This window comes from Nicotiana tabacum, chromosome 13 (genome assembly GCF_000715075.1).
Source record: "Nicotiana tabacum cultivar K326 chromosome 13, ASM71507v2, whole genome shotgun sequence".
Classification (NCBI taxonomy): Eukaryota; Viridiplantae; Streptophyta; class Magnoliopsida; order Solanales; family Solanaceae; genus Nicotiana; species Nicotiana tabacum.
Genome location: NC_134092.1, coordinates 18,110,888 through 18,182,976, shown reverse-complemented (window position 1 = coordinate 18,182,976; position 72,089 = coordinate 18,110,888). Strand labels below are relative to the sequence as shown.

Sequence of the window (72,089 nt, the reverse complement as noted above, 5' to 3'; positions counted from 1 at the left end):
AAAATTACAAAAATAGTAGAGATGAACTCATAACTTTAAAAATATAATGGGTTCAATGCTAAAAGTTTTAAAAGTTGAACCCATAGAGTTTAAATCCTGAATCCACTTCTGTCGTGGATTATTCTCTTTTGCTAAAGATTAGTATCAAAATGATTTTCAAAGCTAACCAAATCAATCTAATTAAGCTCAACTAGCAGACAATTAAACCTTTAGGAACAAGTTATGATGAAAAAACCTAATTAGATTTTGCACTCCTAGAAATAAGAAGAAGAACAGGTAGTAACCAAATATTGAATCCATAATAAGAGGATTACTAAGAGAACTAATCTTAAGGAAATAACAGTGTAAATTTCTCTAATCAATTTCCCAAATTTTGGGTTATATTTTTGGACAAAATTAGACTTCTAAAAGAAAATATTTTGGATAAAAAGGTAGACCATGAAACTTTATTGTTGTTAAGATTTAAGTTTTTTGGGTTAATAGTTACACGAAAGATATATCCTTGTGTAACTACTAACCTAGTAAGACAAAATGATTTGTGTGCATTCGGTGACCAAGCGAGGGGTTGCCAGAATCCACATATTTCAAATCCTGAATTTGTGTCTGACTTAAACTACTGAAAGTAATATTAGGCACGACTATAGAATCTAAATGCAGAAAACTCGGATGTCTAAGCTCAATCTTCCAAGAAAAACACATAAAAGATGATATAACATAACGAATTAAAATAGAATGATTATAATGGATGAGTGTTACAAGAGTGCTACTCAATAGACAAAGAGCCCGTTTGGATTGACTCATTTTAAGTAATTTTAAGTCAAAATTATTTTTAAGCCATTTTGTAGTGTTTGGATAAATTTTAAAAATACTTTTAAGCACTTGTTTTATGCAGTCCTAAGGAATTGGGATGGAGAACAATTCTTGAACAGAGTTGCGTGAATTAATTAAGCTAGAGAGTAGAAGAAGAATTGGAAATGATATTATTGATTGTAACGATATACAATGAATTAGAATGTCTCAAAACTAGCCAACTAACAGATACTTTTACTGATTCTCTAACTAACTCAGTTAGCCCCTCCTAACTGACTAATGACCTCCAAGTAAAAGACTATAATGCCCTTACTATACAATTTCTATGTAACAAGTTTCCCCTCTCACAAAATGTCCTTGTCCTCAAGGACGGAAGGAGGGAAATTGCACGTGCAAAGAATGAGTATCCATCCATGTGCTGTCTTCTACAGGACAGTTAAACCATTTTACCGAGACTTGAGTGACTGAATTGCCTTGCTTCGTGACCACCTTTTCTTCTAACACTACTTCAGGCTCCAGAACAATATGACCATGAGAGGAAAGGGAGACATGTAGGTCTGGGACAGCAACAACAGTGCCCGCATGTTTCTTCAGCTGTGATACATGTAAAGCGTGATGAATTTTAGCTTGAGAGGGGAAGATCCAACTGGTAAGTAACTGTTCCTATTTTCTTCAAAATTTTGAATGGGCCAAAATACTTGGGGTTAAGTTTATGGTAAGAGTGTCCCTTTAAAGAGATCTTCCTGTAAGGCTTGAGCTTTACAAAAACCAATTCACCAACATTAAAGCTTCTGGGAGTTTGTTTCTTATCTGCATGTGCCTTCATTCTACATTGAGCCAGGTGTTGATGTTTTAACAGTCGCACAATAGCCTCTCTAGCTTGCAAACCCCTGTCCACCTGATCCACCATTGAACTGTGAGCTACATAAGGAAGGTGAGTTGGTGGAGTCTGGCCATACAACACTTCATAAAGGGGTCATTTTGATGGCAGTGTGGTAGTTTGTGTCATGTCACAATTCCGCGAGAGGTAGCCAGCATGCCCATTCTTTAGGTCTATCATTGCACATGCACCTTAGGTAGCCATCCAAACATTTATTCACAATCCGTTTGTCCATCCGACTGAGGATGATAAGCAGTAGAGTGATGCAATTGAACTCCTTGAACTTCAAATAGTGCTTGCCAAAACTTACTCAGAAAAATGGTATCTCTATCACTTACTACTGTTTGAGATAATCCATGAAGTTTATACGCATTGTCCAAGAATACTTGAGCAACCATGAATGCAGTGTATGGGTGTGTCAACCCAATGAAGTGAGCATATTTGCTCAATCAATCCACCACCACCAATATAACACTCTTGTTATGAGACTTGGGCAGCCCTTCAATGAAGTCTAAGCTAATATCCTGCCGCACTTTTTCAGGAATGGGGAGGGGTTGTAGAAGCCCAGGGTAGCTGACATTCTCTCCTTTACATTTTTGACAGACTTAACAATTTCTAATATAGTTGTATACATCTAGAAGATTATGCAAGCACGACGCTGGGGAGAGGCAGTAAGAGTTCCCGGGCATAATATTATTGATAAATAAGTGTGAATGGACACTTAATATATCAGGAGTCAGTGTGAGAGGTAAGTTAAGCCAAATGACATACCCTGAGAGAGATTATGTGGAATATAGATATGAGAATAGACTAAGGAGTAGTTATTAGTTGATTCAGGAAGAGCCTAGTTATGGCTAGACAAGAGGATACAGACAAATCAGTAGATTGTGCAAGATAAACATAGTGAACCCTAACATAGTGAATTCAGTCTCGCAGATATGATGTCGTAATCCTTGAGAAATATTCAGATAGGAGTTGGGGTAGTTAAATATACTGTATAAGTGTTATAGAAATAAAAGAGAGTGCTAGTGGGAAGACAGTCAAAAATTTCAGTTCAGAAGCAACCCTATGAGCACAAGGATGCGGAGTTAAGTAACTATGGATAATTATAGGCAAGCAAGAACATCAAAATTCCGTCAGGTATATGATGTAATAAGCTAGAAGTTTTACAAGAGTCAGAGGGCTCCACTAAGTACTACAACGAAATAGTAGCTGAGGAAATAAGGAAGATGGCTTCAACCTAAGCATAGTAACTTGAAGAATAAATGGTCTTGTAACAACAGTCTCACTACAATATTGTATACACTCCATAAGAAAGCGGCGCCTATCGTGGCTAATGAATTAAAAAATCAAAGGTGATATTTGAGATCATATGAGTTACAGGAAATTTCAGTATTCGTGGGCAATAAGATAAGCCAAGTATTCATGCAACAAGTGGCAGAACGACTAGGAAAAGTAATTGCTTACATTTAAAGATAACTGAGAAGGCACGAAAGAAAATCTATAGTGCTATCAAGTTAAAGGAAGGTTGCGAGTATTATAAATAGATATGTGTAGGTCGCAAGATAAAGTATCATAGAGCGAAAAGGTTTTAGGTAGGTAGGAGTAAGGATGATAAAAGGTGAGTGAGAAGGTGACGAAAATAGGTAAGTCCTCAGGATTAAACCCATCAAAACAAGAGAGTTGATGGTTTCCGTAAGTTATAGAAAGCTCGGTACAGCCTTAATGAACTCAGAACAGTCTAAGACTAGGAGAAATTAGAAGAGATGAAATGTTTCCATGGTAGTAGAATAAGGGTGTAATGGTGATAGATAAGAGGATGGCGTTTAGGCCTTTGATTGAGTAATGATTTTAAGAAAAGGGATTTCATGAATTGCATGAGATTAGAATACCCCCATAAGATGAATCACGTTGGGATGCTATGAAATACGGTTATTGAAGTATAGTATCGTCTCTAGGTGGATCAGGCAAATCACTTCAAATGTTTTCCGATGCAACGTGAGCCCTAGTGACAATGTATTACATAAGAGGTTTCAAGTTATCAGTGGTAGATTATAGATCAACATTAAAGTGAATCAATGATGGATGGATAAAATTTATAAAGTATGAGATGAGATTAGGCCGTCATTATTAAGATGAACAGTAATAAGGAAGCATTAAAGGACATAGATTTATACATATAGGATAAGCAACGAGAGAGTAACCTGGAGTTGGGTAGCAGACCTTAGTAATAATAAACCGAAGTAAGAGTTATGGTATAGTATGACCTACCTAGTTATAATAAAGCCATAAGCATAGATAATCGAGGCTATGAAACAATATATCAATAGTCATAAGTTTGACAAAGTACCGAGCGAAGAACTTCAGTACACCTATAGACTCCCAGAGGGACAACTTGTCATAGTTCTGTATATGTTCACAAAGTGAGGCCTAGAGATTGGCTAAAAGCTGGAGGAAAAAGGAGAGAAAAGTCACATAGGTGCAATACAAGGTCAGAGTCATACAAGCTACATGATAGAAGGTAGCAACAGTTGCGAGGTTGGAAGAATTCTGATCATAAGTCGTGGTGTGAGAAAGAGTCCTAAAGGGGGGGGAATGCCCTGGCCTTTGGATTTATTCACATAATAGTTTCCTAGATATCAAGGACAATATTACAGTATTCATAAGAGCTATAGGTTATGATACTCATAAGCGCATCAGTCATAATTCGAGGACAAATGTTCCAAAGGGGGGAATGGTGTTACACCCCATATTTTCGTATGTGAGAGTACGTCGTAAATCAATTAATGTAAGCTTAGAAGTGATATCATCTTTGAAAGTACATAAGGTAAGTTAATCATGTTAACTTGGAGTTAACAAATATTTAATATCATGGATAACAAGTACCAAGGGGGTTGAAAGGCTTAGAAGCTAAACAAATTGAAGAAAATAAGTTTCGTCGAATGTCGACAAGTTGGGAATGTTATAACATGTACTTTTGGGGTAATACTAGGGTGCTTAACATGATAAGGAGGTTATGTTATGAGTTATTTTAGTTGTATGATAGTCATGTATTATATTTTGAAGTCAAGCGAGTTGTGGAACAAAGGTTGGCAAAGGTCATCACAAGTTACATTCATAAATGTGCTAAACATTAGGTCAAATATAGTTGAGCTTTTCTCCCAATACACTTGGAATTGAGGGATGGTACACCTACAAAATTAAATATCAATGAGTCTAGTTTCTAACGTATTAAACATTTTGTCGATATGACATCCGAGTAGATAGATATTCACGTTTTTGTGACACCGTGCAAGTAGTTCCCAACGGAACCCACTTAGGTGGCGGACGACCCTTGAACATTTTAAAGGGGTTAGACGGCTCAATTTTGGTCATTTTCGAATAAATGACAGTTCCAAAACTCTCTCAAAACTTCCCTAACAGTTCTACAAGGTTCCAAGTCAAATCCAAGGTGTTTTTACCTAAACCTAGCCTCAAAAGCTAGTCTAAGTGAAGAAGAGAGTCTCTATGGTGTTGTGATGTATTTAAGAGTGCTTGTAAGTTAAGGGAAGCTTTGGTTCGAGTTTTTCTGATTATTTAAGCCATTATAACACTCTATTTCTTGGGCTTAAGCGTATCTATATGTTGGTTAAGTTATTTGGATGAAAAATTACAAGATAGAACTTGAAGTTGTATAAGAAGTTGTTGTCTCTTATTGGACTATTTTGGAGTTGTGTTTATGACTTCATATGGCTAGAAATCGTGGGGAATAGCTTGGTTGTAATTTTCTTATTATTTTTATGATTTTCAATATGTTGAGTATGTTGATGATGTTGTAAATAGGAGAAGAAGCAACCACACAATACCTAGAAGTTGTCTATGTTGTTGTTATATCTTGTTGGGTTGTTTAATATTACTTTTATGATGGATATAAGGTTGGAATGTCATGTCAATATATATGTTTATATTATGGACCTGTTTATGGTGTTGTAAGTACATGGGATATGGGAAAAAGAGTTGGGGTTTGGTTCCATTCCAAGCTTGCTGCTCGTCGTGTTAAATAGTAGTTTCGTTGGTGACATTTGTGCACTTGTTGTTGTGTAGATTGATTGGTGTTGTTGGTATGTTGGGTGTGTTGTGGTACTGAATGTATATAGTTGAAGGTTGTATGTGTTCTTATTGTTTTGATGGACTTGAGGAAAGCAAGAAAAATATGGGAAATGCTGTCCGTTTTAATATAAAATAAGTTTGACATTCGTTGTACGGTAGTTGGATCATTCGTAGCTTAACGATAGTATTATTATCGTTGTTGTAGATTAATGTGAGACGAGACGAGTTCAATGTGGTCATTGGACAGTCTGTGATAAGGTATGTTAAGGATATCCCTTCTTTCCTTTTGGCATGATCCATATGATACAAACGAAATAAGCAAACGCGCAATTTTTACAAATGACTCTATTCTTAGAAGTAATAGGGGTACCTATGTTATTGATTCCCCATATGTACTACTATTATATCATCTATTCATGGGTCGTCTCAGAAAATACGTAAGTTGATAAAGTTTATTTCATGTTATTAACCGAAGGCATATTAATCTTATTACATTTCGAGAGATCTTATTCACTTACTTCCTTATGCATTGCATTCATTTATACATATATATTGACCCATGACCATATGGATTTATATACATGTATATTATATGTATATGTGGTATGGGGAAAGGTTACGACGTTATATACACACCACCACCTGATCAGTTGGTATACGTTGATGATTTCGCCCACTAAGGCCGATATGATATGATGGGATGCCCTCAGAGGCTTGAGGATGTTATGTATGCATATACCTATGCATGATATAACATTTATACGTATATAAATGACACTATAAAGGTTTCATGATTCACTGAGCTATTCAGACTTACAGGTTGAGTCCTTTACTCCATGTTTCCTTCATGTCTTTTATGTACTGTTTTTCATGCCTTACATACTCGGTAATTTACTCATACTGACGTCCCTTTTGCCTAGGGATGATGTGTTTCATGCCCACAAGTCCCGATAGACAGGTTTACGGTCCTCCTAGTAGGCTATCAGCTCAGCGGAAGGTGTTGGTGTACTACACTTGCTCCGAAATTGCCTATTTGGTCAATATACTTTAGACATGTATTGATTGGTATGGTGGGGCCATGTCCCGACCTTTATGATGTTTATGTACTCTTAGAGGCTTGTAGATAGATGTCATGTATATGGATGATTGTATGGCCTTGTCCGTCTATGTTTTGTACAAATGATCATTTCGGTCTTATATGACCGTATGTTATGTATAAGTTTGTATTACATGTTTGGTTGTCCTATGTCGAGTATTCTCTTATGTTTAATTGTTGTCTCATGATGGACTTTCCGGCTCATTTACCCATGATAATATGATAAGAATGATACGTTACGTTAGTACTCGATCCCTTCGGTTTGGGTCGTGACACTTATTAACAATAACAATATGAGAAGAGAAAGGACTTACACTTGGTTTGATAACTCTAGACTCCAGCATCTCCTTAATAATCTTTTTAATCTCATCTTTCTGACTTGCAGGGTATCTATAGGGCCTCACATTGATGGGTGAGGCCCCCCTCCTTAGCACAATTTTACGGTTATGATCTCTGTGGGGTGACAATGTACTGCGCACTTCAAAGAGTGGGGCATAAGGATGGCAAGTGGGCCGGGCCCGGTCCTAAGTGGGCCTCGCGGGCCCGGTCCTAAGTGGGCCGTCCTAAGTGGGTCGGTCCTATGCGGTCCGGTCCTAAACGGTCCCGGGCTTTGCGGGCTTATTGCTGGAACCGGCTCGGGACCGGGACCACGAACTAACGGTCTCGGGCCCAAACGGGCCTAAACGGGCCCAACAGAAACTTTCTATTTTTAATTTTTTTTATAGAAGTTAGAGGAAAAAAATAGTAATAAAGATATATAAGCTATATTCGATTTATATACTATATATACATCTTAATATATATATATATATATATATATACTATATTATATGATAAACATATCAGTTCAGAACCAGGCGCATAATTATAACCATGCGTTTTCACATTTAATGTTAATGCATCAAGTATATTAACATCAGATAAAGATAATTGCAAATTGGGTTGAGTATTAAAATATACTGGGCCATAGGCGACAGTAGATTCAATAGAACCCATCAGAGACTGTCTAAAATTCAAATTTCTGGCATCTCTGAGAGCAGCCAAAAATGTCTCTGGTAACCCTTTAAGGGTTAAAGGCTTAAAAGCAATTTGAACCATACCAATATGCAAATAATTATACTGGTATTTATAAACATCTACATCATGCTTGTTTAACAAACGAATAGTCTGTTCAGACGAATTTAAAGCTAAAGATTGCTCAGTTGTTTTAACAAGTTGTTTAGAAGAGAGTTTATCAAACCATCCATAATCATAGATTGTTCTAATAGGGACTTTAGGAATAGTCCATTTGTTTAACAAATCAAGGTTTTGAGGTATATCTACCTCTTCCAATCTAGTATTTTTCATACTAGTTTCTCCTAAATCCATATTTCAGAAACATATCTATGTCGAATATTTCATATCTATCTTATATATACCATGAAAGTACCTAGGCTCTGATACCATTTAACAGGATCAAGTGGCGGGCGGTAATCCGCCATGCCTTCTCAATTAAATTAAAACAGAAATCACCGTTTGACCGGGAACTGGACTTGTTTCACACCTCACATCTGGCTTTTATATGCCTGGAAGGTTTCCACCAGTTAAAGATTTCTATTTTAACATATTTGAGAATTCGTAATCTAGTTAATTCAGTACCCTTATATTTAAAGACTGGCGGTAATTCGCACAATCAGTAAGGATAAGAATTGAAATGTACTTGAATTTTATATATAGTTTAATGACTGTATGGAAGGTTAAAAACCTTTACTCAAGCAAGGGGTCTGTCATAATATAATACATACTTTTATTGAGCCCATGTATCTAGCAGTTCTAACCGTGAAAAAAGATGCCCTTTTAACTCCTTTATCGGGCTGAGGTTCACGGCTGGTTAGACGAAGCCACTAAGGCAAAGCCAATAAGAGCAGTGTTATATCAGACTGTACCAACCATCTTGACACCAAGTCAAAAATCTATATATAAAACTCATTTATATTTCAATAGATGACGTCGCTTTCATGGTGTATATAGGAGAGAAGTTAGATACTCAACATAGATATGAAGTCTCTTAGCCGGACATCGTCACGGCCAGAGAGGAGAGACTAGAAGAAAAATTAAACTAAGAAAGACAGAAGTGTGTACCTTGTGGCCAAGAAGCAAGGCCCTGAAGATGAAGAACTGAAAACTTTTATTTACTTGTTCTTCTATTACAATCTACAAACTTTAAACTAACTCTTTACTTATACTTAAAGAGAGAGAGAGAGAGAGAGAGAGAGTTCTAGAGAGAGGGAGTCTCAACGTCTGCCTTTTAAGAATGAATGAATGACTTCTATAAATAGAAAAAGAAAAGGAATCTATGAACAGTAAAAGTGGGTCCCCGTGGGTCCTTGTAACAGTGTTTCTACTGTTGAAACAGTGTATTTACTGGTGGTGAACAGTGTATCTACTGTTTGAGTGGGTCCGGCGGCTCCACTATGCTGTAGGTCCGGCAGCTTCACTGTTTGAGTGGGGTCCAGCTGTTTCACTGTGCTGGTTTCTTTTCCGCTTTTTTCAATTTGCGGATGAGTTCTTCTGCATCATGTAAGTCTTCTTCAGATAATATCCTTTCTGCTTCAATGGGCTGAGAATCTTCAGCAATATCATCGTTGCTTGTTTCACTTTGCATTGATGTATCTGACTTTTCATATTGATTAATGGAAGACAGTAAATTTCTTTTAACCTCTTCCAAGTAACTGTTAATCATCTCTGTTTTATCTCCTTCTTGAAAGGAGATCCTTCTGGCAATATGCCTCACTGAACTGTCATCAATTACCTCTTTCTGAGGTTTACTGGAATATTCTTGGATCTTCATCTCGATTGAATCCAAGAGCTCTTGACCATATAAGGTCTTTGTTTTGGGATCCTTCTTCATTAACTTGTCCCAAAAATTATTGTAAAAAGTCCTATATAAGCAGGGGACTTGTTCTTCAGTGAATCCGACTTCCGGATTCCATTTGTGTATCCAAGGGATAGAAAATTCCAGAAAGAAATATATTTGGTTAATTTTTTCTGGGTAGCAGATATGATCTGCGTGATATAGATCGTTAATAAAAGGAGAAATTTTTATCCATTCTTTGTATAACATGAGAAATGGATCTGGTAAAATCTTTATTGTTGGACCGTGGTATGACCACCAGTTTAGAAACCAATTAGGAACAGTTGTTGCAAATATCTTTGCACATACTTTTATAAACCAAGTATGTTTGTGTCTATCATTATTGTAATATAATACTTTATCAAAAGCTTGGATATAATCCCAATAAGTAAAATTCATTTTGTTTTTGTTAAGGCTTATCTGCCTTTCCTTCATTGTGGATATACCCCAGTCTTCAACTGATATAATCTGTTTAATTATAATTTTCGAGAAGTTATAAACGTTCTCGTCTGTGCTATACCCAGAAAAGTGCTGAAAATCTGCACTTCCAGTACTGGTTAGTATCGTTTCATAGTAGGAACGGGTTTTGTATGACTCACCCGGATAATATAACCCATTTATCAAATACCTTTGGAATATCTTCCACGGTTCTTCTTTTCTCTGAATGTCAGAGTTTTCTAAGAGAAATATCATTTCTCTTTTTGGCACTTTCTCGTATGACTTGATATCATCATTGTCATCTTTAGTAATAGAAGCAAAAGTATCACTTTTCTTAACAGAAGTATCTTTCTGTTTTTGAGCAGTCAAATATGCCTGTAAATGTGCGTATAACGGACTATCTTCTGGAATATCTTCCAGATGGACGGATGGTCCAATCGATGATTCTTCTCTGAGAGATATCCTCTCATTGACTAAACTCCTTCTTCCCATTTGTATAACTGGGGAGTTTGATGAGGATCCGTATGACGATCCCGAAGGTGATGCCCTTCCTTTGGACTGTAGGGATGATCTTCCCCAACCTCTACCTCTTCCCCTACCCCAGGGGAGTTCCATCCTGTAAATATTCACGAGATAAGAAATCTGGCAGAGAATTATCAATTCCCTTTTTATATTGTATTTCAAAATCAAAAGGGGCTAATTGAGCTTGCCATCTTGCAAATATCATTTTTGAGGCATCATGTTTAAAATCTTTATTAAACTTATATTTAACAGATTGTGCGTCAGTTTTTATTAAAAACTTTTGATTGTATAAGTCGTCCTGAAATTTTAAAACACATTTTACTATGGTTAATATTTCATGTGCCACAGTAGCGTATTTTCTTTGGGCTTCAGACCATTTACCAGAGTAAAATCTAATCCGATATTCATGTTTATCATTGGGATTTATCTATTTTAATATCCCTCCATAACCAATATTAGACGCATCAGTCTCTATAATCTTTTGCCATGTAGGATTAGCAAGGGTTAAGCAAGGTAAAGATTTAACACGTTGCTTAATATTTTTTACCAAAGTAGTGTGACTATCAATCCAAGGGTTTTTATAATTCTTTTTTAACCTATCATATAAGGGGGTTAAATCACGTGACAGATCTTTATAAAAAGGTGAAATATAATTTAAACTTCCCAAAAATCTTTGTAACTGAGTTCTATCAGTAATAACATCGAGAAATTTTGAGGCAAAATCAATCGATCGTTGAATAGGAGTAATCTTTCCCTAACAAATATAATGTCCTAGGAATCGAATGTTAGTTTGAAATAAGCTCATTTTTTGTTTTGAGATTACCAAACCATTTTGTATAACAATTCTTTTGAAAATATCTAAATGCTTAATATGCATTTTAAGTGTTTTGGAAAATACCAAAATGTCATCGATATATACAATGACGAAGTCTAGATAAGGGTTGAAAATATCATTCATAATTTTTTGGAATTCTGAAGGGGCATTTTTTAAACCAAAAGGCATAACATTCCATTCATATTGCCCAAATGGAACATTAAAAGCAGTTCTATAAGTATGCTCTTTAAATATTTGAATCTGCCAATAACCAGATTTTAAATCAAATTTTGAAAATATATTGGCGTCATATAATCTAGACAATAAATCTCTTTTATTAGGAATAGGATACCTAACCCATTTCAAATATTTATTCAAGGGCTTATAATTAATGACTAATCTAGGAACACCACGTTCCTTTTCAGCTGCGTTATTAACATAAAAAGCTGTACAAGACCAAGGAGATTTTGAGGGTTTTATCAAACCCTTTGATAGCAGACTATCAATCTCTTTTTTGCAAAATTCTACCAATTCTGCATTCATCTGACAAGGTCGAGATTTAGTAGGAATATCATCCTCAGTGAAATTATTTTCATATGGAAGAGTAACAATATGCTTTTTTCGATTCCAAAAAGCACTAGGATGCTCAGCACAAATATCAATAGCAATCTGCTCGGAAATCAATTTGATTTTTTCCTGTACTTTAGTAGAATTCAGAGTATCAAATATATTCATACTAAACATTTCTAATTGTAAAGAATCAACATGTTTTTGCTTCATATCAATTAAAGCATTAATATCTCTAGTTACTGGATCTGTAACAAAAGTATAACTTATCTCTTTATCCTTATAAGTAGCAGTAAAACCTTTCGAGTCTATGCTAGTAAAAGGATAAACGGCGTTAATAAACGGTGTTTCAAGTATAATTGGAGGGTATAACTGGTTTTTTACCAAAAAAAAAGTGAGGAATACAGACTTTATTCTGACAAATACCCATATTAGGAAGTTTATACTTTATATCTAAAGCATGTCCGGATGCAGATCTAACCATATGAGTAGTTTTTTAAAAATATTTCGTAGGTACTAAACCTTCTTGAATGCAGCTAACATCTGCTCCACTATCAATCATGGCAATGCTTGTAATTGAGAAACTATTATCAATGAGAATAGTACATTTGATGTACCATTTATGAGCAGTAATAATTTGCATCATTCCTAAAAACATATCATGTTTAGGATTAAAATTAATAGGTTTTTCTTCAATATCATTTTCAAAAACACCTTTGTTTTTATCATTAGATTTCTCAGCTGGAGAATTGATTTTCTCAATCTGAGTAATCCTATGATCACAAATCATTTGATTTTGTTTAAGAGATTTGATCTCTCGTTTTAAGTTTTCAACTTCAATTTTTAAATCATCGAAAGAAGAATCTCTTGCTGGAGTTGCATTTTTGTTTAACAAACGGTTATTAACCTCTAGTAAAGAATAAGGCGGGGAATATTCAAAATTTTTTTCAAAAAGTTTTGCAAAACCAGAACTTGAATTAGAACTTGAACTAGCAGCCAAATTAATAATTTTTTCACGAAATTTTTCATTAGTAACTTCTTTTAAAAGTTCTATTACATTATCAGAAGTAATAGTTTTCATGTTTAGGTCTTGAAACTGTGATTGTAATTTATAAAATTCATCATCACAAGTACATGTATCACCTTTACAAGTTGTACAAGTATTATCAATATTTTTATCACTATCAGATAAATCAAGCAAATCAATTTTAGCTTCGAATTCTGATTCAGAATAATAATCAGATTCCGATCCAGAAGTGTATAACAAACTATAAACCTTATCACGTAGTTCATCGTCTAGTCCTAAGGTTTTCAGCTTTTGAAGCTTACAATTTGGAGCTATATGGCCAAATTTACCACACTTATAACACTTAATGTCAGCAAGATCTCGCTTAGACCTATTTTTGGTAAATATAGTAGACTTGCGATGTGCTTTCTTAGCTTCTCGTTCTTCTTTGGATCTATATCTAGATCTCTTTTTCCTATAAGGACTGTCTTGGTTGGGGTATCTATGATACTTATGTTTCTTCTTCCTATGAGTAGAAGTCTCGGGTAAACCGAACTGGGCGCAAAAGTCCCCTAACTGGTTTCTTTCTTTAAGCTTATTCATCTTAAGCTGTCTGGACAATCTTAATTCATTGCACATGTTTAATCCTTCCTGTGTGCAAATTCCTATTAATTTACCATAGGTATAGTCTGTGTAAGGAATTTCCCCATAACTACCTCTTAAAACCTTTCTAACTCTTTCGGTAAATAACGAGGGAAGGCCATCTATGAACTTAGCTTTCCAATGTTCAAACTTATTTTCTGGTAGTTCCATCACTCTACTCATAAAGGTGTCTTTATACTACCTAAACTCACTTAAAGTCTTACATCTAAGGCTATTAAGGAGAGTACGAACAGTTTCATTTTGGTTGGTAAATCTACCATTGAAGTGTTCTAATATAGTAAGAATAAGGGTATAAACGGCATCTTCTCTATTTGCCACTAGGGCCATGCCTAAGTAATCAAGTCCTTCGTCAATGGCTTTAGCGTTAATAACCATTGCCCTTTCGTCGACAGACAAATAATTGTCCCACCAGCCACGAAGTTGGCCAGTAAAACCTGCAACAATCATTCTGCAAATATTCCTATCTGTATTTTTCACACTCTTACAGATAGTTGCATACATAAGCATTCTATGTACAAGAATAGTCAATTGCCTATCAGTCAAACCATCAAGATTCCATTCGTAGATTTCGGAACCACTGTAAGACGTATTAGTCTGATTCCAATCACGTTCCTCTATTAAAACATCTTGAGGAGTTGGATGATTGTAATAATAAGTCTGCATTCTGGGTTTATCAGCGTATCTGCTATCTGTAAACTTAATATTCTTTTTGGGGTAACTTTTGAGTTTATTAAACTCTGACAAAATATCTTTTTTATAGTCAAAAGTGGAATCTAATTTATCAGCAAAATCATTTGATAAATCAATGGGTTTGATATTCAAACCGGATAACTTTTTATCAAGAAGTTCTTCTATGTCACCAAAAGATTTAAATTTAAAATCCTGAATATCAGGGGGTCTTTGAATATGAGTAAGAACAATTTGAGGTTCTGATTTGCTTCCTGAAGAAGAGGCAATATCAGTCAAAGTCTTTTTAGTATTCATATCCTTAATCAAGACTGTTAAATCATCAAGTTTTTTATTAAGAAAACTAACGTTTTCACCCAAAACTTTAACATATAAACTCAAATAATTATTTTGAGAAATTAATTTATTAATTTCTGCGATGCTGACTGCAGCAACATCTTCATCAATAAATTTTTGAAATGCAGTAAAAGTAATACATGTATTATTAGGTAAAACAAAAGATGATTGAGGAGGGTAAATGACTTTAGTAATATTGCCACTCCCGTCTTTATAAGATCTTTCCAAAACTTTTATAAAAAGTGGTAAATATGTGGTTATAAACCAAGGAACAAAATACATAATTTGATTATGTAAAGCACAAGTTTCATAAAACTCTTGGGAAATATTATTTAAATCCTCTTTGCTATAAGTATCAAAAAACCAAGTTTTAAACTGGTTCCATTTATTAGAGAAAAATTCTTTTTGAATATAACCTCTAGCTTGTGACCCTGGACTAAAATCAATTTGGTGTGGAATCATTAAGTATCATTGGGGTCAAAATCCATCTCGGATACAGAAGGAATATCCTTATCAGAAATATTATCATTATCCTGAACAATATTTGTCTTGGGGTTAATCTTAACCCTTTCAACAGGTTTATCACCTACTTTGGTAGAAATTGTGTGTAGAGATGCAGCATGATTTCTAGCTGGTCCATAGACTGGTTCAACAGGAGAAATGTGTTGAATATCAGGCAACAGTCTACGACTAGTAAAGGAATGTCTGTTATAACTAGAACTAATAGTAGGCAACAGTCTATTATTAGAAAATGACTGTCTATTATAAGTGGAACTATTATCGTCAAACTGAATGCAAATCCTACCATCCGGATTTTGAGTAATATGAGAATACTCAGTATTACTGACAGCATCAGTTATCTGACTGGGGGATATAACCGAATCCAAAGTCCATGTGGTTGGAAAATTAATTTCTTCCCACTTAATAGGTCTCCTCGTGGTGACTTTAGACTTTGCGAAATTCGTTTCCACTAGAATAGTCTGATTAGATGTATCATTTAAAGATAAAACGTACTATACTATACTATACTATACTATACTATATATACATAGTATATAAGCCATATTCGATAGTATACATCTTAAGATATACTATATATACATGTATATCTACTATACTATACTATATATATATCTAGTATATCTAGTATACTATGTATATCTTAAGATGTATATATAGTATAGTATAGTATATATATAAGTTTATATATATATGTATATCGAATATAGCTTATATATCTTATGAGATGTATATATAGTATAGACTATAGTATAGTATAAATATAAGCTTATATATATATATATATATATATATATATATATATATATATATATATAGTATATTATATACTATACTATACTATATTATACTATATGTATAGCTTAAGATATATAAAAAGACAAAAATATTGTAAAGAGATATTCAAATCAATGCGTTATATTTTTATTATAGCATTAAAAATCATGGCAATATCTTTCTTAGTCTTCCTCCCCCCATGGAATGAGCACAACAAGGTGCTAATACCACCATTGAGAAGAAAAAGAAACTAATCAAGATGTGCCAAAATACAAGTTACATATTAATTTACATGGTATCTCTTATAAATTTCATAAATCCTTCAAGATCCATAGGAATTTTCGTTGGTGGTGGCGGAAATGAAGCTTGGTCATCACCGCTTCCAGGCGAAGCATCATCCTCTGCAAGTTCAGCTAGCATTTCTTCGTAAGCTTCGTCTACCTCTGGTTGTGATTCAGCAAGTCCAAAATTTCTTCTTTTCGAACGGATCCAATCTCTGAAAAGTACTGATTTTTCCAAGCTCTCCCTCATAGACGCTCTATAATCACCGAGTTGAAGTCTTGCTTGACTGAAAGTGCTCTCTGATGCCACTGTTGAAGCTTGAATAGTTAAAATATCTCGGGCCATCCTTGAAAGAATCGGAAAATATTTTTCTTTGTCCTTCCACCATTCCAAAATATTAAAGGAGCCGTCGGGATTCACTTCCTCAATTTCCTGTGACAAATAAACTTCAAGCTCATTTAGTTGTGAAAAATCACTAGTACTAGAACCTTGAGAACCCCTGAACCCTGCCCAAGCACTAAGTGCTCTTACTCCCGCAGTTCTTTTAGATGATTGAGAACTAGAAGAAGAAGGAGTTGGAACATTTGGTCTAGCATGATCTAATGCAACTTGATAAGCATTATAAATAGTTTGAACATTTATTTTAATTGAGGCTATTGCGTTCGGAAGTTTAGACAACTCCTCATCTTCAAGTGCTAAACCATTATAAACAGTTTCAAACCAAAATTGAGGACCTCCTAATTTCATAGTAGGATTTAACAATGCAGCAATACCATAAATAGGGGGAATAGGGAAAAAATATTTTTTAAATTTTTTTCTCATGGAATCAATAGCAAGTTGATAAATTTCCCCACCCTCTGAAAAATGATCAAACAAATTTGCAAGTTCTGCAATATAAACTAAACAGTTAGAAATAGTAGGATAATATTGCCCAGAAAATTCATTTGTAGCAATATAGAATTTTTCTAAAAAATCTACAAGTATTTTAACATTAGCCCAATCCGCATTTGTAAGGTGCTCATCATCATCACTTACATGAGCATTAAACGTTGAGTTTATGGGGTTTCTATATTCATATGCAACAACCAAACTTTCATACATGTAATTCCATCTAGTTGGACAAGGCTTAGGAACCTTTCTTTCTCTTAGGCCAAATTCATCGCATCTTTTAAAATATTCTCTAAGTCTACTTCTACGGTTTGAATAAAAAAGCCAATTAAGAGCCATTTTAACCTTTTCAATTTCAACATTTAAAATTCGCATACCATCACCCACAATTAAATGGTAAATATGACAAATATATCTAACATGAAAAATGTTACTAAATACAGGACTTAGTATAGTGGTAAGCAAGGCTACAACATTTGTGTTACTAGTAGCATTATCCATTGAAACTGACATTATTTTATCACTAATGCAAAAATATCTACAAATATCCGCAATCGTGCTAGAAATAAACTGCCATGTGTGACGTGAATTAATTATTCTATAAGCAATAATGCGCTTTTGCATTATCCAATGCTCATCAATCCAATGACTGGTAACAGTAAGGTAATCACAGTCATTACCACTTCTACCAATATCAGTTGTAATAGCAAGACGATAATTTATATGAGTAAATAAATATCGCAAATATTGTTCATATTCATGTTTATATTTATAAATATCACTCTTTACGGTTGTACGAGGAAAACCTTTATAAGTAGGATTATAAATTTTTCTAATATAATGCACAAAGTGGGGGTTAGAAGAAAAACTATAGGGTAAGCACATAACAGTGACCATTTTTGCCAATTCTTCCCGATCTTTTTTTTATCATAATATAAAATACCACCGGTAATAGTGTTAATTCCCGGTTGAAATTGATTTGACCCGGTACTAAGGTCAGCCTGACTAGGTGCACTTGTCCCCTCAGCCAAAGCTTTCATACGAAAATATCTAGCTTTATCTTGAGGGTGTAGCAATATGTGTCTAGTCAAACTTTCCGTCCCCCCCGACTTCCAACATATTGAAAAACTAACTATTTGCCACAAGTTTTACACTTAGCCCTATTTTTTCTCTTAGTTGAGTAAAAAATTGCCAAACAAGAGATGTTTCTGCCCGTTTAGAAGGTTGTCTAGAAAAAAATAGGGGCACTAATAGGAGGGTCAGACGGGAGATCATCTAGATTATTATTAGTTGGGTTAACTTCAGGAGCTGGACTAGTGGGTGTATCATCATCCGGTTGCGTTTCATCAAAATCTATTTCTTCATCATCATTTTCATCAATAGTTGGATTACCATAAAGAGTATTCATATATTCATGGTTTAATTGTTCACCGGGTGCAATATTATGGCAAAATTGACTCTCGGTAAATTGTAATAAACTATTATCGCTATCAAGAATAGGAGGTGTAGGACGGGTAACATGTTTGGGTCGGGGAGCCAGGGGAAGTGGATGAGGAACATATTGGCCACTAGATTCACCACTCTTCGATTTTTCCTTATTTTTACTAAATATATTTTTTAAGGAATAAGCCATCTTAATTAATCAAGCAAATTAAATAAAACAAACAAAATTATAATATTAAAACTTAAGAGTTGGAACGAGTTTACCGAATTGGCGAACAACTTGTTGGAAATTGATTATCGTTGAAGACTTCAATTCACCAACTTCACAATTGTTTCACAAATTGTAACAATAAAGTAAGCAATAGTAGCAATTATAGAAGTAAATTAGAGAGAGATTGTGATAGATTGATGATTTTATAAGAAAAAAATAAAATAATGATGGGGTATTTATAGTTGAAAATAGGGAAAAAGTGTAATTATAAAAAGTTTGGGATTAAAACAAAGTTGGGGGGGGGGGGGAGGGGGTTATTTCATAAATAGCCAACGGCTATTTTTGACAAAAAATTAAAAAAAAAAAAAGCCGTTCGGACCGTTTGGCCCGCTAAGGGACCGGGCCGGTCCCGGGCCCTGGCGGGCCAAATGGTCCCGGACCTGACGAGCCCAAATCATAGGACCGGCCCACGAGACCGGACCATGCCCGCTAAAACCGGACCAAACGGTCCTGGCCCGTTTAGTCGTTTGGCCCGTTTGGCCCGCGGTCCCGGGCCTGGACCGACCCACTTGCCAGCCTTAGTGGGGCATATTATTTCAAAATCAGCTACAAGTCTTCTGGAGTTTCTAACTCCTGAGAATTCAGTGCTATCTTAGAATTCTCCATTGGCTGAATAAAAGCCATTGACATCATATTAATTTGACCGGTCTTGCTGAGTACTTTCTGCATTCTCACATCTACTATGACCTTAAAAGTTCCTGGTTGGCTGCCCCTTAGAGAAACCTTTTTTCCACCCATTTGGAACTCCATTTTTAGTAGTTTGAAGTTCCACCTTATATCTCCCAGAGTAATAAGCCATTGTATCCCCAACACCATATCAGCCCCTCCCAATGGAATAACCAACATGTCAGACTTGAAATCTACCACCTGCATTTTTCACGTTACTCCTTAGGTCATCATCAAACTATGAACCTTATTACCGTCAGCTACAGATACATCGAATGAGGGAATGTTCATCAATTTACCCCTTAACATCTTGGCTATTGTTAAATTCATAAAATTGTGGGTCGCTCCTGAATCAATTAAGACATGTATCATTTTGCCTTTGACTGCCCTTTTTACTCTCATTGTTGTGTAATCACTGGTACCATGCATTGCATGAACATATACTTGAGGTTTTAATTCCTCAGAGTTCTGCTTTTCTCCTATCTCCTCTTTCCATATGCCTTCTTCTACATCTTCATACATCTCCAAGATAAACAATTGGTTCCTTAGATTGTATATATGGTTAGGAGTGTATTTTTCATCACACCAATAGTAAAGACCCTGAGCCCTTTTCGCTCCATCTCTGCTGTTGACAACCTCCTAGTTCCTTGAACTGTAGGTTTGTTACCTGCATTGTTGGGACCATTATGCCCAACCATCCTGCTACTTCCACCATTCTGTCACATACTTGAACCTTTAGAGCAGGTACCCCAAGAATTACTAGGATTTAGGAGTAAGCATCTTGAACTCCTCACCAAGGCTTGAGTTTGTCCCTGCTGTAGTTTCAGAGATTGCTCAACTAGTCCAGCTTGACTTTATAAGTGTTCTTGGACTCAACATACGTACTTGCACCTCTACCTCATGCTTCAAATTGGCCAAGAAAATGCTAATTTAATGTTCTTCTGTCAATTCCACCTGATTCAATAGCTCATCAAAATTATCAAGGTATTCTTGAACACTTCTCATCTGTTTAAAGGCAACTAGTTCTGCCATGGGGTTTGCATGTTCCACATCTCCAAACATAATATGAACAACTCTTACATAATCATCCCAATTTGGAAATCTTCCCATTCTAGCTTTCATATACATTTTGTGCCATTGTAAGGCTTTCCCTTCCATGTTAATACACGCCGTTTGAACCTTATTATCTTTCAAAATTTTCTCATAATCAAAGAATTGCTCTGCTTTGTACAACAACCCGTAAATGTCTTCCCCATTGAACCTAAGGAAATCGAATCTTTGGTATCGACCATTAAGGGGAATATTGATACCTGGAGCGTGGAATCCCTCATTTACTGCCATTACCAGCAGCCATATCTGCTAACATTTGTCGAATCTCACTCAAGGCATCTTCATGCCGATTGCCCTGCATCCGAACTTGTTCTCGCAATTCATCCATTTCCCATCTCAATTCACCATTTATGGTGTTCGTCGTTGTTGATTCCGGCATCGTTCCGCCCAAGATTGCCACTTTGATACCAATGAAGTGAGCTCAATGAAGAACTCAAATATGCAGTCCTAATGAATTGGGATGGAGAACAATTCCTCAACAGAGTTGCGTGAATTGATTAAGCTAGAGAATAGAAGAAGAATTGGAAATAATATTATTGATTGTAACGATACATAATGAATTAGAATGCCTCAAAACTAGCCAACTAATAGATACGTGTATTGATACTCTAACTAACTTGGTTGGCCCCTCCTAACCGACTAACGACCTCCAAGTAAAAGACTATAATGCCCTCACTATACAATTGCTATGTAATAAGAACAACAACAACAACAATAACAAAAAGAGAGAAAAAAAACAAAAGATAGAATTCCTAACTTATGACTTATGCTTAAAAGTCACTTATAATAAGCCCATCCAAACAGGTTAAAATTCTTAACTAGCAATGTTATATTATGGAATATTGGACCGTTAAGGCTTAATATATTCACAAGATGAATGTCATACAAAGTGTATCTTATGATGTATGTGCAACAAAATTGAATAAGATCGCCAAACGATCACATCTATTTATGGATGCATGTATTAAAATGAGACGATCGACTAAGATGGTTTGATTATGTCATGGACCTTCACATGCACCGATCCACATGTGTGACAATATGGTGATTTAAGGTGAAAGGACACGATAAACGTCCAATGAAAATTATCAAAATTCATAAAAATCCAAAAACTTTTAGGAAGCAATGCGGACTTATCAAGAATTAAAAAAAAATAAAAATGAAAGCAAATCCATATATGCTATTCAAAGTAGTTGGTAAATAGGATTAGATTCTACAACTAAATCCTTTTTATTTTTATTAGAGACTTGTATGCACGTGTATAGATGTAACGACCCGGCCGGTCGCTTCGAGTATTACAATACCGTCTCCTCATTTACTGCTCAAATTGTGAATTGCGGTTGTTATTTGACTTGTCGGGGTAATTGGTTCGGGTTCGATGAGGTTTGGGAATGATTTGGAACACTTAGTTCCAAGGTTTAAAACTTAAGTTGAAAAGGTTGACCGGATGTTGACTTATGTGTAACGACCCCGGAGAATTTTTGCTAAGGAAAATAAGGTTTTGTGGTGCCGAGGCTCGGACTTTTTAGGTTGAACAGTGCACGGGGGAGTTAAAGGAAAAACATTTTGGCAGAAAGATGTGTTTCTGCGGTCCACTTTGTGGCCATAAAATCACTCTACGGGCCGCATAATGGGCAGAAGCTAGGCAGGTGTGAGTGTAAATCTGTGGTGCATTATGCGACCGCAGAACAGGTCTGCGGGCCGCATAATGACCGCAGACTGAAATAGTATTGCACAGTTTTGGAGGGACTTTTTGCGACCCATTTGTGGGCCGCAGAAGCATTATGCGGTTGCATATGCGACCCGCAGAGTGTGTTTCGGAGCTTCATTTTTTTGGTTTTATAAACCCGACCCCAATTCTTATAAAACACTATTAGGGATCATTTTTAAGGATTTTATATGATATTTTAGAGAGAGGTGAGAGCATCTTAGAGAGAGAAAGTGAAGACCCAGTCATTTGTCCATCAATTCTTGTTCAAGGTTTGAAGATTTCACAAGGATCTTGCTAGGACTTCAAAGAGGTAAAAATTTCTAACCCTAGTCTTCAATTTCGAGTTTGGGTAAAGATGTGTGATTGGGAGTATGATTCTTGAGTGTATGAGTATTATTTATACATACACGTACCAATAAGGTTGGTGGAAAGATTGTTGAGTTCAAATGGTAAAGATTGAGTTGAAAATTATAGAAATCTTCAAAGACTTTAATTGAAGATTTGAGGGTCGAGTTGATGTCGGAATTTGGTGAAATTTATATGGTTGGACTCGTGGTTGGATGAGCGTTCATAGTATATAATTTTTGTCGGGTTCCAAGGCGTGGGTCCCACGGGCAATTTTTGAGTGCAATTTCGGATTTTGTTGGAAAATTAGTATTTTCATATGGAATTAATTTCTATAATTTGAATTGATTGAATCGAATTAATATGACTAGATTGGAGGCATTTAGAGGCCGATTCGCGAGGCAAAGGCTTATTGGAATAAAAAATTGCTCGAATTGAGGTAAGTAACAGTTCTAATTTTGGTCCTGAGGGTATGAAACCCCGGATTATATGTTATGTGATCGGTTTTGAGGAGACGCACATACTAGGTGACGGGCGTGTGGGTGTGCACCATAGGAATTGTGACTTGGTCAATTTTCATGGAACTATGTAGTTGAATAATCTGTTGTTATCTGTACATTCTCCATGTAGTAGAGAAATTAAACCACAAATCATGTTTAGATTATGTGTTGGTACTGTAGAGACCCACAGAGGTCGTGTACATGTTGAACTATCTGCTAAATTGTTGTCTTTTACTTAGTTACAGTTTACTTGTTTATTTTATCTCAGTCTCTATTGTTCATTATTGATGCATCATATCATTGTTGTTTGGGCTGATTTTTTACGATTATTGAGAGCGCGAGAGACTGGAGAGATTTATGACTGAGTGAGTCTGAGGGCCTGATTGTGAGATATTATACTATAGCATGTGAGATATTATACTATAGCACGAACTGCCTGATTGTGAGATATTATACTATATTTCTGAAGCATTATGCGGTCGCATATGCGACCCACAGTGTGTTTCGGAGCTTTATTTTTTTGGTTTTATAAACCCGACCCCAATTCTTATAAAACACTATTAGGGATAATTTTTAAGGGTTTCATATGATATTTTAGAGAGAGGTGAGAACATCTTAGAGAGATAAAGTGAAGACCTAGTCATTTGTCCATCAATTCTTGTTCAAGATTTGAAGATTTCACAAGGATCTTGCTAGGGCTTCAAAGAGGTAAGAATTTCTAACCCTAGTCTTCAATTTCGAGTTTATGATTCTTGAGTGTAATAGTATTATTTATACATACACGTACCAATAAGGTTTGTGGAAAGATTGTTGAGTTCAAATGGGTAAATATTTGGTTGAAAATGGTAGAAATCTTCAAAGACTTTAATTGAAGATTTGAGGGTTGAGTTGATGTCGGAATTTAGTGAAATTTATTTGGTTGGACTCGTGGTTGAATGAGCGTTCATAGTTTGTAATTTTTGCTAGGTTCCGAGGCATGGGCCCCACGAGCGATTTTTGAGTACAATTTCGGATTTTGTTGGAAAATTATTATTTTCATATGGAATTAATTTCTATAATTTGAATTGATTGAATCGAATTAATTGTGACTAGATTCGAGGCGTTCGGAGGCCGATTCGCGAGGCAAAGGCTTATTGGAATAAAGAATTGCTCGGATTGAGGTAAGTAACAGTTCTAAATTTGGTCCTGAGGGTATGAAACCCCGGATTATATGTTATGTGATCGGTTTTGAGGAGACGCACATGCTAGGTGACGGGCGTGTGGGCGTGCACAGTAGAAATTGTGACTTGGTCAATTTCCATGGAACAATGTAGTTGAATAATCTGTTGTTATTTGTACATTCTCCATGTAGTAGAGAAATTGAACCACAAATCATGTTTGGATTATGTGTTGGCACTGTAGGAACCCACAGAGGTCATGTACATATTGAACTATCTGCTAAATTGTTGTTTTTTACTCAGTTACAGTTAACTTGTTTATTTTATCTCAGTCTCTATTATTCATTATTGATGCATCATATCATTGTTGTTTGGGCTGATTTTTCATGATTATTGAGAGCGCGAGAGACTGGAGAGATTTATGACTGAGTGGGGTCGAGGGCCTGATTATGAGATATTATACTATAGCACGTAAGGCTGCTTATCGGGCGGATTGGGCGGTTATATACTCTTAACGGTTTGGCTTATCGGTTATCGGCTTTTAAATGTATTAATCCGCTAGCCACCCGATAAGATATCGGGCGAATTGGTATCGGTTTAGCTCTTATCGGGCCGCTATCGGGCGGTTTATCGAATTATTTGTTGACCGCTATGACTCAAAATAAAATTCCTATGCTCAACAGACTACATTCCAGTCTATAGAATATGGCACCTAAGAAGAGAGCTAAATAGAAGAAATAGAGAGATGTGTATTCCAACGTATTTCCCAGTAGAATCATCTCTGGAGATGAGCCTATTAACAACTTATAACTATCAGAAGAAATAGAAGAGAACACTGGGTATAATACATGACATCAAAATTATCTAATAGTAACTAAATAGAATAGTAAATTATAACTAAATGTCTAATAGTAAACTAGTAATAGAGAATAGAGATAGAGTACTGGAAGTGGAAGAATGGTTTTTGATTATTTAATATATATATATGGATAAAATTAAATTGTATATACATACATACATATATATATTCTTAACGGGTTAACGGATTATCCGTTAAGAAAATTGAATAATCCGCCCCCAAACCGATAAGCCGTTAATAAAAAAATTTCAATCCGTTCCCCATTCCCCGTCCGTTAAACCGTTAAACCGATACCAATAAGCCATTAAGCTTCGGTTTCGGTTCGGTTTTCGGTTTCGGTTCGATTTTGAACACCCCTAATAGCACGTGAGTTGTCCGTGCAGTACGTGAGTTGTCCGTGCAGCACGTGAGTTGTCCGTGCTAATCCAGATATTATACTATACCACGTGAGTTGTCCATGCAGCACGTGAGTTATCCGTACGGATCCAGATATTATATTATAGTACGTGAGTTATCCGTGCAGATCCAGATATTATATTATAGCACGTGAGTTGTCCGTGCGGATCCATATATTATATTATAACTCGTGAGTTGTCTGTGAAACACGTGAGTTGTCCGTGCGAATTCAGATATTGATACTATAGCACGTGAGTTGTCCATGTAGCACGTGAGTTGTCCGTGTAGATTATATCTCTTGGGATGAAGAAGCCCCTCCGGAGTCTGTACACACCCCCAGTGAGCGCATGTACCTACTGAGTGCAAGTGCTAAGTGGTGAGTGAATGAAATGGCTGAGTGACTGTGGTCCTGAGAGGATGCATTTGATTTCGTTCTTATTGCTCTACAGTTGTCATATATCACTGTGTTGGAAATTTCTGAAAGATATTATCTTCTTTTTTAGTCGAACTTGATATGAAATTACTGTTGTGTCCTTAAATGTTGAACATAGAAGCATGCATATCTTATTATGTTGGAAAATACTGTAATTGGGCTCAACTGTGAAACTCGTCTCTATCTTCAGCTCTTTATTTAGTATTGTTACTTGCTGAGTTGGTTGTACTCATACTACACCCTGCACCTCGTGTGCAGATCCAGGTACCTCCGGACACGGTGGTTGCTAGTTTTTTGGAGCTTTATCTGTGGAAACTATCGAGGTAGCTGCTTGGCGTCCGTAGACCTTGACTCTCTTCTGTATTGTTCTACATTTTTCAGACAGTATTTTTTTATCAGTCAGACTTTGTTATCATTTAGATGCTCATGTACTTAGTGACACCGAGTTTTGGGAATGTATCTTATGTCAGTAATTTATGAGATTTTTCTATGAAAATTCAAATATTATGATTTCAAACTTAAGAGAAAATGTGGCTTATTGAGGTTGTCAGTTTGCCTAGTATTGAGATAGGCGCTATCACGACAGGTTAGGATTTTAGGTCGTGACAATAGATAAGTGTGAGATTTAAATCCTTTAATTTGTCAAGACATGATTTTTGTATTAGACATTGTGAACATGACTAGAATAGAATGGATACAGAAAATTAATATACTCAACTCTAACTAGCTTAAGATTGAGGTATAGTGGATCAATTGAATAATTTTCTAAAATCACTATTGTTTAGTGACTATTAACTTCCTATAACTACCATATATATAATTACTTCCTATATCTACTATTTAGTTGTTATGCGATTGTATTCGCTGTATTCACGCTACTGTATTCATGAATACACTAGCAGAATTCGCCTAAAAAATAGGGGAGTCCAACTGTGCGACTGTATTCGCTGTATTCGCGCTACTGTATTCATGAATACAGTAGCGAAAATTCGCCTAAAAATAGGAGAATTCAGTTGTTTAATAACGGAAAGAGGATCAATTAACGTGTATCACTCCTAATTTAACTCAACAAAATCAATTCTACATAAATTTCGCTGCTATTGTATTGTATTCCATGTATTCGCGCGACTGTATTTATAAATACAGTGAGGTAATAAAAAAATAGAGTACATACCATTCTGTTCAATTCGACTGTATACATTGTATTCAATTCACAGATATTCATTATTCACCATTATACATTGTATTCAATTCACCATATTCAATTCGACTGTATTCAAACAACAAAAAATTACAAAACACAGTGATATTCGGTTGTATTCAAAAAATACAGACTTTCAGAATACATAAATGCAGGCGAAAAAATAATATATTTATAAAAAATATAATGTATTTGAATATATTTGTACAGAATATAATGTATTTGTATTATTGTATGTGACTAAATAGCAAAGACCAGAAGAAAGTTCGCCGGAAATGACGTTTTCCGGCCAAGCAAAATACTATATACATTGTATTAAAACTAAAAATGAAGACGAACAAAATACTGTATACATTGTATTAAAGCGACATATGCACTCCTTTTTCAGAAGTTTGCCGTCATAGAAGCCTATCAGTCCTGCTTGACCCGCCCTCATCAGCTCGCCCTCCATCATGGGCGTCACAGAAACACAGACAGAAAAGAAGCAGCTGAACAAATTGAATTATACAAAACTGAAAACTCAAAAACAGTAAAAAAAAAAAAAAAAAAAAAATGGATCTTCTCCCGTTGAGATAATTTACATTTTCTAAAGAAAGTTTAACTTTTTCTTCAACAGTAACAGGAAATTGAATTACACCAATGGGAGAAGAAGTGTTGACATGTCTTGGGCCTCACAAGAGGAAAATGTCCTCCCCATACTATAGCTTAAGATGAACAACATCCACCTTTCTTTTTTTCTGAATCTGTTTCTTGGTTTCCATCAGCTTGCAAAACCACTGTCTTACCATTTGCTAGTCGCCCCGAATCCTTTTTCTGGAGCTCTTGAGATTGAATAACCTTCCTGCTTAGAATATTATAGATCTCCTTAACAACCGTCTGAAAAGCGGAAGCTACATTCGACGAATCCAAAGCTGAAGTTTCAATGAAAAATAGTCCCTTTGCCTCAGCCAAGGCTTTGCCTTCTGCTGTTGTAACCTCCCGAGCATCTTTGAGATCGGATTTGTTGCCAACGAGTATTGTCACCACATTCATGTCGGAATGAGCTGTCCAAAAAATTAAAGATACAAGTCAACAACAATGCTTGCCAAACAAAACATAAACTAAATGGGCAGCCTAGTGCACTAAGCTCCCGCTATGCGCAGGGTCCCGGAAAGGATCGGACCACAAGGGTCTATTGTACGCACCCTGCATATCTGCAAGAGGTTGTTTCCACGGTTCGAACTCGTGACCTCCTGGTCACATGGCAGCAACTAAAAGCATAAAATAAATTAATAGCATATTGTAAGTTCATTAAGCCACCGACCAATGCTATCAAAAGTCAGGCGCCTACTGATATCATAAACCAGAAGAGCTCCAACTGCACCTCTGTAATATGCAGAAGTAACTGCACGAAATCGTTCTTGACCAGCCGTATCCCATATCTGTGCTTTAACCTCCTTTCCGTTGATGTCCATCTTTTGGGTCTGAAATTCTACTCCAATTGTCGATTTTGAGTTCGGATAAAATTCATCTCTAGCAAATCTAGCAAGCAAATTGGATTTACCGACTGCAGAATCACCAATCAAAACAATCTTGAAAAGGTAATCCTCTTTTTTCTCTTCCTCCGAATGTAACGCCATCTTCTACACCGCATAAAATGGAAGCAGCTAGAATACCATAACTACTTATCTATATAGCTAAGATGCAACAGCCCTTTTCAGAATCTAAATCAGCATGTGTAGGCCCTCGGGAAGAAATCTCAAAATCAGGGTTGGCTAAAAAGGAAATACCAAAAAAAAAAAAAAAGTGGTAAAAGTTCTGTCTGAAGATGGCACTACAACATACAATGTGCTGTGCACCATGAACTACAACTTCCCTCGTCCTCCCGTTCTAGTTCAGTCCTAGAAGGAAGTGACAGCTTTTAAATATCTGCACGAAAGGACTTAAAGTTGCAGCAAAGAATCGAGTACAAATTAAAAGAAACAAGTTTCCATGCTTCGATTGGATATAATCTAAACATAATAGGGATAAAGAACGAGATAGTGTGAAATCAATCAGATATAATGTCCCACCACCTGCTAAGTTCCCACTCCCTTGCTCCTTGCTGCCGAGAAGTTAAGCTCAAACCTGAAAGCAATATGATGGAAATCAAGCACAGGAAAGAATCAGCGTTGTCAAATGCTCATTTAAGGCGCGTTTAAGCCCTGAAGATCAAAAAGCTTAGTGAGGGCTCTTCGCCTCGCTTAAGTTGCGCCTAAGGCAAGGCACTAAGACGTGAACCTCATTGCCTATGAGTTTTGTCGTAAATCAAGCGACAGTAAACAACAAATATAGTCGGAACGTCATTGCCTATGAGTTTTGCCAGACATGAACCTCATTGCCTTCACCTCGCTTAACATTGCGCCTTTTTTTACTAAAACCCACACTTTAAGTGCGTTTTGCGCTTAAAGCCCCAACATACCTAGAGCGCTTTTTAGAGCTTTTCATCTTTAACAACACTAGAAAGAATAATAAATTACTGGTACTTAGGGTCTGAAAAATGCCAAAAGAGACAGATGAAATGCACAAGAATTAGAAAGGGGAATAGATTCTTCAAACTTCCATGTATAAACAATATGAACGTCATATATTAAACAATTAAAGATTATTTTGCTTCAAATAGGGACATATTTTACCTATAATTCAAAAATAGGATATTCATCAAAATCCATAAGGAGGTACAAAGCGACGGTAATGTAACTTTTGAAGAAAGAAAGTCATGTTCATGCATTTTATATTACAGATGGTATCCGAGCCAACTTGCATGCACCTCAACTATAACTACTACCTCCTACTAGCATATGTACCGACTTACTCTATCCGCCTAGGCTTAGGAAACTGCGAAGAGTTCACCTAGTGTTATTGGGATTCACCCCTAGTTCCCAAAGTTATCACTCTAACTCTTTAACCATTGAGCAACGTTTGGAAGATCCAGAATCCATTATTGATTATAAGCACATGCATCTTTCCATGAAATGATTCAATCAACGAACCACGCCTCAATCCCAAAATTAATTGGGTTGGCTATGTAAATCTTGTCTACTACATTATTCGCTCTATTTAGGTCTATTCCACTCCAATACTAAATAACGACATATCTAAGGGTTCTATAAATCTCTTACGTGACTCTTAGTTATTAGCTAACTCTACAACAACAACAGACAACATCATCACCATACCCAATACAATCCGACAAGTGGGGTTTGGGGAGGGTAGTGTATACACAAGCCTTACCCCTACCTTATGGAGGTAGAGAGATTGTTTCCGAAGACCCTCGGCTCAAGGTATTAGCTAACTCTGTTCGTTCCATAACAAAGACTTAATATCACACCACATATTTAGCAGATGGTCTGCAAATTTATTCAACATAAACACATATCTCTTATCCAAAAAAAAAAAAAAACATTGCACCCAAATGAATAGGAAATAAGCCCTATCAACATGTAAATCACATTGACAATTGAAAAGGAAATTGACCTAATGAAATGAGAACAGTATGGTAACACTGAATGTTTTCCTATTTATGGGACCCTTATACGTAGTAAATAATTTCAACAATAAGCTGCACTGCCTCGAGTAGCTCCGTGTTATTTTATAGGACTTGTTGGTAAGTTCGGGCGGGGTCCCGGGGGCCTCGGGTGTGTTTCGAGTCGCGGATCACTTTGGAGCTTTGTTTTATTGATGAAGGGCCTGAGTAATGGGGCAATCACACCTGTTGAAAAAGGGTTGCAGATGTGACGCCACAGAAGTGGCCACACAAGTGCAGGACCGGATTTTGGTTGGGAGTGCTGGGACCGCCGATGCGGTCATTTTTGCCACAGAAGCGGAACCGCACCTGCGGAGGGGAAAGCACAGAAGCGAGGGCGCAGATGCGCAACAAGCACCGCAGATGAGGCAGGCGACCTATCCTGGGTTCTCGCGGGTCGAGATTGAAGCCGCAGAAGCAGCTATCGTAGAAGCGACCAGGGGCCTGCAGATGCGAGGCAGCGCTGGGCAGACTTGGTTTTATACGGGATTTGGCCCATTTTTTTTGTCACAACCCAAAATCCAACTAGTCGTGATGGCACCTAACCTAACCCGCTAGGTAAGCCAATTAACAACAGTCCGATTCCAATGAAATTTGATAAGAGAATTTAGTAAGAGAAAATATCTGCATCTTATACATTTCCCAAGGACTGGTAGTACAAATCACGAGCTTCTAAGATTAGAATTTACAAAATTAGTATGAAATAAATACATTATCTGTTCGAAATGTACATAAACAGACTTTTATAAATCTAAGGCTACCATGAACAAGAGGCAGCTACAACCGAAATGCAGGTATGTCTTCAAATCTAGCTGCCGCCGATCATAGCAACTTTAGCATCAAACATCTGCACGCAAGGTGCATAAGTGTAGTATGAGTATAACTGGCCTCATGTACTCAATAAGTAACAAACCTAATCTTAGGTTGAAAGTAGTGACGAGCTGGAACACAGGTCGAGGTCCAACACCCATAGCCAACAATAGTTCATAATAACATAATGAAAGTAATAAAAGAAGTAGCTCAGAGATAAAATGCTCAGCTGGTTCACAGTTCCAGAAAATAGGCCTACTTCTCAAGTATATCAGTGAAAACCCAAATCCTTTATCGAAATCACCAAATTTATGAGTAAGTTTGAAAACTATGATTTTTTCCAAAAACTTTTCAACAACAGATAAGATGTTTCATTATCAAATGGCATGAGGAAAATACATCTCTATGCCTACATGTCAATATACAGGTGAAATCACGAATGACACCAAGGTTAGACCGCAGGTGCGAGAAATAATCACAGGTGCTAGGATCACTGGGCAGAAAGGGGTTGGAATCGAGGGTTATTTCATTTTTCACTCCATTTTTGATTTTGAGCTCGGGAGAAGGCGATTCTTTGAGGGATTTTCAGAGGAATCTTGTGGGCAACGATTTCTTACTCGAATTTGGTTTTATTGCATTAATCTATAGTTGTTTTCTCCATTTAGTTTCGGATTTTTGGGGTTGAAATTGGAAAAAAAATGGAAGAACATCTTCAATAAAGATTTCAAGTTTTGAAAGGGGATTTGTGGTCGGATTTGAGTAATTCTTATATGGTTGGACTCGTGAGTGAATGGGTGTTCATATTTTGTGATTTTTAGCCGATTCCGAGACGTGGGCCCGGGTGGACTTTTTAGGGTAAATTTCAGAATTTTTTGTTAAAATATTGATTTCATTAATTAGATGAGTCTATTATCGTTGTATTCATGATATGCAATTGTGTTTGGTTAGATTTGGAATATTTGGAGTCGAATAATTGAGGAAAGAGTATTCTTACGGACTGTTTGAGCTTGGTTCGAGGTAAGTATCTTGCCTAACCTTGTGTGGGGGACTTCCCCTTAGGATTTGAGTCTTCTATGTTATTTGTAGTCCGTGTACACAAGGTGACGCGTGCGTGCACGGACTTATTTGTGGAAAATTGGCCTTTTAAGGTTCTTAGGTCCTTGTATTCATTGAATATGCAGTTGCTCTTGTTATGATTATATATCTTAATTATTAGATTCACATATACCTGCTTAATTAGAATCAATTGCTTCATGATCCACTATTATTGTTACTTGATTCATATGTGCCTTAACTGAAACTATTATCTCTTTTATAGCCATGCTATCTTTTCATAACTGCTTATCTTTATTTGGAATTTATATTATTTCATCCTATAATTGTTCAGTCTTAATTGAGGTTATGATTATTTTTCCGCTGCTTATCCTTAATTGAATTGTTGAATATCCTTCGTAATTTTCTCAACCTTAAAAGAAGTTTAGATATCCTATATTTCAGTCAACTTGTTTTATTTGGAATTATTTGACTCGTGTTAGCTTCCCTGTTGTTAGGGTGTATATTGTGGGATCGTTGCTACACATTAGTTTTTCCTTGTTGAGCTGTTCTCTTTATGCCTAGCATTTCAGACTGTGGTTATTCCTTGTGAATTGGTTCCATATTTTCTTGTGATTTAAAGGTTCTTGAATTGATTTACTTGTCATAATTTGTATTATTGCCATTGTTGTTGTTGTTGTATTCGTTATGGTGATGCATGAGGTTTCCGCCGTGCGATTGTTATTATTGTGATGCACGAGGTTTCTACCGTGCGGTTGTTATTATGGGGTTGTACGAGGTTTCTACTGTGCTATTGTTACTATTAATATCTGCACATGCGGCGTGACAAGGCGGGATATATATCAGGACACTTGCACAAGCATACACGTAGTTAAGCACTCTTATCGGATAAGAGGTGTTCTTGACATTGTTGAGAATAGATGCTCACCCTTGTTTACTTGCCTTCTATGTGAGAATGACTCTATTGGCACGTGAGTCGTCAGTGTGGTTATGAGGTTTTATGAGGGCACAGGATGCCAAGTGTTAGGGTTCAGGTATTGAGACCTGTGAGTTGTGAATTGTCCGAGGTTCGGTACCTCGTGGAGTTGTTGACTAAAACCTGATGTAAAAGCGGTTGTAATTACTGAGTTATTACTTGTCCTTGTTGTATTCGTGATTCCGGATTTAGGTTGTGTTCCATTCACTTTGTCTGCGTCATTTTCATGATATTCCGCTGATACTTGTTGTTTCTTGCTTTAATGCCATTACTGTATTGTGAGCCATATTGCATAGTCTTTATGTAGACATCATACTTCTGTTATTCATGTACTTATATCTATTCAGTTTATTAGACCAGTGGGTGTCTTGACTGTTCCTCGTCACTACTCCACCGAGGTTAGTCTTGATGCTTACTGGGCACCGCTGTGGTGTGCTCATGCTACTTTTCTACACATTTTGTGCAGATGCAGGTACTTGTTCGTTAGCTAGCTGTGTGGACTGTTGCTGTAGAGACTCAAGATAAACCTGCTGCTGCGTTCGCAGGCTTCGGAGTCACCTTCCAGTTTTTATTTTGCACTGTTTATTCTTATTTCTGGACAGTTGTATTTAGAAATTTTCTAGCAAACACTCTGTAGAGCTTATGACTTGTACTACCGGTTTTGGAAATTTTAAGAGATTCTACTTAAATAATGCTGTTGTTTTAATTATTGTTAGCCTTACCTAGTCCCTAAGACTATGTGCCATCACGATACCCAACGGAGGGAAAATTGGGTCATGACAAGTTGGTATCAGAGCTCTAGGTTCATAGGTGCTACAAGTCATGAGCGAGTTTAGTAGAGTCTTGCGGATCGGTACGGAGACGTCTGTACTTATATTCGAGAGGCTACAGAACTATTAGGACAATTTCACTTCTTTCATTCCTATCATGTGAGCTTATTGATCTCGGAGTTTGAACTTTTATCAATCCATTATCTCACAGATGGTGAGGACACGAGCTGCAGTTATCGACGACGCTGCTCCCGGAACAGGTATCGCTAGAGGCAGAGGCCAACTAGGAGTAAGTGCCACAGCCAGAGCACCTACCAGGGCAGCAGTTGAGGAGCCGCCAATAGTTCCAGTTGGGATTGGTATGATGTGTATTCGACTTGTGATTCAGAGTTGAGGGCGAGACCCTTGCGACTCTATGTGATTTGATATGTTTGAGCCGGGCTGCGTGCCGCAGTGGAGGGTAATACCAGGATGAGATCCTTATGATTTGTTCATGTACTTTGATTTTTCCTTTTGAATTGATTTGTAGTAGGGTATTGTTAGAAAGTTGTGCATGTCGGGCTTGTTTGATATTTCTCTTACGTGTTTCTCTTTACATATTCAGTCATTGTCGTTATGTACTTCTTAAGTTTTGGCTTGCGAGTGTGTGCCCGATGGTGTTAGTTGTGACTTGCTGATTGGGGAGTATAGTTATGAGGTCTTCGTGTTTCTTGCATCATTGTCAGCATTATAGAGGTTTGAAACGGGTTGCTAACAGATATGGGTCTAATTGTCGGTGCTGGTTTTGATTTCGGACAACTATTGTGATCAGAAATGTTATTCTGGGCCTATATGTGGTGTGTATTGTTGTGTGGTCGTACCTTATGGGTGTAGGCATGAGTTGTTACCGCTGGTTGAGATTGATATCGGTTATGGATTTAGAATCGGATCTTTTAAAGATAAATGGAAGGTGAGTATTTTTGATTCTAAAGCTTATCGGTGTAGGCAGAAAGGATAAATTACAGTTGAGATGGTGTCGTCAGGCTTATGCGGATTTGGGGTGACGTGGGGTCACCCACGGGTGTGTGTTGGGTATGTACTTTAAGTGATTTCAAGACTTCGTGGCGATGCTTAGCACGTTTGAGGATGAACGTTTGTTTAAGAGGGGAAGGATGTAACGACCCGGCCGGTCGTTTTGAGAATTTAAGTCTCGTTCGGCGGCATAAGGCCCTGAGCAGCTTCATATTATGTGTATTGACTTGGTGCGTGGTTAAATTCGGTTACCGGTTGTTTCGGAGTGATTTAGGACACTTAGTCCCTAAAACGGAAGCTTAAGTCTTAGGATTTTGACCGTAGTCGGAACTTTGTGAAGACGACTCCAGAATGGAGTTCCGTCAGTTCCATTAGCTCCGTCGGGTGATTTTGGACTTAGGAGCGTGTCTGGACTATGAATCCGGGGTCTGTAGCTGATTTAAGCTTGAAATGGCGAAAGTTGAATTTTTGGAGATTTGGACCGGAAGTGGACTTTTTGATATCGGGGTTGGAATGCGATTTCGAGAGTTGGAGCAGCTCTGTTATGTTATTTGGGACTTGACTGCAAAATTTGACGTAATTCCGGGTTGATTTGATAGGTTTCGGCATTGGTTTTAGAAGTTGAAAGATTTGAAATTTATAAGTTTTATTCATGGTGCGATTCATAGTTTCGATGTTGTTTGATGTGATTTGAGACCTCGAGTGGGTCCATGTTAGGGTATAGAACTTGTTGGTATGTTTGGACGGGGTCCCGAGGGCCCCGGATGTTTTTCGGACAAGTTGCGGATGATTTCCATGGTTTTGGGGAGGTCTGAGTTCTGGTGTAATCGCACCTGCGGACCTTGGGCGCAGGTGCGAAGAATGAGGCGCATGTGCGGGAAGAGCTGGACTTGGCAGTCTCCGCAGGTGCAGAGAATTTGTGCGCATCAGCGGACTCGCACGTGCGGAGATGGAAGCGCAGATGCGAGAATTTGAGAGTTGGCCTGGGGTCGCAGGTGCAAGGAAGTTCCGCATCTGCGATGCCCGCATATGTACAGAAGACTCGCAGGTGCAGAGGCTGTGGGAGTTAGTGACTTCCGCAGGTGCGACTGGTTAGACCGCAGGTACGGTAGGTGCAGGTGCGAGAAATGATCGCATGTGCGAGGATCGCTGGGCAGAAAGGGATTGGAATCGAGGGTTATTTCATTTTTCACTCCATTTTTGATTTTGAGCTCGGGAGAAGGCGATTCTTTGAGGGATTTTCATAGGAATCTTGTGGGTAACAATTTCTTACTCGAATTTGGTTTTATTGCATTAATCTATAGTTGTTTTCTCCATTTAGTTTCGGATTTTTGGGGTTGAAATTGGAAAAAAAAATGGAAGAACATCTTCAATAAAGATTTCGAGTTTTGAAAGGGGATTTGTGGTCGGATTTGAGTAATTCTTATATGGTTGGACTCGTGAGTGAATGGGTGTTCATATTTTATGATTTTTAGCCGATTCCGAGACGTGGGCCCGGGTGGACTTTTTAGGGTAAATTTCAGATTTTTTTGTTAAAATATTGATTTCATTAATTAGATGAGTCTATTATCGTTGTATTCATGATATGCAATTGTGTTTGGTTAGATTTGGAATATTTGGAGTCGAATAATTGAGGAAAGAGTATTCTTACGGACTGTTTGAGCTTGGTTCGAGGTAAGTATCTTGCCTAACCTTGTGTGGGGGACTTCCCCTTAGGATTTGAGTCTTCTATGTTATTTGTAGTCCGTGTACACAAGGTGACGCGTGCGTGCACGGACTTATTTGTGGAAAATTGGCCTTTTAGGGTTCTTAGGTCCTTGTATTCATTGAATATGCAGTTGTTCTTGTTATGATTATATATCTTAATTACTAGATTCACATATACCTGCTTAATTAGAATCAATTGTTTCATGATCCACTATTATTGTTACTTGATTCATATGTGCCTTAACTGAAACTATTATCTCTTTTATAGCCATGCTATCTTTTCATAACTGCTTATCTTTATTTGGAATTTATATTATTTCATCCTATAATTGTTCAGTCTTAATTGAGGTTATGATTATTTTTCCGCTGCTTATCCTTAATTGAATTGTTGAATATCTTTCGTAATTTCCTCAACCTTAAAAGAAGTTTAGATATCCTATATTTCAGTCGACTTGTTTTATTTGGAATTATTTGACTCGTGTTAGCTTCCCTGTTGATGAGGTGTATATTGTGGGATCGTTGCTACACATTAGTTTTTCCTTGTTGAGTTGTTCTCTTTACGCCTAGCATTTCAGACTGTGGTTATTCCTTGTGAATTGGTTCTACATTTTCTTGTGATTTAAAGGTTCTTGAGTTGATTTGCTTGCCATACTTTGTATTATTGCCATTGTTGTTGTTGTATTCGTTGTGGTGATGCACGATGTTTCCACCGTGCGATTGTTATTATTGTGATGCACGAGGTTTCTGCCGTGCGGTTGTTATATATATATATATATATATATATATATATATATATATGGGTTGCGCATGTGGCGAGACAAGGCGGGAACATTATTATGCACGTGTGGCGAGACAAGGCGGGCATTTATGTTACTATTGCACACGTGGCGAGACAAGGTGGGCTGTGTCAGGGATTGATTTGTGATTATTTATGGCCTGGGGGCATTCTTGTTGTTGATATTTGTGTAGTGGTATACGTACATGTGTGAGCTTTATCTTGTGAAAGCTGTGAGAAAATATTCTACGTGTTGTCTGTTCTTCTTCTTCCTTATGCTTATTTGCTGGTATGGACTATGTCAGGACACTTGCACAAGCATACACGTAGTTAAGCACTCTTATCGGATAATAGGTGTTCTTGATATTGTTGAGCATAGATGCTTAGCCTTGTTTACTTGCCTTCTATGTGAGAATGGCTCTATTGGCACGTGAGTCGTCAGTGTGGTTATGAGGTGTTATGAGGGCACATGATGCCAAGTGTTAGGGTTCAGGTATTGAGACCTGTGAGTTGTGAATTGTCCGAGGTTTGGTACCTCGTGGAGTTGTTGACTAAAACCTGATGTAAAAGCGGTTGTAATTACTGAGTTATTACTTGTCCTTGTTGTATTCGTGATTCCGGATTTAGGTTGTGTTCCATTCACTTTGTGTGCATCATTTTCATGATATTCCGCTGATACTTGTTGTTTCTTGCTTTAATGCCATTACTGTATTGTGAACCATATTGCATAGTCTTTATGTAGACATCATACTTCTGTTATTCATGTACTTATATCTGTTCAGTTTATTAGACCAGTGGGTGTCTTGACTGTTCCTCATCACTACTCCACCGAGGTTAGTCTTGATGCTTACTGGGCACCGCTGTGGTGTGCTCATGCTACTCTTCTGCACATTTTTGTGCAGATCCTGGTACTTGTTCGTTAGCTAACTGTGTGGACTGTTACTGTGGAGACTCAAGGTAAACCTGCTGCTGCATTCGCAGGCTTCAGAGTCACCTTCCAGTTTTCGTTTTGCACTGTTTATTCTTATTTCTGGACAGTTGTATTTAGAAGTTTTCTAGCAAACACTATGTAGAGCTTATGACTTGTACTACTGATTTTGGGAATTTTAAGAGATTCTACTTAAATAATGTTGTTGTTTTAATTATTGTTAGGCTTACCTAGTCCGTAAGACTGGGTGCCATCACGATACCCAACGGAGGGAAAAATGGGTCGTGAGACTACCTAAGAAAAAAAAATATTTTTTTTTCTTCGACTTTAATCCCTCAAGAAGACATCCAAGGAAATCCATCGTCGGGAAAAATCAAATTTTTTTCAATCAAAAGAAGCGACTACATACACACATATACATATATAAATTCCCCACCCCACAATTTAAATTATGCCATGTCCCCATGACTCACAAATAAAAAGCAATAGGTAAAGGAAACTTCCATGATTCATCTAGTCGGGGTCTGAATCAAAGTCGGGATCTCCTTTGCACGCATGACCTAGTGCACACATCCATGCTGAGAGCTTCTTTTCCGCCCTCTTTGGGTATACCCCAAACTTATCATCTTCACTCTTTCCAATTTGCTCTTTCAGGGGCCCTTATTTCCTTCCATTTTGAATATTAGCCTTTCATCCCTACTGTGAGCATGAGCTGCCTTTTCTGAATATCTAGAATTGCTATGCCCGTAGCCAGGAAGGGTATTCCTAAAATCAGCGGAACCTCCCTATTCTCCTCCATGTTGACCATAATGAAGTCCACTTGGAACACCAATTTGTCTACCCGAACCAACACATCTTCCATTATTCCTTCAGGTACGATTTTGGTCTGATCTGCCAGCTGCAATGACACATGTATCGACCTGATTTCTCCAATATCTCCCTCTAATTTCTTAAAAATAGACAACAACATAAGATTAATAGAATCACCTGAATCACACAAAGATTTTTGAAATTTAGTACTTCCTAAAAAGCAAGGTATAGTAAAACTCCCTAAATCTCCACATTTTTTAGGGAGCTTATTTTTCAATATGGCACTAAAATACTACGCCAGCTTGATAACCGATGTCTCTTCCACCTTCCGTTTATTGGACAATATCTCCTTCATGAATTTGGCATAAGCTGGCATTTGAGAAAGCACCTCTGTGAAAGGTGTATTCACATGCACCTACTTGAACACTTCTAGAAAGCGCTCGAATTGTTTGTCCAATTTCTCTCTTCTTTGCTTCTGGGGGAAAGGAATACCTGGCAGGTATTTGCTCTCTGCAGTCTAATTGATTGTTAAATTATCATTTTTCTTCTTTTTCTAAGCCCTATTCTTCCCATTCTTCTTCAAATCCTCATCTACCATCACTTCACTTTCTTGAATGTTGCTGATTTTCTGTTCCTCCACAATCTCCACATGTCTTTCAACCGGCTCATCCTTTCGCTTTGCTATGGGATCTTCCAACTCGTTCCCACTCCTCAAATACACTTCATTTATTGTCTATTTTAGATTTCTTTCAGTATCAATAGGGAGTATTCCTAGAACCCTCTCAGACAATAGAGTAGCTAGTTGCCCAACCCGTCTTTCCAGGCGAAAAGATGTACCCAGTTCTTTTATAGTTGCAATGTGGGTGTCAAGTCTCTCATATGTCTTAATAATAAAGGCCTTCATCAGATCTTCCATGCTGTACTGATTGGACTATGGAGGCTGAAATTGATGCCTCTACTGATTTTGAAAACCAAGATCTCCTTGTCCCTGGGGTTTTGAGTTACTTTGCTGCCATGAGTTCGAGCTACCACCTGGTGAATTCCAAGAAATGTCTGGGTACCTTTGTCCCATAGGATTGAAATTATTACCACTCTGGTAGTTGCCTCTATCAAAGCTTCCCACAACATTTACCATTTCATCTGCAGCTAAGGCCTAACACTCATGCGTTGGATGACCCATTCCACAGAAATCACAAACTGGTGATGGTTGGCTCTGGACCTTGGCTAAGGTCAACTTTCTTATCTATTTGGCCATGGAGTCTAGTTGGGCTTGCATTGCGATATTAGAATCTACTTGATGAACCCCAAATGATCTTCTTCTATCATTACTCTCAGCAGGCCACTAGTTAGCATCTTCATATAGCTCATCAAGAATTGCCACAATCTCATCAGGAGTCTTCTTCATTAAGGGACCTCCAACTGCAGTGTTCAGAGTTCGTCGTGAAGGAGGTGTCAGTCCATCCCAAAAGCTATGTAGTTGTATCTACAATTCAATCCCAATATACTGACACTTTCTCACTATCTCCTTGAATCTTTCCCAAGCCTCGAAAACTGTTTCAGTGTCAGTCTGGCAGAAGTTGTGAATTTCCTTTTTGAACTTCATTGTTTTTGCAGCTGAGAAGTATTTGTCAAGAAACATTATAGTCATATCTTCTCATGTCCTAATAGACCCCGTTGGTAAGCTACAAAGCCAGTGCTTCGCGTCATCCTTCAGTGAAAAAGGGAATGCCCTTAAGTATACTGCATTTTTTGACACTCCATTGTACTGGAAGTTATTCATGATTTCCTCAAAATCCATCAAGTGAGTGTTCGGATCTTCATTCACCTTTCCTTTGAAGACACAGTTGTTCTGGATAGTTTGAAGTAAGCCTTGCTTCAGCTCGAAATTGTTCGCTACTACTGGTGGAGGTCTGACACCGAACAATCCCTGATTGTAGAATGGTCTGGCGTAATCACCCAATGCTCGACCAGGCTTGGGTGTCGCATTTTTGAATGATCTTCAATCAAGGTTCGATTCAGATCAAATCTTCGACCCCCATCATCGTTGACAGTCTCATCAGCAGCTCTACGGGCTGCCTCAACTGCTATCCTTCCAGCTTCTTCTCTGTGATGTGCTGCTTCTCTTGTTGCTAAATTTACCTCATCTTCACCGTTATTAGCCACATGTTCTTGGGTTGAAGGTTGCCCCAAGAAATTTCCGATGAGTTCTTTCTCTTTCTTTAACTGTCGCAGACTCTTTTCTACCTCTGGATTGTATGAAATCAATTCCTTTGAAGAAGATTGAGTCATATACCAAAGACGTCAATCTATTGCCTGCACACGAAAGAGGAACCCATAAAGAATAGAAAAAGGAAAATAGAATAGAATTAAATAAATTCCTGAATTAGCACCAAAAACTAATTTGAACACTATTGATTGCTAAATCCCCGCAACGACGCCAAAATTTGACGAGCGCAAAACACAACACGATATTGATACTCACTAGTCAAAGATAGTATAGTTTAATGATCGTCTCCACAAGGATTGGATTTAAACAATGTTCAAGTAATTCCTGGTTTAATCGCTGTTCAGAAGGATCAACACTTGAGTTAAATGATTATGACTAAGTTTAACTACTAAAATAACGCAATTGACAATTGACAGCGAGGAATTGGGGATTCGCAGAGTGGTTTCTTATCAATGTGAGGGATAAGGATTTGACAGGATAGGTGCAAGATAGCTATTTAGGACTTACCTCTAGTTTAATTCACTCTAATATTTTAATGATTCTCATGAATTCACTCGATGATTAGTTCAAACGTGTCTCATATATTCTCCTAACTTGATTTAATCAATAATTCAACAAGCTCTTCCGATTACTTAAGAGAATCAATGAATTAAATCAAACAAAATAATGCAAAGATAATCACCAAGATATTCCTCTTTCGATTAAATAAACTGATGAACAAAGTTGCAACAATTCAAAACTCCATAAACGAATTCAAGCACAAACTAGAGTTAAAATCCACAAATATTTATCAACACACCATATCCGTCAAACCCTAAGGTAAACTACTCCATAATCATGGAGAAGTCATCATAATTATAATTGAAGAATAAGAAAGCATTAATCTAACTTTACAATCCAAACTCTCGTATTGAATTGACGGGAAGATGATGGAATCCCGTTTCTTCTCGCCTCCAATGCTCTCCCAAAGCTTCCAAGGTCAAAAGTCCCTTCAAATACGTCTTTTTGGTATATTTATACCCTATAGGAGTGGGCCCAGGCAAAATTACCTTTTCCAAGTCAAAACAGGACAAATACTTTGAGAAAATTGCATAGGCGCACCGCACATTGCGCTGCCCCATGCGGGGCGCTAGTGGGGAAATTCAAATAGCAAGTTCTGACAGACAGTAGCAAAATGTATTGTCACGCAGAAGAATATCCAAAATATATCCAAAATATATTTATCCTCATATTGTTATTAGTTAATAACAACAACAAGTCCAGTGTGTTCCCAACATATGGGGTCTGGGGAGGGTAGTCTATATGCAAAGAAGGTAGAGAGGTTGTTTCCAATAGACCCTCGGCTTGGAAAGGGTGAGAAGAAGAAGAAGAAGAAGAAGAAGAAGAAGAAGAAGAAGAAGAAGAAGAAGAAGAAGAAGAAGAAGAAGAAGAAAAATGAGAAGGAGGGGAAAAGCAAGAAAGGAAGAGAGAAGAAAAAGACGGAGATAAAGGATAAGTAGTACCAAATAATAGCAAAACGGAATACAATACCTGAGGTCAACAAAAATCTAAGAATATGAAGGGACATGCATGCTACTAAGACTATTGGTGAGCAACTAAGAAACTACCTACTAACCTTCAACCCTAACTCAACCTCTTCTCAAACTCACATGGCCAACCTATCACATCTCTTGAGCATCGATGCTTCTCCTCTTAACATGTCCGAACCATCTCAGCCTAGACTCCCGCATCTTGTCCTCCACGGAGGCTATTCCCATTCTGTCCCCGATAGCTTCATTCTTAATCTTATCTCTCCTGGTACACCCACACATCCATCTAAATATCCTCATTTCTGTTACTTTTATCTTCTACATGTGGGAGTTCTTGACTGGCCAACACTCAACCCCATACAGCATAGTCGGTCAAATCACCACTCTATAAAACTTACCCTTAAGACTTGACGGCACATTCTTATCACATAAAACACCGGAAGCGAGCCTCCATTTCATCCATCCCGCTCCGATGCGATGTGAGACATCTTCGTCAATCTCCCAATTACCTTGGATAATGAACCCGAAATACTTAAAACTAGCTCTCTTGGGGATAACTTGAGCATCAAGCTTTACCTCTACATCCGCTTCATGGATCCCATCACTGAATTTTCACTCCAAGTATTTTGTTTTGGTTCCGCTCAACTTGAAACCTTTAGATTCCAAAGTCTGTCTCCAAACCTCCAACCTCGCATTAACTTCGTTGGGCATCTCTTCAATCAACACTATATCATCGGCAAATATCATGCACCAAGGCACCTCTCCTTGGATGTGTCGCGAGAGTACATCCATCGCCAAGGCAAATAAAAAGGGGCTAAGAGTCGATCCCTGGTGCAGCCCCATCACAACAGCGAAATGCTCTGATTCACCTCTCACAGTCCTCACCCGAGTTTTAGCACTATCATGCATATCCTTAATCACTGCTTTGTAGTGATACGAAAAAAATCCCTATTTTGAATTGTAGATTTGAGTTTTAAACAAGGAAAAAAGGCGGGTCACAAAAGAATTTTGACCGTGAAATCTCGATCCAACGTGGAAGTGGGGTCCTGGAGCAACTAGTTGGACCTAGACCATAAGAACCATGAGACCCCTATGTGTAGGGATGTCAATGGTTCGGTTCAGCCAATTATTTTATAAAATTAGTACCATACCAATTTTTCGATTATTCTATTATGTATAATCAAAATTAGACTTTTCGAAACTGTCTCAATTATGTCAGTTTCTCTTCGGTGTCGGTACGGTTCGGTTAATTTTCAGTATTTTTTTAAATATCATGTAAAATTCACCGGCAGAAGTAGAATGCAATAACATATGTTCTTTTATAGTACGTACCAAAACTCTCTAGACATTTTTAATATTTAAAGGGTGATGAATTAAAAAAAAAATAAAAGATGGCTAAAGTATAGATCCATCAACTATTCTACAACAACATAAAAGAAACCAAGCAAAGGCAAAGAAAATATAAATCACACGAGTGAAAAGATATTAACCAAGCTAGGACTCAAAAATAAAGTCTATAGAAGATTAAATATTCAAAAAGATAAATCTAAATTATATGAAAGGAAACATATTCAATACATTATAGTTTGCAACTCATAATCGCTAGAATATTTTGTATCTTGGTAAGATATTTGAAATAACTTAGTTTAAGTAGAAGTAGCATAATAAGTTTTAGGAATTAGTATTTTGAGTTTAATTACTTGTTGGCTTGTAACGGTTTTCATAATTCCAAGGCCCAAAGAAAAATTTAATGCATTATTATTTTTAAATTTACTATATAAATATATTTTTCATATGTAAAATTTATTCGGTACGGTTCGGTATTTTTTTGATTTATATAGTTATATTAAAAGCACGAATGCCCTTAGCGAAATATTGTTTGCTTTTTTTAATCCTTTAATAACAACCTTTATAACGGACAAACTTGTAATTTAAATTATTTTCCTAATATTTAGGACTTTATAAAATCAATTAAAATTTTGCATATTAAATCTTTCCTTATCAAACTAGGTAAGAATTCCTAATATTTAGGAATTTAAAATTAATAAATCTTTTACCTTTTATAATTTGTACTAATCTAAAACAACTTCTTTGTGCAGTCTTATAGAATCAAGATAAGAACTAATACGGCGACTTGAATGATTTCTAATAAAATTGTAATATGGGGACATAAAATTGTATATTAAATTAAAATTATTTAATACAATAACATCTAAACTAAAATTATTTCAATGAAAAATAATTAAATATTTATTTGTAAAATTCTCCTTTCAGTCATACAAAAAAATTAATCCAATTCGATTAAGCACCCAAAACAATTATTTTGATACTATATTTAATCATACAAAATCATACAGGCCTAAATCAATGTTATAAAAGCACGTAATCTCTATAAAAAATATTGATTGAATTTTTTATCTTGAAAAGTAAATTTCATATTGAATAAAAATATAATATAAATATTTTACTAATATTTAGGAGTTTAAAATAATTAAAATTTTACTTACTAAATTATTTCTTATTTGAACTATGTAAAAAGTTCAAATATTTAAGACTTTAAAATGAATAATATATATAAAAAAATGTCTAACTTAATATGTATGCACACACTCAATGAATTCAATAGCTTTTCGTAGTAACTTATTCGTCCTATTTAATTTTCATGTTTTAGTAATAATTTCTTTGTCGATGCACGTTTCGACAAAGTTGTGAAATTATAGTTTTTTTTTATTTCAACAGCTAAAATATCAGTAAATGAATAATATTAAAACCTTTGAAGGGAGATAAATGAGAAAACATAAGACTCAAAATTTTAATTTATATTATTTGACGAATCTTTAAAGAATCATAATAAAAGTCTATACCTTATTATGTCTTTTCGATAAACTTGAGAATATAATTTAAAGAAAAATCTAAAATCATTAAGGCCTATGTATTTTTTAAGAAACTAAAAAAGAAGCACAAGAATTTGTGAAATTGAACTAATAAAATTATAAATGGGACATCAATTAAGGTGAATAACATAAGACTTTTATGAACAAAGTTTTTCCTTTATTGAGTTTATGACCAATTTTCATCAATTTTATAAGCTTACACTTTATTTTATAACTCAAATACAATTTTAAAAAATATATGTAATTTTTTTTACAAAATATTACTTATTGAGATGGAGAACACGCACAACGCGGGTATATTAAAACTAGTTTTTATAAAATTAGTATCTATGAACGTGTGTTGCACGTTAATAATGGTATCTGATGATTTAAACATTTATTTATATGAAAGAACCATAAAATTATATTAATGAGAAAAGTTTTATGTATAATAATACAACAATCAGTAAATGCCAAAAAATATTATCACATTAGCATAATACATGAATTAAAATAAAAGGACATCATCAAAACTTACACAAATGATCAATTTTGAAATGTTAGTTATATAATTATGTATTATAGTTTAAAAGTATTTAATGTGATGGTATCTTAACGAACACTTCTTTATGGACAATATTTTTTTGTGTATGTTTCCTCCTAATGCTTTGGTTGTTATGCCTTAACCAAAACTCTAGTTGTCGATCTTGATATCCCTCTTGAAAGTGCAACATACAGTTGTTCGTGCAAGAAAATATATTACGGTAAATATAGTCCAATATTTAGTATGTTTGTCCTTGTGCTTTATTTATTATGTTTGCATAACATAAACATACTAAAAATTATTTTCACACAAATTAAATCAGATATTCCTTAGTTTCGAAAGACGAAAGTTGAATTCATGGATAAGAATATACTTAGAAGCACATTGACCAGTATCATAATTTTTGCATGTAAGACGTTGTTGTCAAAACTTCAATATACCATCCGTGTACTATTGCATAAGCTATTAGATGTATCTAAATTTTTCAGCAGCACAACAAGCATATTTTTCTTCAAAATCAGCCTATATACAATGGAAGATCAATTTTAGCTTAGTCTATTATATATACGGTGACACTAACATATGTAAGACATAATAAACTTGACAAATAAACATATATGGTAGAAGATCATTTGATATTAAAGTATTTAAGTATTCTTCTTGGTAGTAATTATTGGTATCATTTTCTGCTGAGTCAAAAACAGAAAAATATTTTGTTTTTACTATAAATTTTTTTAATCAACCTTTTATTTAGTTGATCAACATATTCGTTTCTGGCTTTCTGCTAGCTTAGATATCTTTTTAATTCTATCATGCGATTTGCACAAATTGCGTTTTAATCTAATAATAAAAATATTTCTCTTATTAAATGCACCACTATTATCATTGGGATTGATAACCAAGTGTTTAGGAAGAACAAAATCTTTTTTTATTGGATGTTCTTCTTCGTTTCCGACACGAAGCAAGAAGACACTGAATATTGGATTTGTTCTTACTTTATATTTCTTGTCAGTTGAATCTTTTTCATTTGAGGACAGAAGTATAACTTTGGCAAGCTAGCTTTTACAGTCTCTGCTTTTGTCGATTTTGGAACTATTAGTAGTACTTGACATAAATTACCTCTCAAACCATTGATCTCCACCAAAGGGTTCATTAATATTTAATATATCTCTAGAACTCCGAGCAATTATTTCGATCGTTTGACACTTAGCCATAAGTGCTTCATCCCATATTATCAATTTTATTTTTCTTATAAATTTAGCACAATTGCTCTGCTTTGATATATTTGTGATGGTTATTTAAGTTATTTGAAGAGGTATATCTGATCTAAAGTGGGTGGCCTCATAATAAAATTATTGTTGGTATATCACTTGCTATTATTGCTAACAATGAGCCTCTTGATATGATATTTGCAAATAATGCATGACATAGAAATATTATTTTGATTCTGTCGGAGGCATCTACAAAGAATAATCCTGTTATAGCAGAGTCGACTCTTTATAATATAGTCTTAAAAGCTTGTTCTTGTTTAGGATTTAGCTTTGATTGTGCTTCCTCAGATACTGATATAGCATTTTTATTCTTAATAATATGCTAACCTTTTTACTTTGTGTTCCAACGCTCTTTTTATGGAATAAATTTATGTACCCTAATATTTTTTTTAACTTGAATAAGAATTTTACTCATATGATAAATTTAAAAAATAATTGAATTGGATTATCTTTCTAAATAATTAATTAAAAAATTAATTATTTGGTTTAAACATAAAAATTAATCTATTCTATGTTGATTCATATCTTAATATTAGTTCTTCTCTTGTTTTGAATATTTAATCTTAATTATACTTTTATTCACCATAAATTTTATTTTCAAAGAGTAAAAGATTGATATAACATTTCACTTTAAATCTTTATGTCAGTAGAATCATTAGTGGTATTGACTCTAACCAACCATTTTTTTTTCTTTCTCACACATTTATATTCTTAAATATTTTTTTAGTTGTTGTCTAATAATTGAGTATTTTTTATTATTACACAAAAAATGATAAAAAATATTATTTGAGTAGGAAAATAGTTCAAATATAATATAAAAATATATTATCGTGGGGATTTATTTTCTCTCAATTTCAACTCTTTATGCAATCCATTTAATATTACTTTTATACTTTTTGATATTGGACATTATGGAGTGGTAATGTATTGTCAATACGGAGGATTCTTATGAAATTAATTTTATTAAACCTTCCTATACATTTTTAATAAGAATTTAATAGATAAAATTTTATTAATTTTAAAATCTTAAATATTAAAAATTAGCATAAAAGGTATTGTAGTCCAAAAAATAGTTAATTGCAGTTATGTCCTTTCCCTATGAGTTCTTCAGTTTAATATTTTAGGGCTATTTTGGTATATTAATATTGTATTTATGCTTTTATAATAATATAGGCTCTCCTATTTTTTAAATTAATTTGGACAATATAATACATTCTCAAATTAAATTAATAATAGGATATTATAATATGTTTTCAAATTAAATTAGTAATAATTTTTTTTTAAGAAGTATGTCCTAAAAGTAATAGGATTACATGAATACTGATATTTACTTATTCAATTTTATATGAATTAGACAGCCCGAAAGTAATTATACTAATAGGATTCCTAAAAGTAATCATATAGGATTCCTGACATGTAGTATTATGTTCTAAATCTAATAGGATTATAAGGCTAATATCTAGAATTCCGGTTATGTCCGTTTATTATGAGTTATTATGCGTAATATTATAAGGTTATTTTTATAAATCGATTTTGTATTCATGTTTTTATAATAATATAGATAGATAGATAGATAGATAGATAGATAGATAGATAGATAAATAGATAGATAGATAGAGATAGATCGGATAAGGGTCTGATTTGCCCCTCTACTATCATAATTAGGCCTTAGATAGATAGATAGATAGATAGATAGATAGATAGATAGATAGATAGACAGACAGACAGATAAATAGATAGATAGAGATAGATCGGATAAGGGTCTGATTTGCCCCTCTACTATCATAATTAGGCCTTATTTACCCTCCGTTTAAATTTTCTATCAAAAATATCCTTACCGCTATACATTAGGTTCACATTTACCCCTTACACGTTAAAACGGATTACTTTTGCCCTTCGTTATACTTTAGGATCATATTTACCCCTCTACTCTTCAAAAAAGGTTACATTTGCCATTCGTTATACTTTCTTGACATATTTATCCTTACAATTATACTTTAGGATCATATTTGCCTCTCATCCGTTAGATCGCCATGCCCCACCTTTGTTTTCCTACATGGCGCTTATGTAAATTTTTTTTTCTTCCAATTTAAATATGGTCACCTATTTAAGATAATTTAATCCGCCCACCCAATTTAAATAAGACACACTAACTAAAATAAATAGAAATCATAATCCCCCCCCCTCCCCCTCAACTCGTCCATCTCTCTTCTCCGGGTTAGCTCCATGTTTTTCGGAGAGCGAGAAAATTTTGGACAGTGAGTGAACGAAACTATAGTGTTATCTCTAATTGATTTATTTAATTATTTCAATCTTTGTCTATGATAATTTGTTTCCCTTTAATACTTAGGAGTTAGGAGACATGAATCACTCAATGATGTTTTGAAGTGTTTGTAGAGATACAACTCTGTAAAGTCTAAACTGGGTCAATTGACCATGATTGATCCACGAAAAGTAATTTTTCGATACGACATTTACGAAGATTGTGCGAAATACAATAGGTATAGCAGCGGCAATATATTGGCAAATAATAACATTGAACGCAAAATTACTAATCTAATATAACTCACAATTATTGCAGTAACCAAAGTAAATTACGAGAAGTTGCGCAACAATGGAGTTAATGAAGTCTTATTTAAATTGGGTGGGCCGGTTAAATTATCTTAAATAGGTGACCATATTTAAATTGAAAGAAAAAGAAATCCACATTGGCACCATGTAGAAAAACAAAGGTGGGACATGACGATCTAACGGATGAGAGGCAAATATGATCCTAAAGTATAATTGTAAGGATAAATATGTCAAGAAAGTATAACGAAGGGCAAATGTAATCCCTTTTGAAGAGTAGAGGGGTAAATATGATCCTAAAGTATAACGAAGGGCAAATATAACCCGTTTTAACGTGTAAGGGGTAAATATGAACCTAATATATAACAGTAAGGATAGTTTTGATAGAAAATTTAAACGGAGGGTAAATAAGGTCTATTTATAATAATAGATGGGCAAATCAGACCCTTATCCATAGATAGATAGATTAGGTCGCTTTTGGACCACCATCATAATTGGGTCAAATTCTTGCTGTTTAGATTGTCGTTGCCGTTTAGACAATGTATTGGGCTCAACAGATTTAGGCCTGTAATAACGTATTTTGCTGAGAACAAAAAGTGATGAAGCGAAATAAAATACACCGTTGCCTATACTAATAGAAAATCTAATATGTTCCTAAAGGTATTAGGTATACATGCTAACATGTAGTATTATATATCTATACTCGAAAATAATTATACTAATAGAATTTCTAAAGGTAATTATATAAGATTACTAATGTGTAGTATTATGTCCTAAAACTAATAGAATTACAAGACTAATGTTTAGAATTCCAATTATGTCATTTTATTGTGAGTTATTATGCTTAAGATTAAAATATTATTTTTGTAATCCAATATTTTATTCATACTTTTATAATAATATAGATAAAAAATCTATCCTAATTATCGGTACGGTTATAAATTTATATAAAAACTATTATTTTTTTAAAATGAAACCTAAAAATCCGTTGGTTGTCATACGGTTCGGTAGGTTCGGTTTTCGAATATCAATTTACAAGTTTATGAAAACTGCTTTTGGTTCCGTCTATGTGTCGGCCGGAGTAAGATCTGGTTTTCTCTCTTTTCCTTATATTTCTTGAACACTCCGTTAGTTTCCGAACTTCCGAGTGAAAAAGAGCAATTTTGTTGAAGTGCATCTTTGTTCTTTCAATCGAAAAAGATCAATCTTCTTTGTTCTGCTCCTTTCCTTCCCAGGTAAGTATATTTCAGTTTTAATTTCTTCTCAAATCTATATATTAGTCTTCTGCTCTTCCCCCTTGTACCTTGAGCTCCTTTTTCCCTTATTCTTTTTAAAAATCACACACACACACACACCCCTCTACACGAATAGACAGTAATCAAGACTCCTCTTTTCCCCCACCTATTTGTACTTGTAATCCAAATTTCTGTAATCAAGACTCCTTTTTTCCCCACCTATTTTGTTTTGAGACTTGAGAGTAGTGATTGACTCTGGTGGTTGGAAGAAGAAAGAAAAATATAAACTTTTATCTCATTCCGTTAATTGTTGTGCTGCAGGAGACTCTCATGGCGAAAAGACCGCAGCTTTCCAATAATTTTGCTCTAAAGAAGGTAAATCCTACTACAAGACTTGTGCTACTATTCTTTTCTCATTGATTGGTTTGATGAAACTGCTTTTCTTTTCTAATTTTCTAGTGTTCAAGACGAGCTTGCACTGCAGAGGATCGCATTAGTCAGTTGCCTGATGATATTCTGGTACATATATTGTCTTTCCTTAGCGTTAAGGAAGCAGCAGACACCAGTGTCCTCTCCAAGCGGTGGTTACCCTTGTGGAGATTTGTTCCTCGGCTTGATTTTGATGCTACCAAACAATTGGATGAAGTAGCAGTGGATCAAAAGCTTCAGAAAAGGTACATGAAGAAGTATGTGAGATGGGTCAACCGTACTTTGCGAATGTGTAAAGCTCAAAGATTAGACCAATTTCGTGTTCGTTTTGACTTAAACGCACTTGCCCAGCATGAGATTGACAAGTGGCTTGAGTTTGCCTTTGCTAGGCAAGTTCAAAGGCTAGAGTTAGACTTGTTAGAAGGTGGGGAGAGGATTCAAGCTTCAGATTATTGCTATACGTTTCCAGCGCAGCTCCTTGGTCTCAATCATTATGCTGGTCAGCCTCTGTCAAACAATGTCCACAAGTTGCCACCTCTTTGGCATAATTTTAAGTCTGTAAAGGTACTGTTATTTAAGTCAGTACATGTGACAGGTGAAGTTCTTGAGTTCTTTCTGCACAATTGTCCATTTGTTGAAGAAATGGTAGTTCATGGATCGGGAACTCTGGTTAATTTGGAAGTTGTTGGTCCTTCCCTCAAGTTGAAACACTTGGAGATATGGTTCTGCCTTGGTTTAAAATCACTTAAAATTTGTGATACAAACATCGTAACACTTAGGACTTCATCAGCCCACAAATTATTGCTTTCAAATGTTCCAATGCTGATTGAGGTAGACGTTGGGGGTCACCCGTTCCGGCATATTTTGGATACCATAGTGCCTTGGGGTTCCTGCATACTCTCTCAGCTGGAGGTCCTTAAAATACATGCTTATGGGGGATTGGTCAGTGTACAAAAATTTGAAATGTCAATATACCTTTACTTTGCTTGTACTAACTGGTGTGTTTTAAATATTTCCCAGGAGTACTTGGAGCATTACAAGTTTCCTGAACTCACCAAGCTCAAGAAATTTGTCGTAGAAGTTTTAGCAAAGGAAGACATGAGTGTCTTAGGTTGCACACATGTCATAGGGGCTGCTCCACAGTTGAAGGAATTTGAGTTGAAGGTAAGTGTCAAGTCTGATTTGATCATTTCGAGTTTTGGTTCAAGAAATTAGTGCTGATTTTGCTTGTATACTGTGATTGAGTTACATCACACGTCAAGCTTGAATAAAATAGGTTATGACAATCTGGACCTGAATGTGTGTTACTTAATAGGTGCTGTCTCTTTGAAGAGGGAAGTTGACCCTTTTTTATTTAGTAAAATGGTGAAATAGAAAAAGTATAGTAAAAATTTAATAGAACCCTTTTTTGTTCATGGGTACTTTCACTGTCTTCGGCTATTTCTTTGGTAAACCTATTTCAATTTTGAAAGTTCCCAGTGGATTCCAATGCCATCTCAAGTTTTCAATGCATATGAACCTGGTATGGGATTAACCAAGTAATCAGTTTTATCCGTTCTGCAGCCTATTTGATAGGATCCTTTAATAGAACTTTCAATTTGATATGAAGTAGTAAACATCTAATTCGACGATTATTTCTTTTCCAGCACGTTAGACATTTCTTTCCGTGGTTTAATTTTCTTATATGGCATGCAGTTATTATGGGTCCTCCCCTTGAGGTCAGAAAGAGAGTGTAGGAAGGCTGTAAGATGTCCACTCCATCACCTCAAAGTGCTCAGATTGTCTGGATATTATGGCCGTACTAGTGAAGTTGAACTCGTTAGGTATTTTCTGGAAAATGCTATGCTGCTCGAGAAAATCATCGTTGATCCTTGTAGTCAGAATGTCCATCGTCACAGGGTGGCACCAGATGAAATTGCAAGAAATTTCGCTAAGCTCCAGCTTGAAGGTGAAGTACCTCCACATATTCAGTTGCTGATATTGTGAAAGTAAGTTAATTACGAAAATAATAACAACAACAACAGCAACCCAGTATAATCCCACTAGTGGGGTCTGGGGAGGGTAGTATGTACGCAGACCTTACCCCCTAACCTGGGGTAGAGAGACTGTTTCCAATAGACTCCCGGCTCCCTCCCTCCAAGAACTCTCCACCTTGCTCTTGTGGTTACTCGAACTTACAACCTCTTGGTTGGAAGTGTAGTGTGCTCACCACTATAGTATTACGAAAATAATACTATATGTTATTTAAATTTTTTGGTAGAGAGGAAATGTGGTTTAATATAATGATTGTATTCCTAAGGGAGCTTTATGTATGATCTAATTTTATATATATCGAAATTTGCTCATTTTGACCTTATTTTCTAAGCGGACCCACTAGTTGGCCGTGTTTTTGTAATAAAGTTTTCAGTTATTTGTACCTTATTTGTTATCGTATTTTTTTAACACACCTTATTTAGTAATGCATAAAGTAAAGTTTTCTTTTAATCTGCCTTGTAATACTATTTCGGATTACCTTGGAGGATATGGAAAACAAAAAAAGAAGCAGTTATTTTTTTACAAGAGTTAAGAGAAAGGGTAAAAGAAGAGCACTTTTACAGATATTAGGCTAGCCCGATACTAGTGAAAGTTGCAGTTAGACAAAAGCTACCAGTATCTTTACCAAAAGCCAATGATAACTGTATCAGAGGACAAATACTATCAATTTTGATTGTTATTGTAAACAATTAGGAATATCATTTAGAGTTTATATACTATCAATTTTGAAGAAGTTTGATCAAAATTAGAGCAGATTTTGGTTGGAATTTCTGATTGAAACTCGAGGAGGAAGACATAAATAAGTTATATGCAAATTGTATGTAAGTTGTATGTTTTGACTAGATTTTCTTTTTTGGGGTTAAACAATACCTTGGCCTCTATTGAACCTTGATGTGCAAAAAGTTACATATTAAGTTGTTGTATGGAAGTTGTATTTTTTGACTGAATTTTATACAACAAAAAAATTGTATATGTTGTATATTTTGACGGGACTTGTATATATTTCGTAGAAAAACTCTAGCTCATTTTAAGGTAAAAAATTAGTTTGTATGGTTATTTTTCGGACCGCTTATTAATATTTAGTCACCATTTAGAATACAACAACAACAACAACCCAGTATAATTCCACTAGTGGAGTCTGGGGAGGGTAGTGTGTACGCAGACCTTACCCCTACCCTGGGGTAGAGAGGCTGTTTCCAAATGACCCTCGGCATCCTTCCCTCCAAGAACTCCTCACCTTGCTCTTGGGGTGACTCAAACTCACAACCTCTTGGTTGGAAGTGGAGGACACTTCACCATTTAGAATGTAATTAAGAAATAATTACTTTTAATGTATAAATAATATATAGACAAAAATATTCTTAGCTAAAACAAGGAACAAGTCGAACACTCCAGCACATATTGTGTTGTGCTGGAGTCAAAAGTTTTCCGACACCGCTTGCATCAATGCAGAGGCGGAGCTAAGATTTTAAATTATTGGGTTCTAAATTAATAATTTATATGTATTCAATGAATTTCGTAAGACAAATACAGAGTTTGGATCAAAGTTGTTGAATTCAGCCGAACCCATACACGAAGAGCTAGCTCCGCCCCTGCATTCTGTAACTGCCGATTCAAACGACATAATAAACTCTTCAGGCAATGCTTCATTGTTTATTTCTACTAATCCATTATATTTTATATTTTTTACTTCAGATAAAATGCTTAATTATTATGATCCACCATGATCACCTTCCCCTAAGCACATGGAGATGAGTGGGAATACAAAATTTTGTTCGATGATCTCTAGAAGCAGTTAATACTTCACCTAATAAAACTAATAACTTGTTTGGCTAAGCTTCTTTTTTTTTTTAGGCAAAAATACTTTTTTTTGGTCAAAATTATTTTTTTTTCTAAAATTAAGATGTTTGGCCAAGCTTTTGAAAGGAAAAAAAATGCTTTGGAGGAAAAGCAAAAGCAATTTTGGAGAAGCAGAAAAAAGTAGTTTCTCTCCAAAAGTATTTTTTTGAAAATCACTTTTGAGAAAAATTACATTTAGAGCCTGTTTGACCAAGCTACCAAAAATTACTTATTTTGAAAAGTACTTTTATTCAAAAGTGCTTTTCAAAAAAGTACTTTTGAAAATTAGCAGTTTGTGTTTGGGCAATTTGTTTGAGAAGTACTTTTCTCAAAATTTGATAAGCAAATTGTGTTTGGCCAATCTTTTTAAAAAGTACTTTTGAATGTCAAATTACTATAAAGGACAGTAAAAGTTTGTTTACAATTAGCATTATTTAAAAAGAGAAATTTTAAATGTTTATTATAAAATAATTTAACTAATTTTTATTTTTATGTAATTAGAATATAAATTATGGATTTTAATCAATATAAGATATAAGTATATAAATGCAATAATATTGGTAGGAACATATATGCTTACAAGTTACTTGTATGAAAAACACTTTTAATTCATGAGAAAATAACAAACTAGTCAGTATTGCATTATGTCAATTATATTATATGCATTTACGTAAAAAAAAAAAAAGTACAAATAAACTATAACGGGAGATCATATAATATTGGTAAACTATAAAAGAAAAAAAATTATACCTTATTAAGAAAGTGCTTGAATCTGATGATTCGCCTTGTTATTTCAAATAGTAATAGGAGATGAAGAAAAGAAGAAACAACAAAAGAGAAAAGAAGAGATCTATTTATATTAAAGAGAGAATTTCAAATAGGAATAAGAGAAGAAAAATAAAAATACGGTAAAAATAGACACAAGAAGAAAAGATGGTAGAGATAAATAATAAAAAAAAAGTAAAGGTTAAATTAATAAGGGATAATTTAGGAAATATAATTTTATGGTAAGGATATTTTTATCTTGAAAACATTGATTTTCTGCATCTTGGAAGAAGGTAAAATTTGTAGCTTTTTATATATATATATATATATATATATATATATATATATATATATATATATATATATATATATATATATATATATATATATATATATATATATATATATATATATATATATATATATATATATATATATATATATATATATATATATATATATATATATATATATATATATATATATATATATATATACATATAAGTTTCGTCGAGTGACCAATTTTATATTTTGCTTTTTATTTTATGTGAACCTATTTGATTGAAGACAAAATTTAAGAAAAAAATATTTTCGACCTTGTGATTTTAGGCATATCATGATATTATGTGACTGTAAAATCATGTCATTAAGAATTAAAAAAAATTTAAAAGTTAAATTATTTTTAAATATAGAACAATGTAAAAATTTTCGGAATAATTACGTCACGACAAAGAGAGTAGTAGCCAATAAATTTGTAGCACCCTGAAAAACTTTGAAGTACTTAAGAGCTATTAAGAAAGTTGACGTGCGCTAATTATATTATTTTGTGTGCAGACGAGGACTATTAATTTGATGGATATCAATTGGATATGATAATAAGTGTACGAGGCATATTATAAGTGATGTGGGGTCTAATGAGAGCCCTAAGTCTAAGTCAAGTTGGAAATTACATGATGGACTAAAGTTCCAAATGAGTACGCACAAGACTAAATTTTGATGAGTATATATACATATATATATAAGGCTTTATGTGATGTAAAACCTATCAAATGAAATATCATTGAGTCTAGTTTCTAACTCTTCAAACCGTCGTTTTAAGAATTAACGCCCCGCTCAGTGACTTAAGGTCTCGAGAAGTTTCGCAATGTGTATTATGACCCGCGGGTGTGGTCGAGTTTGATTTTCGAAAGATTCAGAATTAAATTAAAAGAACAGTTCTTATTTAGAAGCTTAAATGGAAAGAGTTGACCGGCGAGTTGACTTTTGAACAAACGACCCCAGAATGGAATTTTGATGATGGCAATAGATTCGTATGATGATTTCGGACTTAGGCGTATATTCAGATTTGGATTTGGAAGTCTGTAGGACAATTCGACGCATTTTAACGAAAATTGGAAAATAGAAGATTTTTGAAAAGTCCAACCGAAGGTTAAATTTTTTATAACGAGGTCAGATTTCGATTCCGAAAATTTGAATTGCTTCGTTATATCATTTATGACTTGTGTGCAAAATTTGAAGTCATTCCGGATTGATTTGATATGTTTCGGTATAAGATATAGAATTTGAAAGTTCAAAGTTCATAGATTTTAATTTGAGGTGCAATTCATCGTTTTGATGTTATTTGATTTGATTTGATGTTATTTGATCCACAAGGATCAGGATCAAATGAATGCGCATTCTCTTTCTGGTAAGCGAAGATATACTTCTAACCTCTCAGTAACCAACGATCAGGCGAGGCAGAAATTATTTAGTTCGGATTTTTCTGTTAAAAAAGAAGATAGGATTCCTGATTATTCAGATCTTAATCGAATTATATGTGCTGGTCAGTATAATCTCGTATATTCGCCTATTCTCCACGAGAATTCTGATTTATTGTCAAAAAGGCGAAGAAATAAATTCATCATTCCACTACACTCGATTCAAGAACTCGAGAATGAACTAATGCCCTGTTCAGGTATCTCGATTGAAATCCCCGTAAATGGTATTTTCCGTCGAAATAGTATTCTTGCTTATTTCGATGATCCTCGATACAGAAGAAAGAGTTCGGGCATTATTAAATATGGGACTGTAGAAACGCATTCAGTCATCAAAAAGAGGATTTGCTTGAGTATCGAGGAGTCAAGGAATTTAGGCCAAAATACCAAATGAAAGTAGATCGATTTTTTTTCATTCCTGAAGAGGTGCATATCTTGCCCGGATCTTCTTCCATAATGGTACGGAACAATAGTATCGTTGGGGTAGATACACAAATCACCTTAAATCTAAGAAGCCGAGTCGGTGGGTTGGTCCGGGTGGAGAGAAAAAAAAAACAAATTGAACTTAAAATCTTTTCTGGAGATATCCATTTTCCTGGAGAGACAGATAAGATATCCCGACATACCGGCGTTTTGATACCACCAGGAACAGGAAAAAGAAATTCCAAGGAATCAAAAAAAGTGAAAAATTGGATCTATGTCCAACGGATTACACCTAGCAAGAAAAGATTTTTTGTTTTAGTTCGACCTGTCATCACATATGAAATAACGGACGGTATAAATTTAGCAACCCTTTTTCCACCGGATCCATTGCAGGAAAGGGATAATGTGCAACTTCGAATTGTCAATTATATCCTCTATGAAAATGGCAAACCGATTCGAGGAATTTCTGACACAAGTATTCAATTAGTTCGGACTTGTTTAGTATTAAATTGGAACCAAGACAAAAAAAGTTCTTCTTGCGAAGAAGCCCGTGCTTCTTTTGTTGAAATAAGGACAAATGGTTTGATTCGACATTTCCTAAGAATCAACTTAGTGAAATCCCCTATTTCATATATCGGAAAAAGGAATGATCCGTCGGGGTCAGGATTGCTCTCTGATAATGGATCAGATTGTACCAATATTAACCCCTTTTCTTCCATTTATTCCTATTCCAAGGCAAAAATTCAACAATCTCTTAACCAACCTCAAGGAACTATTCATACGTTGTTAAATAGAAATAAGGAATGTCAGTCATTGATAATTTTGTCAGCAGCCAATTGTTCTCAAATGGGGCCATTCAAGGATGTAAAATATCACAGTGTGATAAAAGAATCAATTAAAAAAGATCCCTTAATTCCAATTAGGAATTCATTGGGCCCTTTAGGAACATCCCTTCCAATTGAGAATTTTTATTCATCTTACCATTTAATAACTCATAATCAGATCTTAGTAACTAACTATTTGCAACTTGACAATTTAAAACAGACTTTTCAAGTGATTAAATTTCACTATTATTTAATGGATGAAAATGGAAAAATTTTTAATCCCGATCCATGTCGTAACATTATTTTAAATCCATTCAATTTGAATTGGTATTTTCTCCATCACAATTATTGTGAAGAGACATCTAAAATAATTAGTCTTGGACAGTTTATTTGTGAAAATGTATGTATAGCCAAAAACGGACCGCCCCTAAAATCGGGTCAAGTTATACTTGTTCAAGTTGACTCGATAGTGATACGATCAGCTAAGCCTTATTTGGCCACCCCCGGAGCAACTGTTCATGGCCATTATGGGGAAACCCTTTACGAAGGAGATACATTAGTTACATTTATATATGAAAAATCGAGATCTGGTGATATAACACAAGGTCTTCCAAAAGTAGAACAGGTATTAGAAGTGCGTTCGATTGATTCAATATCCATGAATCTAGAAAAGAGGATTGAGGGTTGGAACAAATGTATAACAAGAATTCTTGGAATTCCTTGGGGATTCTTGATTGGTGCTGAGCTAACTATAGCGCAAAGCCGAATCTCTTTGGTTAATAAAATCCAACAGGTTTATCGCTCCCAGGGGGTGCAGATTCATAATAGGCATATAGAAATTATTGTACGTCAAATAACATCAAAAGTGTTGGTTTCAGAAGATGGAATGTCTAATGTTTTTTCACCCGGAGAACTTATTGGATTGTTGCGAGCAGAACGAATGGGGCGCGCTTTGGAAGAAGCGATCTGTTACCGAGTCGTCTTATTGGGAATAACAAGAGCATCTCTCAATACTCAAAGTTTCATATCTGAAGCGAGTTTTCAAGAAACTGCTCGAGTTTTAGCAAAAGCGGCTCTCCGGGGTCGTATCGATTGGTTGAAAGGCCTGAAAGAGAACGTTGTTTTGGGGGGGGGGTGAGGTGATACCCGTTGGTACCGGATTCAAGGGATTAGTGCACCCTTCAAAACAACATAACAACATTCCTTTGGAAACAAAAAAAAAGAATCTATTCGAGGGGGAGATGAGAGATATTTTGTTCCACCACAGAAAATTATTTGATTCTTGTCTTTCAAAAAATTTCCACGATATACCCGAACAATCATTTATAGGATTTAATGATTCCTAACAACGGATTCATCTCTTTCGCTATCTGCATTTGGTATGGTTATTTGCTTTGGTAATAAAAAGAATAATGAATAGAAAAGAATAATGGTTTGGGTCGTGTATCTATGTCCAATCTACGGTAGAAGAGAAGGTTCCATCGGAACAATTATTTATTTCAGTTCAGGGTTCCTCGTCTCTTTTTTTTTTTGAAAAAGAATAAAAAAAAGGGGGGTGTGGGGAGAAATGACAAGAAGATATTGGAACATAAATTTGGAAGAGATGATGGAGGCAGGAGTTCATTTTGGTCATGGTACTAGAAAATGGAATCCTAAAATGGCGCCTTATATCTCTGTAAAGCGTAAGGGTATTCATATTACAAATCTTACTAGAACTGCTCGTTTTTTATCAGAAGCTTGTGATTTAGTTTTTGACGCAGCAAGTAGGGGAAAACAATTCTTAATTGTTGGTACCAAAAATAAAGCAGATTCAGACCATTTCTAGGCCATTTTTAGTTGTTGGTTTTTGGCCACAGAGGTATGCATCGTGATCGCAGACAAACAGTCGCGATCGCGAAGAGCAATTTTGCTGTTTGGACACTGTGAATCACGATCGCGGAAGTCTTTTCGCGATCGTGTAGAGGAAATCTCTGTTGCACTGACCCGACTTTAGAAGCTTATATCTCGCAATCTATAAGGAATTTGAAGATGATAAAAAAATAAAAGTTGTATCCCTTTGTTTCTAGTTTTCAGAAAGGTAAACCATTTGTCATTTGGAGTTGTGAACAAAAAGTTATGGTGGATATACTATAGGCTGCCTGGGAAGAGTTTGAAAATCTCTGTTGCACAGGGCTGACTTTGAAAGCTTATATCTAGCAATATATAAAGAATTAGGAGATGATCAACAAATAAAAGTTATATCCCTTGGTGTCTAGTTTTCAGAAAGTTAAACCATTTTCAATTTGGAGTTTTGTACAAAAAAGGTTATGACCATTATACTAGAGGCTGTCTGGAAGAGTTGGGCACTTGTTCTTCGCGATCGTGAAAGGCAAATTTTAAGCTGAGAAAAGTTGTGCTTCGCGATCGCGAAGCATTTTCCGTGATCGCGAAGTGTAAATACCTAGGCAGTAGCTATATTTCGAGGTTTCAGCCATTTTTAATATATTTGGAGTTATGGAGCTCGGATTGGAGCGATTTTTAGGCAATTTTCACTATATGGATTGGGGTAAGTGCTCTATATCCTAAAGTTTTATATTTCATGAATCTATGATTATATTCATTGTTTAATTTGGATTTTAATGGAAGAAATCAAGATTTTTGGCAAAATCTTCCAAAAACGAAAATTTAAGATTTGGAGGTCGAGTTGTTATCTGAATTTGATAAAATTGGTATGGTTGAACTCGTATCGGAATGGGTGTTCGGATTTCATGAAAATTATATCGGGTTCCGAGAGGCGGGCCCCACGTTGACTTTTGTTGACTTTTTGGAATAAATTTTTTAAGTCGACGTATTATTATCCAAAATTATTTCCGATGAATTTTAATGAGGTTGTACAATTAATTTGGATATCTTTGAGCTGTTCGGAGGTCAATTTAAGCAAGAAGGCTATTTTGAAATATCGGCCTAACTTTAAAAAAAGGTAAGTATCTTGCCTAACCTTGAGTGGGGGAATTACCCCTTAGACAATGAATCTTATGTGAAAATTGTGTGATTGGAAGCCGTGTACGTGAGGTGACGAGTACGTACTCAGGCTTATATGTGAAAATTTTATTGGTTTAAAGTTTTAGACATTTTTATGTATTAAATTGGATAATTGTTGGCATTTAGTAAATCCTTGAATTATCACGCCTCATTCCTTATTTTTCAAGTTTGTATTTTATATAATAATTTAGTGTTATTGTCACTTGAATTTTATGTGAATTCCATGTGTTTGTTGATTTGATATTTTTCTTGGAATTAAATTCATAATGGAATCCGTATCTGCAAATATTTATTAAATAAGTTTAAATTGAGGAGTTAATATAATTATCAAGAATTTGAATTAATGAAGGCGTTGCCCTATACTGAGTATTTTTCACCTCTGTTGATTGTTTTGAGGTTTTATATACGTTGTGTGGAGCCTTGGGCTATTTGTTGAGAAATTTATTGATTCTACTATATATTTGGAATTTGGTTGTGGTCAGTGGCAAATTATGATACGAATTGTTGTATTGTGTTGTGGTTCAAACACTCTCCTTGATGTTATTTATGCTTCCTACCTTGCTTGTTAATGATATACATGTGCTTGGTAAGGAAGAGTGTAAAGCCGAAGGGTGATGTCGTGCCATTTGAGAGTGTTAAGCACGAAGGGTGATGCCGTGCCATTGAGAGTGTAAAAGCACGAAGGGTGATGCCGTGTCATTATTTTTATATTATCATATATTCATGGCACGAAGGGTGTTTCCGTGCAGGCAAGGACGAGAGGCATACATTATATTGTGATATCGTTTTGTTGTGTTTACATTCATGCCTTTATCTTGAGATGTTATTGTGCACCTACGTTTTCTATGTAACCTGTAGTCGTGGTTGCTTCCTGTGTGCCTCCCCCTTTATTTCTTTTATTGTTATCATTTCCCCCACCTAGTTGATACGGCTATATGTAAGCACAGTGAGAAAGAGATAAATGTACGAAGAGTGTTACCGTGCCAATTGATTTGATCTACATATATACATTGGGTGAGAACGAGACAAGTGCACGAAGGTATTGTCGTGCCATTTGATGTGATATATTGAATATATTTCTCACACCAGGAAAGTTAAATGAGGTGTCACATGGTAACTTTTACTTGAAAGAATTATATTCGAAAGATATTTATTTGAAAGAGATTTACATGAAAGAATTATATTCAAAAGAAATTTATTTGAAAGAATTGTATTTGAAATACATTTATTTGAAAGAATTATATTTGAAATATATTTATTTGAAGGAATTATATTTGAAAGAAATTTATTTGAAAGAATTATATTTGAAGATATTTATTTGAAGGAATTATATTTGAAAGTGATTTATTTGAAAGAATTATATTTGAAAGATATTTATTTGAAGGGAGTATATTCGAAATATATTTATTGAAAAGTATTATATCTTGAAAATTATTATTTGAAAAGCATATAGGCGAAAGATTTATATTTGAAAGACTTGATTAATTGGTTGTACTTGTACTCATTATTTGTTGAACAATATTAATGGTGTTCTTGTTGCCCCGCTGTGTATATCACAGGTTGATTAGTGTTGCTATCATTGTTATTTGTTTTCTATTATTTTTTTATATTATATTGCACAGGGTATTAGACAAGTGAGTGTCTTGACTGTACCTCGTCACTACTCCACTAAGGTTAGTCTTGATACTTACTGGGTACCGAATGTGGTGTACTCATACTACACTTCTGTATATTTTTGTGCAGAGCCATGTATTGGAGATATCAGACTCGGACAAAGTTAAAGTGTGATCGCAACGATTCAAGGTAAAGCTGCTTGGTCATCGCAGTCTCTTGGAGTCTTTTCATTTTATGGTACTATTATTATTAATCAAACAGTATTGAGTATTCGATCCTTGAGATCATTTCATGTATTCAGTTAGAGTTCGTGACTCAGTATTACCAGTCTTGGGAGGTTGTATTAAATTATATGTTTTACAAAAAAAATAAAATTAACTTGAATTGTAATTATAATCGGCTTACTTAGTCTTAGAGACTAAGTGCCATCACGACGCATGTGGTGGGATTTTGGGTCGTGACAAGTTGGTATCAGAGCTCTAGGTTCATAAGTTCTACGAGTCACGAACGAGTTTAGTAGAGTCTCGTGGATCGGTACGGAGACGTCTGTACTTATCTTCGAGAGGCTAGAAAGCTAGTAGAAAAATCTCCACTTCTTTCATTCCTTATCATGCGGCATTTATTTAGCTTGAAACATATATCTTATGTTCTTTTGCATCCACTTGTTTATGAAATTGCGCACTCGGTTTCAACTATGCGCCAACGGTTCGTGATACTACAGAGGGGTTATAAGGGAGCCAAGGTTGCTCAACCATTGTTACAACATGTCGTCCAGATCGAGGATGCGGAAGTATTAAGAGATCATTCAGTTGTGCACATTGGGGTGCAGCAGGTTCTGACATCTGGTTAATAAGTATGATCTTAAGAAGGTTTAATTAATTGCCTAATCGTCACAATCGTGGTAGGGTCACGAGGTGGATGTAAATCTGAAATAGTTGGTGGTATTAGAGATTGTAGTTCGTATAGGATTTCTATTTAGCGAAGGGTACATACTAGCAGCCAAGGCACTGGAGGAAGCGAGTTTAACTGTCACGAGGATGACACGTGCCAAATAAATGGCTTGAGGTGTCTTATGACAGGTGTCCTACGAGTGATGACGGTTAGTATTGTGAGTCATCGGAATATGTCCTATGGATTCGCGCCAAGTGAGGGGAGTCCCCTATCAACGATCAGATTGCGGGGTCATGTGTTATATTAGTTTTGGCCTGAGATATATTTATGTGGTATTAAAAGGTTCTCCGAAACTTGTATATGATTAAGAGGTGAGAATTGTATGGGATGATGCTGGGACTTGTGGTATTCCCGCGCCCTTAATAATTCTACATTTTAGTACCAAAGGGGTCACAGAAACAATTTCAGAATACTTGGAGTGCTCCAGTAAGTTTTTTTAATGCACCACCGACACAAGGTTCCTATAATGGTTATTCCAATTATCTGGCATAGACTCAGTATGAGCAGCCAAACCTGCAGAGGGTTTGTTATCAGTGTGGTAATTTTAGGCACATCATAAGAGATTGTCCCAGACTTAGGAGAGGTAGATTTCATCAGAACACTCAGGCTATGGGCCCCAATGAAGTTACTACCCCATGTGCACAACCAGTTAGGGGTGGAGGACAGACGGGTAGAGGGCGCCCTAGAGGGGGAGGCCCAACCCGTTGATATAATTTTTATGGTGTGGCTGAGGCCACTACACCAGGTGGTGTTGCTACACGTATGATCCCGATATGTTATAAAAGGATATATTCCTTAATTTGATTCAGTTCTGAATTTTGAGGCGAGCCCTCCTATTATGCTCCGCTTATGGATGAGTTTCGTAACTTTGTGACCCACTTATATGTTATCCTTGTTGGGGAGATTTGATGATGTTAGCACATGTCTATCATTTTTATTTTGTGCACCATTGAGTGCTATAAGTCCAAAAGTAATTTTATTATTCACTACAGTGAGTTTTGATGTGATTTTGGAATAATTGATTTCAATTTTATGAATTATATGCCCTACTGGGATGAGGGTTCATTATGTGTTATGAAAACTGTTTACGAAATATATCGAAAAGAATAAAGAAAGAAAATTGAAAATTTCAATTGGCACAATGTGCAAAATACTTGTGATTCGGAGTTGAGGACGAGATCCTCGCATTTTTATATGATGTAAAATATTTAAAACGGGTTACAAGTCGCAGTGGAAGTTGTACAAGGAAGAGATCCTTGTGGTGAAAATTTTTATGAGTTTAAATTCTCCCTTTGTGAAATTTAAATTTGTACTATAGTATTAATAGGGAGTCATGCCTGATGGGCTTATTTGATAATTCTTGTATATCTTTCTGTGCATATTTAACCATAATTATGCTGTAATTATTGAGTTTTAACCTACGAGGTGAGTGCCCGGGTGGCGTAAAATATGACTCGTTAATTCGGATAAATGATTATGAGGTATTCATGCCTCGCGTGTTGTTGTCAGTGTTACGAGAAGTTGAAATGAGATTTTGGTGAATATGAGATTAATTGAGGATCCTGAAATTAATTATAAACAACTATTATGACCAGAGATCTTGTTATGGACATGTGTGTGATGTGTGCGTAGGCACGAATTGCTACAACCAGTTGGGACTAATATCGTGTGTTGATGTGAGGAATTTGAAATTTATTGGAGGGTAAGGAAATTGGCTTTAAAGTTTACAAGTGTGAATAAAAGAAATAATCTCTACTGAGATGATGTTGTCAGACCCCTGTTAAATTTATGGTGGCGTAGAATCACCCGTGAGTATGTGTGAAATAATGCACTCAGTAATTTAAAGTCATCAGAATAATTCTTGGCACGTTCGAGGATGAACGTATGTTTAAGAGGGGGAGAATGTAACGACCTGACTGGTCGTTTTAAGAATTAACACCCCGCTCAGTGACTTAAGGTCTCGAGAAGCTTCGCAATAAGTATTATGACCCGTGGGTGTGGTCGAGTTTGATTTTCGAAAGATTCAGAATTAAATTAAAAGAATAATTCTTATTTAGAAGCTTAAATCGAAAGAATTGACCGGAGAGTTGACTTTTGAGAAAATAACCCCGGAATGGAATTTCGATGATGGCAATAGATTAATGTGATGGTTTCGGACTTAGGCGTATATTCGGATTTGGATTTGGAAGTCCGTAGGACAATTCGACACATTTTGGCAAAAATTGGAAAATAGAAGATGGATTGAATTTTTGATAACGAGGCAGGATTTCGATTCCGGAAATTTTAATAGTTTCGTTATATCATTTATGACTTGTGTGCAAAATTTAAAGTCATTCCGGATTGATTTGATATTGTCACGACCCAAAATCTCACCTGTCGTGATGGCGCCTATCGCAATACTAGGCAAGCCGACAATCTCAATAAATTCCCATATCTTTTAAATTTGAAAACATAATGATTAAATTCAACGGAAAAAAATTTTACAAATACATATATAAACACTCCCAAAATCCGGTGTCACTAAGTACGTGAGCATCTAATATGAATACAATGTCTGACTGATAAAAACCATTGTCTGAAAGTATAGAACAGTACAATAACTGAAGGAAAGAGAGACAAGGTCAGCAGACTCCACGCAGCTACCTTGATAGTCTCCAACTGATAACACTCTGATATCTAACAATCGCCGTGTCCGAAAGCACCTGGATCTGCACACGAGGTGCATAGTGTAGTATGAGTACAACCAACTCAATAAGTAACAGGACTAACCTCTGGGCTGAAAGTAGTGATGATCTCCGCAGGTACAGTCCAGTACATAAATAATGGTGCAAAAATGTAGGCATGCTTTCAAATTCAACAGTTAAAAATTAGTACAAGTAAAATAGATCATTACTGCATAATATGAGGAATATGACATCTCAGTGGAAAGACCTCATGTAATACTGGTCATAAATCATTCGATCACTTGGTACTGTTTATGGCCAATCCGGCCCAGGGATATTCCATCCCGTATATATATATATATATACACATCGACTGACAGTCAGTCACTCAGTACCGTATAAGGCCAATCCAGCCCTGGGGTAATTTATCCCCAAATTTAAATGATACGGACAAGATCCATATCCAGGTAAATTCATTACAATACAAATAAGTAAGGCAAGTCCATGCCCTGGGAAAATTCATCCCAAATATACATAATCATCGTAAGTAAGGCAAGTCCATGCCCTGGGAAGTCCATCCCGAATATATATAATCATCTACGCTCACTGGGGGTATACAGACTCCAGAGGGGCTCCTTCATCCCAAGCGCTATATAAAGCCGATATGGCCTACTGCAGGCGGGCAGTCCCGATCCGTATAATAATAAAGCCAATAAGGCATGCTACAGGCGGGCAGCCCCGATCCATAAAATAGTAAAGCCTATAAAGCCTGCTGCATGCGGGCAGCCCCGATCCATATAATAATAATGTATAAAGCCATTATGGCCTGCTGCGCCGCACAACTCGATCCCATAAATATCCTCACAATGGACAAATATTACTGAGTATGAAATGTATATCTTTTCTTGAACAATTAATTCAACAGCAACACGACCCCATGGGTCCCACAATATTGGCACGTAGCCTAAACATGATCTTTAATAGGAGCCTCAGCTCAATTTCTCTAACACGTGGAGGATATTCAGATAATAACATGATTCATTAATTTTACAACTGCAAATGATTTCTTCAAGACACAATTTATATGGTGCACGTCCACATGCTCGTCACCTATCGTGTGTGTCACCTCTAAACAATTTATATCTTACCAAATTCAGGGATTCATACCCTCAGAACCAAGTTTAGAATTGTTACTTATCTCAAACCGTGTAATTCTTTACTCCACTATGCCTTTGCCTCGTGAATTGGCCTCCAAACGCCTCGAATCTAGCCACAATTAATTCGATTCACCCAATAAAATTTATTAGAATTAATTTCATAAGAAAATTTTAATTTCCCATAAAAATCTGAAATTTAGCTCAAAAATTGCCCGTGGGGCCCACGTCTCGGAACCCGTCAAAAGTTACAAAATCCGAAAGCTCATTCAACCACGAGTCTAACCATACTAATTTTACCAAAATCCGACCTTAACTCGACCTCCAAATCTTCAAATCTTATTTTCAAATCCATAAGTTCAAACCCCCGATTTACACCTCAAAAATATGTAATCTAGTCGGATTATTCGATGATAATTCAATATTATAAAGTAGAAATGATCACAAGGGACTTACCTCAAGTTTTCCCGTAAACACCTTGCTCAAAAATCGCCCAACCCGAGCTTGAAATGCCCAAAAATGGGAAAAGCTCGGAACCCCTTTGTTTTTGTATTGCCCAGGGGTTTTCGCACCCGCGGTGATTTCTTCGTACCTGCGGTCTCGCACCCACGGTAAAACTCTCGCATCCGCGATGTTCGCGCATGCGATGATTTCTTCGCGCTTGCGGTATTCTCACCCGCGGCAAAACTCTCGCGCCTGCGGTGTCCGCACCTGCGATGATTTCTTCGCGCCTGCGGTCTTCGCACTCGCGACAAAATTCTTTGCACCCGTAGTGCCTGGTCATCCCATACATTTCCGCTTCTGCGACTAATGCCTCACATCCGCGAGCTCGCACCTGTGGCCCTTTTTCGCGCAAGTGCGATCATACCAAATACCCAGCTGCTTCAGCTCCTCCTCCAAATCCAAATTCGATTCGTTAAGCATCCGATCTCACCTGAGGCCCCCCGAGACCTCAACCAAATATACCAACAAGTCCTAAAACATTATACGAACTTAGTCGAGCCTTCAAATCACATCCAACAATACTAAAACACGAATCACACATAGATTCAAGCCTAATAAACTTTGAAACTTCTAATTTCTACAAACAACGCCGGAACCTATCAAATCATGTCCGATTGACCTCAAATTTTGCACATAAGTCACAATTGACATAACAGAGGTATTCCAATTTTCAGAATCAGATTTTGACCCCGATATCAAAAAGTCAACCCCCGGTCAAACTTCCTAAAATTCAACTTTCTGCATTTCAAGCCTAATTCCACTACGGACCTCCAAATAATTTTTCAGACACGCTCCTAAGTCCAAAATCACCATACAGAGCTATTGGAATTATCAGAATTTAAATCCGAGGTCGTTTACATATAAGTCAGCATCCGGTCAACTATTTCAACTTAAGCTTCCAACATGAAATTCATTCTTCCAAGCTAACTCCGAAATACCTTAAAACCAAAATCGAAAATTCACACAAGTGATAATACCTCGTAGGAAGTTATTCAAGACTTCAAATAGTTGAAAGGAGCGTAAATGCTCAAAACGACCGGTCGGGTCGTTACAGATATGTTTCGGCACAAGATATAGAATTTGAAAGTTCAAAGTTCATAGATTTTGATTTGAGGTGTGATTCATCATTTTGATATTATTTGATGTGATTTGAGGTCTCGAGTAAGTCCGTAATATATTTTGAGACTTGTTGGTATACTCGTACGGGGTTCCGAGTGGCTCGGGTGAGTTTTGAGGTGGTTTCGGACCATTTCTAGGCCATTTTTAGTTGCTGCTTTTGGCCACAGAGGTATGCATCGCGATCGCGGACAAACGGTCGCGATCGCGAAGAGAAATTTTGTTGTTTGGACATTGTGAATCGCGATCGCGAAAGTCTTTTTGCGATCGCGTAAAGGAAATCTCTGTTGGAGATATCGGACTCGGACAAAGTTAGAGTGTGATCGCAAGGATTAAAGGTAGAGTTGCTTGGTCGTCACAGTCCCTTGGAGTCTTTTTATTTTACGGTAATGTTAATTATTAATCAAAAAGTATCAAGTATTCGATCCTTGAGATCATTTCATGTATTCAGTTAGATTTCGTGACTCAGTATTACCAGTCTTGGGAGGTTGTATTAAATTATATATTTTATAAAAAAACAATTGGCTTGAATTGTAATTATAATCGGCTTACTTAGTCTTAGAAACTAAGTGCCATCATGACGCATGTGATGGGATTTTGTGTCGTGATATCATCGAGTCTAGTTTCTAACGCTTCAAACCGTTTGTCATTTGGACATTCCTAGAAGAAGTTATGACCAAATTACCAAAGGCTGGCAGAGGAGCCTGCGGATGCGAAGCATCCGAAGTCGCGTCCGAAAGAGAGGCTGGCAGTGAAGTGCTGCCATATCGTCCAGGTCCGCATCCGAGCTTCAAAGAGGAGTGAAGTGTGGATGCGAAGCATCCAGGTCCGCATCTGAAAACCAGAAATCTGGGTCAATAAATACAATGACGGGTGAGGGGAGTATTTTGAGTATTTGGGGGTTAGGGTTCTTGAAGTGAAGGGGCGATTTTGAGCTCAAATCAAGTCCAATCAACCAAGGTAAGTTATTAATGATGTTTTGGGTTGATTCTTACTCAATATAAATGA

The 72,089-nt window shown here is 35.9% G+C and overlaps 2 protein-coding genes across 2 annotated transcripts; one reads left to right on the top strand and one right to left on the bottom strand.

The window, feature by feature from the left end:
- Window positions 1-28,064: 28,064 nt before the first annotated feature.
- Window positions 28,065-28,978, bottom strand: LOC107802242 (ras-related protein RABA5a-like). The gene is made up of 2 exons (XM_016625701.1): window positions 28,639-28,978; window positions 28,065-28,402 (listed from the first exon to the last, which is right to left on the bottom strand). Exons 1-2 carry the CDS (start codon window positions 28,976-28,978, stop codon window positions 28,065-28,067), a joined length of 678 nt encoding a protein of 225 aa, XP_016481187.1.
- A 22,806-nt stretch (window positions 28,979-51,784) lies between these two features.
- On the top strand, window positions 51,785-54,773 carry LOC107777705 (F-box/LRR-repeat protein At3g26922). Its single transcript, XM_016597805.2, has 5 exons — window positions 51,785-51,990; window positions 52,312-52,365; window positions 52,450-53,361; window positions 53,440-53,583; window positions 54,115-54,773. The coding sequence occupies exons 2-5, from the start codon at window positions 52,321-52,323 to the stop codon at window positions 54,403-54,405; spliced, it is 1,392 nt and encodes a 463-aa protein (XP_016453291.2). The 5' UTR covers window positions 51,785-51,990; window positions 52,312-52,320; the 3' UTR covers window positions 54,406-54,773.
- Window positions 54,774-72,089: the final 17,316 nt, after the last annotated feature.

Coding starts and splice junctions, on each gene's coding strand:
- LOC107802242 (XM_016625701.1), bottom strand. CDS start 28,978: ATGGCGTTACATTCGGAGGAAGAGAAAAAAGAGGATTACCTTTTCAAG. Junction 28,403..28,638: donor GTGGCTTAATGAACTTACAA/TATGCTATTAAT, acceptor TTTTTTGGACAG/CTCATTCCGACATGAATGTG.
- LOC107777705 (XM_016597805.2), top strand. CDS start 52,321: ATGGCGAAAAGACCGCAGCTTTCCAATAATTTTGCTCTAAAGAAG. Junction 52,366..52,449: donor ATAATTTTGCTCTAAAGAAG/GTAAATCCTACT, acceptor CTAATTTTCTAG/TGTTCAAGACGAGCTTGCAC. Junction 53,362..53,439: donor TACATGCTTATGGGGGATTG/GTCAGTGTACAA, acceptor AATATTTCCCAG/GAGTACTTGGAGCATTACAA.